At 35.2% G+C, this 72,089-nt stretch overlaps 1 protein-coding gene and 1 long non-coding RNA gene across 2 annotated transcripts; one reads left to right on the top strand and one right to left on the bottom strand.

Moving 5' to 3' along the window:
- Window positions 1-33,895: 33,895 nt before the first annotated feature.
- Mtpap (mitochondrial poly(A) polymerase) lies at window positions 33,896-62,041 on the bottom strand. Its single transcript, XM_046448374.2, has 9 exons — window positions 61,853-62,041; window positions 57,005-57,177; window positions 56,258-56,491; window positions 54,563-54,787; window positions 49,518-49,729; window positions 45,736-45,962; window positions 36,290-36,382; window positions 36,062-36,135; window positions 33,896-34,611 (listed from the first exon to the last, which is right to left on the bottom strand). Exons 1-9 carry the CDS (start codon window positions 62,007-62,009, stop codon window positions 34,249-34,251), a joined length of 1,758 nt encoding a protein of 585 aa, XP_046304330.1. The 5' UTR covers window positions 62,010-62,041; the 3' UTR covers window positions 33,896-34,248.
- A 5-nt stretch (window positions 62,042-62,046) lies between these two features.
- LOC131424314 (uncharacterized) lies at window positions 62,047-66,550 on the top strand. The gene is made up of 2 exons (XR_009227093.1): window positions 62,047-62,231; window positions 65,605-66,550. It is a non-coding gene; the product is annotated as an uncharacterized LOC131424314 (long non-coding RNA).
- The last annotated feature ends 5,539 nt before the right edge of the window (window positions 66,551-72,089 follow it).

The raw sequence follows: 72,089 nt of genomic DNA, 5'->3' as shown, positions 1-72,089 counted from the left end.
TTTGGCCTGTGTTCCACATTTAATTAATTTTTAAAAATTTTATGCATTTATCTGCTTAATTTATTATTTAGCTATTTCATTTTTATTTAATTTTGAAAGCATCTAGGTTATCCTTAGAATACCTACCCTTGTCTAAATGAAATCAACTTAAGCTCTGAGTGGAGGATTGTTTAACAGGTAGGATATTTTTCTTCTCCAAGTCATTAAAGGTTTACACAAAGTTGTAGGAAGTATGGGCTTCAAGTTTTTAAAAACTTCACATTCCCACCCCCCCACACACACAGACATTAGCCAGAGCCAATGCTCCACCCTCTTTGCCTCCTTCATGTAAAGGAGTAGTAAATGAGGCTTAAGAAGGTGTTGGAAAGATTTAGAGCATTGTGTCCCATGTGCAGCTCCCAATAAACATTTGTTTCACAAAATTTACGTGTGTTCTGCTGTGTCACATGGAATTTCAGAGTTGTGCCCGAAACTTTTTTTTTTTTTTTTTTTTAGTATTCCAGAGAAAGCAAAAGAGACGGTGAGCTAGTCTTCAAATGGCTGGATTGGATGGACTGGGAAACTGAGCCACGAGCTGCCCTAGACAGGCCTCTCTGCCCCCTCAGATCACCAGCTGACTTCTGGGCACTAGGGAGGGGGTTTTGATTTTTCGGTCCAGCTCAATTCCAACTGCAGAACATCCTGGGGGATGTCAGGCCATTCCTACCCTGACCCCTCTCCAGCTCAGGAAGTTGTCTTGGCATGGATTTCAATGGGGAAAATGCTCCAAACTTTTCCAGTGAAAACCGCAGAGCCTAATTTTTAGGCAGTGTCGCTCTCTGTAAAGAGACTCAAAGAAAAGACTGGATGAGTGGTTAGTTCTGGGTTGGAGATTATGGGCGATCATTATTTATTTATTTATTTATTGAATGTGTTTTTCATTTTCAAAAATTTCTACAAGGGGAGGCTATAAAGAAAAGTATAAATAGAAATGGCTCTTCCTAAAGACGCGAAGGAAACTGACTTCTCAGAGAGTCAGGAGCTTCTTGTGGCCCATTCCTATAAGGAAGGTTTTCCAGAACCTTTCAGAAGCAGTACAGCTGCATTTGACTAGAACTGTTTATGCTCTGAACCCCTCTCCTCCCAGAGTGATAATCCACTTCATAATGGAGCTGTACAGAAAGGAACCACTACCTTGACATTCCAGATACATATAGTTCATAAGCTATAGTGTGATGACGACCTTGTCCTAAACTCTCACATTAGGAAATGGACAAGCAGCTGGCGCTGGGAAGGAAAAGGACCCACTGAGCTCCCCCTGCAGGTCTCTGATAGCATTAACTGAACTTTCCTTTCTTTTGATTCTAATTAGTTATGCATGCCAAGACACAAGTCAACAAAGTTGCTGTTATTTAAATAAAATGAAAAGTGATGAGCACCCCACCCCCAATCTTTCTGTTGCATGTTCTATGGTAATACGTTGACATGCAGTATTTTGAATAAGTATGTAAAAAAGAAACAGTCTAGTAATTTCCATTTCTTACAAATATTTAGCAGGGTAGGTAAGCAAAATATTATTACCAATTAAAAAAATAAAGATCCAGGGTAAAATCCACAATTTCCAGATCCTATGGAAAAAGGCCTCCTTCATGTTCTGAGGTTGCTCTCAAGAGATAACAGAGGTCACAAAAGCACAGGGAATCAGAATCTGTTTCCCTCTTGAACCTATATTCTGTACTCTTCTCCTCATGAATAAATGAGATGGGGTTAGAACCTGTCTTGAGGTTTCTTAAGCACTAACTGAAAAGAAGAAACATGTGATAGAAACCATAGGTATTTGTTACCAAAATTCATCTTCAGGTAGATGGCTTCTACCCACAAGTTGGGTAGCAGTTAAAAATCAGAAGATTTGGGGTCAAATTCCTTCTTTACCATTTATCCATGATGAGATTTAGGGTAAGTCACCTCTCTTAGCATCAGTCTTCTCATTTATAAAAACGGAAATACTAAAAAGAGTTGAATCAGACAGAATGGGAGAAAGACACCATTTTCATAGCAGTAAGAAAAAAGATGCTGGATGTGGTGACACACACCTGTAATTCCAGTGACACAGAAATATTGCAAGTCAGAGGCCAATCTGTCTCAAAAAAAAAAAAGAAGCAAATTTGGGATATAACTTAGTAATAAAGCACCCTTGAGTTCAATTCCCAGTACAAAAATAAATAAATAAATGACAGAGATAAACCATAAGAAATGAAATGGGTATGCTTAATATGAAGAAAACTTTAAGAACAGTATCAAAAGAGACAAAAGAAAATGTAAACTAATTGAAGATATCTGAATTCTGAGATAGGTAGACATAATATCATATAGATATTAACTCTTCTTAAATTAGCCTATTACTTTAATACAATTCCAATGAAAATACCAGCCAGAACTTATTGGACATTGGCAAAGTGATTCTAAAATTAATATTAAAAAATAAACCAAAATAACTAGTGAGGTCCTGAAAATAAGAGTAATGAGAGGAAAATAGGCCCTTTTAGATAATAAAATATACTATAATGCTATAAGTTAAATGGAGTGTTGACACATGATTATAGAAATCAATAGAGGAAAACAAAACATCAGAAATAGTCCCCAATGGCCAGGCATTGTGGTACACATCTCTAATCCCACTGACTTGGGAGGCTGAGGCAGGAGGATCACAAGTTGGAGGCCAGCCGCAGCAAATTAGCAAGGCCCTCAGCAACTTAGTGAGACCTTAGCTGGAAATATAGCTCAGTGGTAAAGCACCCCTTGGTTTTATCCCCAATTAAAAAAAAAAGAAAGAAAAAAAGAAGAAAGAAATAGTCTCCAATGCAAATTAAAATCTACTACACACAAGTGGTAAAAGTTAAAATTCATAAGGGAAAGATGGAGTATTTAATAAACAGTGTTGGGACAAGCAGAAAAATACACCAGATAGTATTTTACATTGTATACTATGATAAATTCCAGATACACCAAAGTCTAAAACAAGCAATAAAATCACAAAGTATTAGATGATACAATGAGATAATTTAAAAATAATCCTGGTGAGGAAGGCTTTATTAATTCTGAACAGAAAAGCGATATGTTTTACCATGTAAAAATCAAAAATTTGATGTCAAAAGACATATGGTGAGCAAGGGAGCACTTCCTCATTGTGTTAAGCAGGTTTCCGTTACTGTAACAAAATACCGGGATAATCAACTGATTTTTGGCTTTCAGCTTCTGAAGTTTCAGCCATGGTCTCTTGGCTTTTGAAACTGAGGTGAAGCAGTGCATCATGGTGGGAAGCAAGAGGTGGAAAAACCTACTCATTTTATGATGATTGGGAAGCAAAGAAAACAGAAGAGATTAGGATCCCGATATCTTCTTCCAGGGCACATCACAATGACCCAACTTCCTACCACCAGACACTATCTCTTGAAGGTTCCACCACCTACCCAATAGTGCCATTGTCTGAGGACCAAGCTTTCAGCACATGGGCCTGTTGTCAAGAAGCTAACCCCCCCTGATCCATTAAGAATTCTTATAAGTAAATACAAAATAGAAGTTTTTATAAAGGATACGAAGAATTCACTGAATAGGAAATTGAAATGAGTCTAAAACTTTAAAAGACACTCGACCTCATTCAAAAAGTAAATGCAAAGTGAAGCTGTGACACCATTTTTCACCTGTATTAGCAAAAAAAAAAAAAAAAAGAAAAATGACGCCCTCTGGTGAGCATGTGAAGTAACGGTCACTCAGGGTCATGAGGGCAGTTTGGAAGAGCACTTCAAGTTGCAAATGTGCAATGTTTGGACTTACGGAGTATTCCTAGTATTCTAGGAATTTATCAACAGATACGTCAATGCAGAAGACAAGTGACAGCAGTACAAGGACATTATTTGCAGCATTATCTGTAATTGCAAAAGATTGTAAAATACTAACAATGGGAGACTGCCTAAATAAATAATTTATCTATCTGATGGGAATTTTTACAGCTCTAAAACACAGAGGAAAGAGTTCATATCTAATGCGGGATAATTACCAGGATAATGTCCACTGGAGGGGACCCACAGAAAAGTGGAAAAGGAAATCATGCACAAATGTTTTGCCCAAGCATAAAAGATGCGTGGAAAGGTAAACAAGAACGGTATGTAATTGGGGGCTGGTGGCAGGGAGACCTGGGTGGCATGACATGGGGTAAGAGGAAGACCTTTCATTGTGTTTCGATGTTATTAGCCTTTTCATTTTATTAGCCAATTTGGGTAATTCCTGAACCATTTACTAGCCAGTTTGGGTAATTCCTGAACCATGAACCATTTAGTGCCTCAAAAGAATTTAATTTTATTAAAAGGGGTTTGTTTATAGGCAAGTTGATTCAGGAGAGGGGTCAAAGGTGACGATCTACTTAAAGTACGTATTGCACACACCGGGAGGTAGTCAACAGAGGGTCATTATGCCATGAGGATACAGTGCCTTTGGAATGAGGACCCCCTGTCTTGTCACAGTAGCAGACCTCAATGCCACTGGTCCACTCCCCCCAAGAGGACACTCAGTGAGGACTCTCATTGGCCTTCCCTCTTCTGCTTCTTCTCACACCCCCAGCCCCAGTACTGGGGATTGAACCCTGGGCCTTGTTTACTAGGCAAGCATTCAACCACCTCTACCTCCGATCTACATCCCCAGCCCTTTTTATTTTAATTTGAGACAGAGTTTCACTCCACGGGCCCAGACTAATCTCTCATTTGTAATCATCCTACCTCAGCTTCCCTCCTGTAATGGAAACAAGCACGCACCACTATGTCCAGCTCCCCTATCTTTTTGTTTAGCCCTAAATTAGATACAACTTAGGCTCAGACTCTACCTCCTAGCTACAATTTTATTAAAAAGACAAAACTTTGAAAACCTAAAGAAGTTTGTGCCAAAAAGTTGAACCTTTGAGAGACGTCTCTTTCCTTCCTCCCCTCCTCCCGTCCTCCCTCTCTTTCTCCTTTTACATACTAGAGATCTCAGGATCAAACTCAGGGACTCTCTACCTCTGAACTACTCCCCAGTCCTTTCAATTTTATTTTTGAGTCAAGGTCTTCCCAAGGCTGGCCTTGAACTTGTAATCCTCTTGCCTCAGCCTCCCAATTATAGTCCTGTGCTACTGCTTCCGGTTAAGAGGCTTTTTTTTCAAGTCTTGGGAAATTAAAAAACAAACAAAAAAATGATTCTCTTGGGCTGGGGCTGTAGCTCAGTGGTAAAGCACTTGCCTAGCATGTATGAGGCACTGGGTTCAATCCTCAGTACCACATAAAAAAAATAAAATAAAAGGCATGCTGGCCATCTACAATTATAAATTTTTTTCTAAAATTGGTTCTCTCCTACTCTGAGAGACACTAGAGAATATGCAAACAGTATTTGTGCTGTGCGTGCATGGATTTGAACATAAGGTAAATGAGGGCAGTACCAAAGGTCTAGATGTGGCATCTAAGCCTCAAATCACTAGAGAAAATACCAAAACTGGCTAATAAGCAAGTGAGCTGTACCTTATTCAAGGTTCTGCAGATGGGCCCCAGTTTGTGAACTATGTATTATTGACCCATACTAAGACAAGTAGAGAAACTCAAAATGAGAGCATAAAATACTACGTGTATTGGATTGGATGTTAAAAAATTAAGCTTGTATTTTTGCATTTCATTTTTTTTCCAGTGATTCTTTCTTTACTTTACAAAAGTATCAGTCCAAAACAGAATGGAAATTTAAAAACAAAGAAAAACACAATTCTTCACCAGAGATAGTTTGAGATGCCTGGTTCTGATCTGTATTTCCCTCTATGTAGAAATACAATGATGTCCCACTAGACCAGTATGTATCTACTAACCATGAGGTCATTGAATACTACATTGCCATGTGAGGTAAGGGTAAAATACATGTCAGATTCCAAGGACTTAGTATTAAAAAATGTAGAATGTCTCGATTTTTATAAGATATTAAAAGAATGTTTTTGATATATTGAGTTAAATAAAATATATTATCAAATTTCAGTTTTACAAGATAAAACTATTTCTGAAGATGAACAGCGTTGACTGTTGCTCTTTATAAATGCATTTAATGCCACTAAATCTACTTATAAATGTTCAAGATAAATGGTTGAGCAAAATTTTATGTTATAGGGTAGGCATGGTGGCATATGGCTGTAATCCCAAAGGCTTGGGAAGCTGAGGCAGAAGGATCACAAGTTCAAAGACAGCCTCAGCAATTTAGCGAAGTTCTAAGCAACTTATCAAGACCCTGTCTCAAAATAAAATATAAAAAGGTTTGGGAATATGGCTCAGTGGTTGAGTGCCCCTGGGTTCCATCCCTGGAGCCTATATGTATATATAATAGATATCTTACCACCATAAAAGTTAGTTAAGATTAAGGTGTGTAGGTGTTTCTTTTTACTTTTTAATGTCACTCCTAGAAAATTTAAGTGGGGTGTGAGACTTGTTTGTGGCTCACATCATACTTCTGTCAGATAGTGCTCAGGGTCGCTCCAGACTTTCTCCTCCTGCCACCTTTGATCCAATTTTGTGGTGTCTAGTCTCACCACTACCCACTAGCTCAACATCCCCTGTTCAACAAAACTTCCATGAAGGGTGAGCAGGCTCCCAACATGTACCTCCCCCTTTAGCTGAGTTCCTATGGTGTTTGATGCAAACCTTCATTGATATGTGTGTGTGCAATACTTCACAAATTAATAAGTACACTCCTCGGGGGTATGATCATTACTACTTCATCCCCACCACTTAGCATTGCACACAGGAGCTCAGCTGAGCCTTGTCTCAGGTGTTCATTCAATACAGTTGAGTAACAGATTGAGAAAGTAATCTTAGCTCCAGATGCCTCCCCCAAAAGCTCCTTGGTCCTCTTCACACTGGACTTGGAGCTTTGAGAGTCGAGTGCTAAATCTAGTTGTTAGGCAAGAAAGATGGATTTGAATATCTGCATGTTGATGTCACTATTTAACAGATAACATAAAAATTATCATTCATTCAACAAATATTTAGAGTACTATTTTAGGCACTGGGAAAAGAGCGTAATGAAGTCAGCTCAAGTGTTTAAGGCGCTCCATTCTGTGGGAAAGTGGGGTGGCACATAATAAAATCAAATGATCAAATGAAGAAAGAAATTCAGAATTCAGTCATGTACAGAGAAAGAAAACAAAGTGGTGTGGTAAAATGAGAACACTGAGAGGCTGCCTTCGAGTCAGTGGTCAGGGAGGTCCTCTGAGGAGGTGACATTGAAACGGAAATGCTGACAAGGAGGAGGCAGCTCTGCAGAAATGGAGATGGATATTTTAGGCAGAGGGAACAGCAAGTGCAAGCTTCATAAAGCAGAGAGTTTGGTAAGCTTGAGATAAGGAAAATGGCAGCATTAAGTTCAAAGAGGAATAGATGCGGAATTTCTCTCTCTAGGAATATAGTAAACTTAGAGACTGAAGGTCCCTCCCAAATGAAACAACAAAAATTTAAATGGGTTGAGTTAGAGAAAATAATCCTATGTGAAGTTAGCCAATCCCCCAAAAAACCAAAAGCCCAATGTTTTCTCTGATATAAGGAAACTGACTCATCATAGTGAGATAGGGAGGGGGATCATGGGAGGAACAGAGGAACTCTAGATAGGGCAGAGGGGTGGGAGGGGAAGGGAGGGGGCAGGTGGTGAAATGTGATGGTCATCATTATCCAAAGTACAGGCACCAAGATACGAATTGGTGTGACTATACTATGTATACAACCAGAGATATGAAAAATTGTGCTCTATATATGTAATAAGAATTGTAATGCATTCTGCTGTTATATATAAATATAAATAAATAAATAAATACATAATGATACTGCCCAAAATTTAAAAAAAAATAAGAATTCTTTGATGAATTGCTGAACTGGCATGAATGAAGGCAATCATCAGAAAAATATATATAGCAAAATAGGCTTTTATCTTATAGGTTCATGCTGAGTCTCAGACTTTAATTTGTGCCTTAGTGAAGAAATGGGAGGTATGTTGATGAATTTTATGTGTCAACTTGACTGAGCCACATTGTTTAGACACTATTCTGGATGTTTCTGTGAAGATGTTTTTGGGTGAGATTTACATTAAGATCAGTGGACTTGTAGTAAAGCAGATTGCCTTCCATAATGTGGGTGGGTCTCAAACAATCAGTTGAAGACCTGAATACAACAAAAGGATGACCTCCACCTGCCCCCCCAAACAAGAAGGAATTCCCCAGCAGATTGCCTTAGGACTCAAACTGCAATTCTTTTCAGGGTCTCCAGCCTACCAACCTCCCCCATTAGATTTTGCATTCACCAAGCCTCTACAATTATGTGAGCCAGTTCCTTAAATAAATCTCTTTGCACACACACATACTGTTCTACCCTGTTGTTCTGTTTCTCTGGAGAACCCTAATACAGAAAATAAAGCCTAAATGAGGAATCTAGTAGGAGAGCTATTATATAAACTTTGAGATCCTCTGGAGATATCACCTCAATATGTGAATAGCCATAAAGGGTAGCAGCTTTGACACCAGGCGGTTGGAAGTGTTGTTAGTGGAAAACAAAATAATCTGGGAATTTGTAAGCATAAGCCACTTTCTATGTGAGTTTACACTCCAAATTCATATCATAAGGATAATCAAAGAAAAAAAAACCCAGCAAGGGTAGACTTTTTGAATGAAATAAATTTTTGATAATTTTAAATAGAGTAAAATTCATTTTTGAAGATAGTTCTGTGTTAAGAAACAGAGTGATTTATCTGCTACTATGATCATAATAACACAAAAAGTTGGCAACCCCTAACCTGTTCATCATTTCTACAGTTTTAATTTTTGCAGAATATCTTACAAATAATAATAATATGTAACATTTTTGGTCTGGTTGCTTTCACTGAGAAAAAGGTATCTGCAATTCATACATGTTCTTGTACGTACAACAGCTCATGCCTTTGTATTACTAAATGGTATCCTGACCTATGAAAGTGCCAGTTTGTAACTATAACGTTTTCCTGAGCTGCATCAAATGACTTGATGAGCCAGTTCCATGCATTTGTTACATCTGCAGTGTTTTTCACTGGTAGTCTTTCTGCTTGATTCTTTTTTATCGTATCTATCTCTCTATTGAAATTCTCCATGTGATCTTGTATATTGCTCATCTCTTCCTCAGAGTCTGTAATATATTAATCATGGTGATTTCAAATTTCCTGTCTGACAGTTTCAACATCTGTGTCATATCTGAATATGGCCTACTGATTGCTTTGCTTATTAGCAGTATGTTTTTTTTTCACATGCTGTGCAATATTTTCTTGTTTTAGTCAGTGGTGAGTGAAGGCAAGTTATTTTTATTCCTGTAAATGGACATGTGTTTCCTCCCACAGTCCTTCAGTCTGGGCTTTGAGTCAACATCATCAGGTGACAAGCTGGGCTGAAGGTCTACAGTGCCCCATGGCCCTCAAAATCTGCTACCAATCCCTTGTGTTTAGGACGAGGCTTGCTTTCTGGAGGATTTTTCTCAACGTCTGCTCCTTCTTCAACTTTAGAGCATTCTGCTTCACCTCAGAGAAGGTCTTTTGCCTCACCCTCCTTCAACTTCCCCAGCCATCTGTCACTGTTACTTATTGACACTTTTTAGCCTTGTGGCATTCCTAGGTATGTATGCAAAAAAAACTGAAAGTAGGGACCCAGTTTTTTTTACATCGATGTTCATAACAACATATTCAACCAGGCACAGTGGTGCATCCTGTAATCCCAGTGACTTGGGAGTCTAGGGCAGGAGGATCACAAGATCAAAGCCAGCCCTCCGCAACTTAGCAAGACCCTGTCTCAAAATTAAAAAATAAAAAGAGCTGGGGATGTGGTTCAGTGGTTAAGCCATTCCCGATTCAATTCCCAGTACTAAAAAAAGCAACATATTCATAGTGTCCAAAAGTTGGAAACAACCCAAGTACCCATGAACACATGAATGAGTAGATCAAATGTATTATATACATAAAACAGTATTACTCGGTCTTTAAGAGGAAATTTCAATGTTTGCTGCAAATGAACCTTGAAAATATTGTGCTAAGTGACATAAGATAAACACAAAAAGCTAAATGTTGTATGATTGAACCCATATGAGATACCTAGAACAGAAAAATTCACAGAGACAGAAGCAGAACAGAGGTGACCAAGGACTGGTTAAAATTAATAATTGACATTACCAAGAAGGGTTGACAAGGATGTGGGACAACAAAAATCCTCATATGTCCCTTCCAGGCTGCTGATATTATTTCATTGGTTTTTCTACTTTATACCAGTTCCACATTGTTTCAAATACTGTAGTTTTATAGTGAGTTTAAAAATAAACTAGTATTGTTCTAGTATTCAGGATCCCTTGAGATTCCATACGGATTTTTTTTAAAAGTCTACTTCTGGAAAAAAAAAGTGATTTGGATTTTGGCAGGGGTTATGTTGACTCTGTAGGTCACTTAATATTGACATTTTAACAAAATTAAGTCTTTCAATCCACAAACAGCATTTTTCCGTTTACTTCTGTCTTAAATTTCTTTCAGCGGTGTTTTATAATTTTCAGTGTATAAGTCTTTCACCTCCTTGGATAGGTCTATTCCTAAGTATTTTATTATTTTTGGTGCTACTATAAATTGAATTGTTTTCTTAATTTCCTTTTCAGATTATTGGTTGTTTAGAAATGCAATAGACTGTTATGACCTCTAACTGTAATTTCCTGGCTTCTCCTGTATGTCTCTGCCTCTGGAATCGTGCACCTAACCAAACTGGGCACTCTCAATTATTAAAAAATATCTTCTCAAATTTGGACAGCTCATCAAGATTCTACTTTTTTAGGGGTTGGGGTAGTAGAGTGCTTGCCTAGCACATGTGGACATTGAGTTCGGGCTCAATCCTCAGTACCACATAAAAATAAATAAAAGCATTGTGTCCATCTACAACTAAGAAAATTTTTTTAAAATTCTACTTTTTAAACTAGTTTCTTCTCAGAGTTTAAACTTAATTACATTGAATAGGGCTTTTATGGTAGTGTTTTATGGAAGTGTTAAAGAATATGTCCTTGCCTTGTTCCATACTTGGGAGCAAACATTCAAGATTTCTCCACTAAGTTCGATGTTAGTTTTAGGTTTATCACAGGCAACATTTACAAGTTCTCTCTATTCAGAGTTTGCTGAATTTCCATAATGTATAGGTGGTTGGATTTTTTTTTTCACATCATTTTTCTGTAATCTACCATCATGATCATATACATTTTTCTTCCTTCATTCTGATTTTAAAATGTAAAACTCACCTTGTATTTCTGGTATAAATGCTACTTGGCCATGATGTATTATCTTTAAATTTTTACTAAACTCAATTTGCCAATATTCATTTAGGCTTTTATGTGGAAACGTTTTATGCATGATAGTGACTTAAATTACATTGACCAGAAGAACTTGGGCCAAACCTGATTGTAAGGGAGGCAAGAAATATAAACAAACAGCTATTTATGACAGAAATTAAGAGAGATGGAGGACAGAAATGAGACTATTCATTAAAAATCTAATCAATCTTATGGAGGGTGTCAAGGAAGCAATATTTAGCAAGAAATGGCTAAGATTTCCTTGAGTTGATTAGAAAATTCAAGAAGCATAATGTATTCCCAGAAGGGAAAAGAATCCATCCATCAGTTTGTTATAATGAAACTCCAAAAACATCTAAAAGAAAAGCAGATTCCTCCCCGAAATAATCAACAATATGACGAACACCAAATTTTTCAGTAGCAACACTAGACACCATGAAATGGTCCAAGGGAAGATAGATGCACTTTGAGTATTCAAATGCTGACCGAATTCTATAGCTCTGCAATGCAGAACACAGAAAATAACAACATTTCTGAAATGTTAGCAGGAATATAAGCAAGTGAACTAGTAAACATGTGTGTAAATATGAAATCATTATATAAAGCACGGTTTTAATTTGTAGAATTAAACAAGAATCAGAACTAAAATACTGGGTAACAAGGATACATGAGTGGAAGGAGAATAAACAAAGTTAAGCCATTTTGTGTGGTCTGGAGAGTTTAGACTTTGGTGAGTTAAGTATGTGTGGTAAAACTGCAAGTGCAACCACTAAAAGAGTGGAAATCACATATAAATGCAGTGTGGATAAAAACAAATTAAATTTAAAAGTGAAAAGCAAATACTCAATTTAAAAAGGAAAAACAGCAGAGCAGAATGAAAACAAAAACAAGATGAAAGAAACAAGTTCAATTATATCAACAATCCTAGGAAATGTCTATGATCCAAACTCAGGGGATTACAGAGGTAAAATTGTGAAAATGTGACATGTGTACTGGTGACAAACTTAAAACACTGGGGCCCAGGAACATTGAAAATGAAAGAATAGAGAATGATGTACCAGGAAAATACCACTCTAAAGAAACCTGAGGTTGCTATAGCAACAACAGGAAAATATACTAGAGCGGGAAGCAATATTACATATAAAAGGAAGTCACTACCTAAGGATAAATCTTGTGTAATTATGAAGTTGAAGCCAACTAAAAAATAGCACCAAAATATGTAAACAAATATTACTAAACTCTTAGAAATGTACTGACAGATCTACCATTCAGCATACCTTTTCGTGATAAATTCAGGTGGGTTAAATTTGGTGTTCTTGTCTCTGGCAAGATCAGTTAAGAAAAAGTGAGAAGATACAAATAATTAACATTGGAAATGATCCAGGGCATTTAACAATCTAGGTAGGTTAGAAACTATAAAGATCATAAAAAATATTATGAAAACTTTATGTCAAAATTTGAAAATATATAAAATAGAAAAATGTGGCTAGAAAAATATGATTTCTTGAAACAGAATCAAGAAGAATTAAAATCTAGATGGTTTTTCTATGATTTAAAAAATTGAACGAACAGCTTAAAATTTTTTAAAGAAAGAAAATACCAGTCTCATTTGAGTTCTAGCAAATTCTTAAGGAATGTATTACTTCAATCTTTATTTGGGGGGTAGGTCCAAGTCATAGAATATGTTCTTGACATTTTAATCAAAAAGAGATTTAATATTTTAATATGTAATATTCCATTACATAGAAGGGCTAGAGAATAGAAGTTGAGGGCAGGGCTGGTACTGAGTTTTGGGGTTCAAGTTTACACCATTCACCTTAGCTGTCATCTGGGAATCAAAAAGCTGCTGATATTGTCATTACCACAAACACAAATGCCTGACCTCAGGGAGGTGGAGACCAAGCATGGGGGTCTATGCAAATATCCTTATCTGCTGGAGCAGGCTCCTGGTAGCCACCACCTTACACAGACAGCTGCAAGAGAGTTTGGTGGATGTTGTCTGGGGATTTTGAACCTCTTCAAATAGATGTTCTAGAAAAATGGAAATTGATAAAAACTAGTCTCAGAATTTTGTAGTTATTTTTAGAAATTTTGATAACAAAATCTAACAAACATAGTAAGAAAAAAATTACTGAATATCATTGCAAAAATCCTAAACATAACAAAGACCAATATCATACAGGTTGAATATCCCATTTCCAAAATGCTTGGGAAAAGAAGGGTTTCAGATTTGGGAGGTTTATTTTATTTTAGTTTAGGTTATTTCAGTTTAGTTTGAAATATTTGTATAGACTTTATTATATGAGTATCCCAAATCCAAAAATCTGAAATTTTTAATGTTCCAAACTATGAAACTTCTTGACCATCAGATGGTTCTCAAAAAGTTTTGGATTTCATATTTCAGATTTTGGATTATAAATGTTGAATTTGTATTAAGGAAAAAAAAAAGATAAACTATATCCAAGTTTGGTATAATCCCAGGAACATATGATGTGTTTTACACTTAAAACTTCATAAAATCATTTATTTGATAGGTTCAAAATGATCCACAATAAAATTACTCAACAAAATAGGAATGGAAGGAAACTTTCTTAAACTGAAAAAGGTCATTCACAGACGCACAGACAGCCTTTGTAATCTCAAATTTTGTAATCTCAAAGCAAATGAGATCACAAACAAGACCAGGATGTCCTCCACCACCACGTCTCTTCAATGGGACACTGAAGGACGTTGCCAGGGCCAGCAAGAGCAGAAATAGAAATCAGAAGTAGGAACAATGGCTGGGGAAAAACAAAACTACTCATGCTTTGCAGATGATCTGATTCCTTAAATAGAAAAGCCAAGTGAATCTACAGGTAAAACAGGAGAATTTAACAAGGTCACTGAATACAAAATTCATGTGTTAAAGTTAGGATCATTTGGAAATGTAATTTCATATAAAACGACTTTATAAGAGTGATAAAAAAAATGTAACATACCTAGACTAAAATCTTACAAAAACTCTGAGTTGAGGAAATTATTTTTATTAAAAGGTTAAAGGAAACTGAAGTAGGTAATATACTATTCTTAGATAGAAAGACTCGGTGTTAGATTTTCCGCAATTTATATAGAGAGTCAATGTAATTCTGATAGAAATGTGAAAAGTGTTTTTTATGGGACTTGACATACTGATCCTTAAAATTACATGGAAGACAAAAGGGCCCAAAATAGTCTTGAAGAAGAAATATATATTTTTATCTGACTTCTAAGCAAACTAAAAAATAGCAACAAAATATGTAAACAAATATTACTAAACTCTTAGATTGTTCTGACAAATCTACCATCATAGTGATTCAGCATACCTTTTAGTGATAAGTTCAGGTGGGTTAAAAATAACTAGGAAACAATACTTGGACTAGTGCCTCCTTCCATTTCCCTTAGGCCCGCCCCCATTTGGACAAGCAGATGAGAAAACCTGCCTCCCTTTTTAATGCTAGTTTGAGATTCAAATCATGTAAACCACTGTCCTTTCCTTGCCTCCTGTGTTAGCCAGCTTTTCATCACTATGACAAACTACTTGAGATAATCAGCTTATAAGGAGGAAATGTTTATTTTGGCTCATTGCTTCAGAGGTTTCAGTCCATGGTCACTTGGCCTTTGGGTCTGTGGGCACACAGTTCATGGTAGAGGAAGCCTCACCTCATGGCAGCCAGGAAGAGTGAAGAAGAAGAGGAGAAGCTGGGGTTCTAATATCTCCTTCCAGATCGTGCCCCCATGACCTCACTTCCTCCCAGTAGGCCCCATCTCCTAAAGGTTCCGCTACCTCCCAATGGTGACACAGGCTAGGAACCAAGACAGTAAAACATGGGCCTTTAGGGGATACTGAGGATCCCAGCTACAGCACAACCCTGGCACCACCTCCTAACCACAATAAACCCCCAGGCCAGTGTCCTTACCTTGCTCCTTCAAAACACTTCAGATCCGTGTTCAGGCCTTTGCCCTGAACCAAAGGCCTCATTTATGTAAATAACAGACTTTTTAGGCCATCTTCGTTTGTGTGTGACACCATTAGTCTGAATCTCTGAACCAGACTTTGGAGGGGTGGCCCATCAGCTTCTTTGCGTGACAATAACAATGACCTTCCTGACTGTATAGAAAGTAGAACGAATGAGGAGTCTCTGAATTATTGTATTGCATGACAACCAAGGCTCCTGGAGTTGTGACATGGTGGCTCCGGGTAAGATGGGCAGCTGGGGACTAGTTAGAACTTTGTAAGGCAAGTTGAGGAGTCTGGATTTCATTCTCAGAGTAATGGGGAGTTTTAATCGGGGAATAAACATGACCGATTTTAGCTTTAAAAAGATCAATCTGTTATGGACTACACTATGGGTCCCCTTCCCTAATTCTAGTGAGAGACCTCACCAGAAACCCAGTCCTGGTGTTTCAGAATCCAGCCTTGAAGCCACGCCTGATGGTGCATGCCGATAATCCCAGCAGCTCAGGAGGCTGAGGCAGGAGTATCACAAGTTCAAAGCCTCAGAAATTTAGTGAGACCCTAAACAACTTAGCAAGACCCTGTCTCAACATAAAAATTATAAAAATAGAAAAAGGGGGGCTGGGGATGTGGCTCAGGGGTTAAGTGTTCCTGGGTTCAATCCACGAAACAAACAAAAAAAAATCAAGAACCCAGCCTTAGTATGGGACCAAGAACTGCGAGAAATACATTTTTCTAGTTTAAGCCCAGTCTTGGTATTCAGTTATGGCAGTGAGGGTAGACTAACTCTAACTAGTGTGTATAAATGAAAGGGGGAATCCACATCGACGTGAGGAGAGCTGGATGGAGATGATGCCTTGAGCTGGGACAGCAGTGGTGGAGATGGTAAGTACATAGGTCTGGAGTGGTGCTGGAGAGTGGCTCACAGGACGTGCTGATGGATTGGAGCTGGACAGTGAGGAAATCAAGGAATCAAATTCAGGATTTATATCTAGGTTAAAAAACTTGACATTTTATGGTTTGGACTTCAAGAGAAACTCTTAGCTACAAAATAATAATAAACTGGAAGATGAATCAGAAGGCATTTTCAGACAAAAAGAATCGTGAGATTGTGCAGGTCCTAACTGTTATGTTATATATATATATTTTCCCCCAGTGCTGAGGATGGAACCTGGGCCCTTGCGCATGCTAGCCAAGTACTCTACCACTGAGCTACATCCCCAGCCCCTGTAGTGCGTTTTTACAATATAACAAGACCCTACAAATCCCAGAGTGAATTAAATCCACAGCACACAAGACACATAGGCCAATTCCCCAAATAAGGCTTCAGAGGTGTTTCCTCTACACAGTGACCAATGACCCATTCTCAGAGTAGAGAAGGAATGTGCACGATGACATGGGCCTGTATTGTTCTTAAATCTTTTGGATACATATGAGAAAAATTATCATTTTAATGACCTTTAGAAATCTCCGTGAAGCCACTATTTTAGTGCCGAATCACAGCCCTAATTTTGCCTTTACATCTAAGGGAACACCAGCCTCTATAAGACCAAGATTTCTACCTGTAGCAGTAGCACAGCCTGCTTCAGCAGCAGGACACAGAAATCATTGTTTGTTTTTTTTAACAGAATTTTTCTTACCAAATGCTGCTTTTGTTTTGGTCATATTGAATAGATTTTGTAACATAGATGCCATTCAACCAGCCCTCCAGATGCCTTCTTAGCTGACTAGCCTTCTCTGCCCAGAAAGTGAGTATTGTTCTTTTAAGTTTAATCCTTTGCCTCCTGAGGAATAAAGTGGACACAGAAGAGACTGGGAGATTCTCTTACATGACCAAACTGCCGTCTTCTTGGTTCGCATCTCTTGATTTGGCTCTATGTTCACTCGCTAATCTGTTCACCATTCTAAAACCACCCAATCAAAATTAGGACATTAACTTCAATTATTTGACAGACATTATAATTCTTTCTATTGACCAATAAGACATTATAATTCTGACCTACTTATTGATCAATATCCAGTTGGACTATCTGCTTTTAAGATGAGCTGTCAAAAGCACAAAATAGCAGAGGTTTGCTGTATCAATATACTATGTTGTAATTCTTATTAGCCAATATTACTATTAAGTTCACTTCTAAACTTTTCCTAAGAACAATCATGCAAATTGTTTTTTTTTTTTGAGAGAGAGAGAGAGAGAGAGAGAGAGAGAGAGAGAATCTTTTTTTTTTTTTTTTGTAGATGGTCACAACAACACAATGCCTTTATTTTTTTTATGTAGTGCTGAGAATCGAACCCGGGTCCCGCCTGTGCTAAGTGAGCGCTCTACTGCTGAGCCACAATCCCAGTCTGCAAATTGTTTTTTAATAACAATTATAAACTCCTTATAGATTAATATTTATGCCAAAAAATATGACTTATAATGAGTGGTTTATTAAAAAGTATTATGGCTTATCAATGCATTTCAGGACCAAGTCATATTACTTTATAATGTCTGAAGGTTTTGTTTTTCTAGTGATACATCTACAGTCATTCATCCTTACTGTGCTCCCTACTAGCAAAATTAAAGCAGCATCCACCAAGGATTGTGAGTTCTTTTTTTCACATCAGTGTTATTAGGCCATCAGATTTCTACTTTTCTGTCATTTAAGACCTCTTCTCATTTAAATGAGTGGGGTTGGGAATGTATTTGATGAGTGGCCCTGGATTCAAGCCCCAGCACTGAAAAAAATAAATGAATAAATAAATGGAATGTTTTAAAGCCTTTTCAGAGAAAGAGAGCAAAGACAAAGACAAGCAAAATTATTTTTCATTAAACATAAAAAAAATAAATGTCCAAATTTAGGAGTTTCCTGCTATTTACAATTATGTTTTAGACTAAAAATTTTATGTTGCAAAGGAAAATCTAAAACTATACTTCTGGACATTCTATTTTCAGATTCGTAGTTAGAATGCCTTCTAAATTTTCACTCAATGTCACTGTTACCACTGTAATTCATTAAGTCCACAGTGGCCTAGTGAACACAATGATTTTTTCTTGAAACATGAAAAACAATTTACTAGTAATGAGCAATTATTAACACACTCAAAATTAATTTTTCCCTCTTTAGGGGGAAAAGAGACAAAATATGATTATTCATTAAGATCAGCCTAAAGCTATTTTATTTTAGAGTGTGCTAAAAAGGGCTAGAATGCCTTTTTTTTTCAATTAATATCTTTATCGTCATTAAAATCATCTTTACAAAGTCAAAGAAATGCCTTTTTTTCTTGGATAGTTATAAGGTTACCAATATTTGTTTTACAAAGTAACTGATGAAAAGCAGGGTTTATTAATAAAATCTGAACCTTAGTATGTTGAAAAATTATGACCCCAAACCCAAACAGGGCATCGACAAAATCCCTAGAGTTAACCTCAAACATAATGGTGAAAGGATGAATTCTTTCTCACTAAGTTAAAGACCAAGATAATGTTGTCCACGTTCGGTGATTCTATTCTACACTGTACTGGAAGTTTTTGCCAGGATAATAAATCAAAAAAGAAATCAAAGTATCTGGATTAAAAGCAAAAAACAAAAACAACCCCACTGTGTTTATAGATGACATGCAGAAATTCCAATGGAATCCACAAAAATGACTAATATATAAAAATATAGTTTCTATACATCATAACCATTCAGAAATTGAAATTTTAAAAAGTACCACTCAAAAAAAAAATCTTAAAAAATACTAAGGGATAAATGTGATAAAATTGTGTAAGGCTTCTTCCTGAAAGGTATAAAATCATGCTGAGAGATAATCTGTTTACTACCAAATCACAATTGCAGTAGGAAAAAACACTATTATTAGATGAAAAATGAAAATTCCTCTAGTGCATCCTACAGTAATGTGTGGGGAATATAAAAAATATAATTTAAAAGTAAAAAAACACAAAACCTAAACAAATAGAGTGATAAACTATGTTCATAAATCAGAAAACTCAATAAGATCTTATTTATAGAGTCAATGAAATTGCAAAGAAACTCCCACCAAACTTGTTTCTTTCTTTCTTTCTTTGGTGAAAATTGGCTTGGTTATTCTAAAATTCAATACAAGGATCTAGAACTTATTTTCTTTCTTTTCTTTTCTCTTCTCTTCTCTTCTCTTCTCTTCTCTTCTCTCTCTCTCTCTCTCTCTCTCTCTCTCTCTCTTTCTTTTTCTTTCTTTGAAAAAACCTGGAAGATGAACAATATCTGATTTAAAAATTTATCATAAATTTAATTAAATAATATTGGTGAAAGAATAGACATGTACCTTAATAGAAAAGAATGGAGAGTCCAAAAAAAGATCCAAACATACATGGACAAGTGATTTTCATATTGTGGTAAAATTCAAATAACATAATATTCCACCATATTAATCATTTGTCAAATGCAGAATTTTGTGGCAATTCATATGTTCCTAATGTTGTGACCATCACTACTAACTAGTTCCAATGCTTTGTCACTCCAAAAGGAATCTCATAAAATTAAGCAGTCACATTCCATCCCCCTCTCCGCCATGCTCCTGAAAACCTCTCATCTGCTTTGCTTTGCCTATTCTGGATAATCGTATCAATGGGACCACATGATGTGTGGCCATTTGTAGCTGGTTCCTTGGATTTTACATAATGCTTTCCAGGCTTATCCATCTTGTAGAATGTATCAATACTTCATTCCTTTTTACTGCTGAATAATATTCCATTGTATTGACATTCCATGTTTTGTTTCTACATTGATTAGTCCACTCTTTGGCTACTGGGTGGAATAGCACTGTTATGAATGTTTAGGCACAAGTATTTGTTTAATCAAACAAATCTATTTTCAATTTTGGGGGATTTATACCTGGGAGAGGAACTCCTGGACAATATGGTAATTCTGCTTGATGTTTAAGGAACCAAACTGTTCCTATTTTGCACCATTTTGCCCAAAATTACTTGTCCAAGAGAAAAGGAAGTGTATGTTCATAAAAAGACTTGTACATGAATGTACATGGCAGCTTTATTTAAATAATAGCCCAAAATTGGAAAAAAACTCTAATGCTTCAGAAAACAGAATATTATTTAGGAATTAAAAGGATTGGGGCTGAGGTTGTGGCTCAGTGGTAGAGCGCTTGCCTAGCATGTGTGAGGTACTGGGTTGGATCCTGAGCACCACATATAAACAAATAAATGAATAAATAAAGATCCATCAATAATAATAAACATTTTTAAAAAAGGATTGAACAATCAGTACATGTAAAAATATGGATTAATCTAAAATAATTATGCAGATTAATAAAAGATTTAGATTCTATCTTCTCACATTTTTTAGAATATGTAAATGTCTATAATTAAGAAAGCAGGTACGTGGTTGGCTAGGGAATGGAAGAGAGGTGGGGAGGAGGACCAGGAAGGAAGAATTACAAATATGTAACATGAAGCTCTTGGAGGTAATAATTACACTATTTGTAGCTGGGTATGGTGGCATTCGCCTGTAATCCCATGGCTCGGGAGGCTGAGGCAGGAGGATCAAAAATTCGAAGCCAGTCTCAGCAACTTAGTGAGCCCTTGAGCAACTCATTAAGACCCTGTCTCTAAATAAAATATAAAAAAGGGCTGGGGATGTGGCTAAGTGGTTAAGCACACTGGGTTCAATAATGGTTTTTATTTTGGTGAAGGGTATAAAGTTTAAAAATAAATTGTAGCTAGGTATGGTGGTGCATGCCTATAATCCCAGTTACTTGGGAGGCTGAGGCAGGAGGATTCAAAGTTTGAGGCCAGCCTAAGTATTTTAGCGAGATCCTATCTCAAAAATAAAATAAAGGGTTGGGACTATAGCTCAGTGGCAAAGCACTTGCCTAGCATGTGTGAGGCACTGGGTTCAATCCTCAGCACCACATACAAATAGAGACATTCTGTCCACTTACAACTACAAGAAAAAATTTAAAACTAAATAAGTAAATAAAAATAAAATAAAAGACAGCTGGGCATGTAGCTTAGTGGTAGAATGCTTGCCCAGTATGTGCAAGGCCCTAAATTCAATCCCCAGTGCCAAAATAAACAAACTTGATTTCGGCAAAGTGAAACACTTTAGATATGTTTTCAAAATACTAATATACTTTAATTTAAAAGGTTAACTTCATCTTGAGCAGTTGTTGTTAGAGGAGTTCCAAGAATCATGCTTCAGGCATATTTTGAGATCTTCCCCTACCCATCATTATGGTATGCTCTTCCAATTTTCTCCAATATTTTAGTCTCCACATCCACCCCTTTGGCCTCTGAATCCCATCTTCCTCTTTCTGGATTTGTTCCTCCATTTGGGTAGAAGACACCCTCAGTGGCATGCTAGGGTACTTCTGTAAAAGTATTTATTGTGCCAGGCACAGAATTCCAGGTTGGCACCGTTTCCATCAGTACTTTGAAGGCACTGACCATTATCTTGCTTTGCAAAAGATCAATCCTACTCCTTTTCTCAACAGTATTCTTTCTTTCATTGGCATCGGTTTCTGTTTCCCCTGCCTCTGGAGGCCTATGGGATCGTCTAATAGCTCCCATTTAAAGTTCATGGCAATGTGCACTAGTGCATCTGTTTTTACCCATCACGCTGGTTACTTGGTGAATACTGTCAACCTGGTGGCTCATATCCTTCCATTCTGGCAATTTGTTGTTGATGATGATGGGGTTTATTGTTCAGATTTTGGACCCCTTGCTTAGCTCCTTTTTCTTACCTCCTTTTTTCCTTTATTATCTTTTGATATATATATATATATATATTTTTTTTAAATTTATTAATATCCTTTTTTATTATGTGGTGCTGAGAATCGAACCCAGTGCCTCACGCATGCTAGGCAAGCACGCTACCACTTGAGCCACATCCCCAGCCCCAATCTTTTGATCTTTCTGCTAAGTTTCCTTAACTTTATCCATCAATGCTTATGTTGTTTTAAAATTTTATTATATTTCAATTTTCAAGAATTATTGTCTTTTTCCAAGGGTTTGCAGATGCATACCTTCACTTGCTCAACAAGTACGTTAGAAGTTTTTATCCTTGAGATGCTCTTTCTCCTTCTAGTTTCTGTCCTACCAATCACTTTGTTTTTGTTTCTTCCATGTAAGAAGTTCCTATCAGAAATCTAATGCATTTTTTCCTGTTGCCTCATCAATTCCAATCAACATTGTGACTTAAAATACACAAATTTGTTATTTTGCAGTTAGAGAGGTCAGATGTCTTCTAGCAGGGTGTTGGCAGGGCTACATTACTTGTGCAGGCTCTACAGAATGTTTCTCAGTCTTTTCAAGCCTCAAGGGGCCATCTGCACTTCTTGCCTCATACTACCTTCCTCCATCTTCAAAGTCAGCAATGTAGCATCTTCAAACAGTATCTATCTCCCCTTATCACATTTTTCCCCCGTAGCTCTGACTTGCCAGACTTTATAAGGACACCTGTGTTACATCAAATCTATCCAATAATCCATCTCAAGGCCTTACCTTAATCACAACTGCAGTGTCCTCCAGCCACATAAAGTAAGGTATCTAGTGTCTTGGCATTAGAATCTAGGTAGAGTTGGAGACAATCTATCATACCTAGTGACCCTGGGTTGTCCACTTATGTTCCAAGTACCTGAACCTCATCCTCTTATTTCCAGTCCCAACACATTTATATTGTAAAATGAATTAAAAAATGGTTTGAGTTTTCAAAAGGAAAAGTTTTCCCATGTGTTTCATTTTCTATTACTGTACAACAGATGACCACAAATTTAGGAGTCTCGGCCAAGGCACATTTATTTTCTCTCAGTTTCTGTAGCTCAGGAGTCAGAGAATGATTTACCTGGTCCTCTGCTCTGGAAGATTAAAATTAAGGTGTTGGCCTGGGTGTGACCTCACCTGAAGCTCACGGTCCTTTTAAAAGCTCTATATGTATTATCTCAGTCTTCCCCCAATCCCTCTTTTTTTTCTCATTAAAATTTGTTTTTAATAGGTCTCAAAATTCTGCAACACATTTTGGGCCAAGTGTTTCCAGTAAAAAGTGCTTATTATAAAAATAACTTAGAATGACCACATACACACACAAAAACAAATGTTCACAAGATACTCTTCTTTCCTCCGGAAAATTTTATAAAGTATGATCATTAACAAACTTGAGTGGTCAATTGAGACACATATTTCAAGACCATTCTAACACTGATTAAGACCAGGCGGCAAGTACTATGAATGATTTTCATTTATCCTCCTAGCTTTCTGGACAGATTTGGGGACCTTGTCAAGACTGGCAACCTTTTTGTCCATTGCTTTGATGACCTCTACAGCAGCTGTCTTATATCAAGGAACAACAAAATGACCAGAGAAGGATAGTCAGAGAAAAGCTCAGCACCCATGGACTTGCTAGAAACCATGTCAATGATGGTAGCATTACCAGGTTTTAAGAATTTGGGACCATCTTGGGCCTTCCTATAGAACAACAATCTATCATCTCTTTAATTTCAGAAAACTCACAGGCAATGTGAGCATCTAACGTAGGTGCAGGGCCAGCACTGACTTGGTTCACTTTGGCCAGATGCTAGCCATTGCTGAGTCATTTTCTCCTGTCACCAACCACATCTGCCATGATGAATATCTTTGAAAGACACTTTTTTTCAAATTTTTATTTGACATTATACATACATGAAGTATAACTTCCCATTCTTATGTCCGATACATTCTACTGTCTGAAAGACACATTCTTTACAATGAAACCCATGTTCCCTAAGAAAAGCTTAGGTCAAAGCTTCATGATTCATTTCAATAGACTTCAGTTCGTTCACTTGTAATGTGAACTGGGGCAAGGTTTGAAAACCCCAGCCTGCAGGATAGATAGTACCAATACCCTCGGTTTCACAGGCATCCTGGAGGGGCAGATAGAAAGGCTTGTCAGTTGAATGAGCTGGTGGGAGGATGCAATCCAGAGCATTGTGTTCCACTGGCACTGCCATCTTCATAGGTGACTTTCTGTTCCTTGAGTCCAGGCATGTCAACACTTGGCTCCAGTATGTTGTTACCATTTTCACTAGAAGTTGACGTAAATGCTACAATAATAGAAGTACTTATAGCCCATTTTTCTCAGTGTAGGTAATGACATCTTTAACAATTTCTTCATTTCTCTTCTGGCTAAATGGAATGCATTTTGTTAAACATCAAAAATTGTTTCAACAGGCACAATGGCACACACTTATAATCTCAGTGGCTCTGGAGGCTGAGGCAGGAGGACCCTGAGTTCAAAGCCGGCCTCAGCAACTTAGTGAGGTCCCCCAAAACCTAGCAAGACCCTGCCCTCCCCCCAAAAAGAAAAAGGCTGGGGATGTGGCTCGGTCGTTAAGCCCCCCGGTTTCAATCCCTGGTCAAAAAAAAAAAAATTGTTTCACAAACTGATAAAAGCCAGAAGGGCACATGCACAATCCAAATTACCACTCTTGTGCTTTGAGCTCATTTTTGTGTAAGAGTTAAACACAAGTACTGTTAATACTCTGATAATTATCTGATAACCAAGATGGCTACTAAGTGACTAAGAGCAAGTAGCATAATGTTTGGATTCACTGGAAAAAGGGATGATCCAAGTCCTGACAGGACAAAGTGGAACAGCATGAGATTTCATCAAGGCACTCAGAACACACAAAGTAAAACTTATGAATTATCTCTGGAATTTCCCACAATACTTTTGCATCATAGTTGACTTTGGGTAAATGAAACCTCTGAGCCAGACTACAGATAACTACTTGCAGGGACTACTGTTTGCATGTCTCCAATTTCCACAGGCAGATCTCAATGGTGATATTAGGCTCAGTCAGCTTTCAGTTTGTCCTTGACTCAGGCATACTTGAAGTAGCCCTTGCCCATCTTAGTAGCCAGTTTCTCGACTTTTTTTTTTTTAATTTCTTTTGTTGATCCCACCACATCTGCATATCAGATGGCTAGTAGCAGTGGACTTGACTGAGTCTACATATCTAATGAGGACAATATTTGAGCCTTTGCTTTTCCCTTTTTGACTTTAACAGTAGTTTTCATGATACCAGCTGCGCTAATCAGCTTTTCATCACCGTTGACAAAACACCTGAGAAAAAACAACTACAGAGAAAAGATTTTTGGCTCACAATTACAGAGGTTTCAGTTCATGGTGAGAGAGAATATCACGGCAAAAGGGCATAGAGAGAAAAGTTGCTCACCTCATGACTGCCAGGAAACAGAGAATGAGCAAGGAATGGGCCTGGGACAAGATATACCCTTCCAAAAAATGCCTCCAGAGACCTACTTCCTTCAACTAGGCCCCAGCCTTAGGATTTCCACTACTTCCAAATGCCATTGGTATGAATCCGTCAATAGATTATCCCATTGATGAAGTGAGAGCCTTCATGATCCATTCACTTCTCCAAATCCCCACCTCTGAATATTGTTGCACAGGGGACCAAACCTTCAAAACATGAGCATTTGGGAAACATTACAGATCCAAACCATATTCTGAGAGCAACCTTGTTGTGAGTAAAATTGTGTTTCCTTTTGGCAGAGATTGGTATTTCTGACTTATGGTTGGCTGTTGCCAGGAACTTCTAGGGGCTAGCCATGAGGCCCTTTTACGGCATGGAGCTTACTTCCTCAAAGCCAGAATGACTCTCGACATGGAGCTTACTTCCTCAAAGACAGAATGACTCTATTTCTCCAGACCACTTGAATCATAAATCACAGAGATAATTATAGCATCACCTTTGCCACTTAATGCAACCAAATCATGGAGTGAGAATTCATATACAGAGGTTGTAATCACATGCAAAAGGAAATGATTACATAGAATATATATTCAGGTTGTCGGGAATCCAAAAGGCCACCACAGAAGTCTGCCTGTAACATTATGCATTAATTCAAAACTTTTAGAATGGAAGCCGACCTCTTAAATTTTTCTTGACACCATTTTCTCAATACCATTAAAATCATGAGCTAAGAATGTGAAAGGGTAAGGGAAAAGAAAGCAGTGTTTATTGATTACTAAATGTGTGCCAGCATTGTGGTCGGTCTTTTACGATTCATTCCACATCAGAGGAAAGTACATTTGAACCAAGGAGGTACTATGTTACCAAATCAAGCATTCTTAAGTACTTATAAGTGCAGATTAGAAAATTAGATAGTGATGACAATGACCATTAAGTTGAGAGGTTAAAATTAATATTTCAAAAGTTCCCTAAAATGTGATTGAATATGTTTCTGATGGTCTTAAAAAATAAATACTCTACATTTCCCAGTGTAATTTGAACTTTTTTTCTTTTTAAAGCAAAACAGATTTTAGTTGAAGAGAATTTAAAACAGACTGTAGCTTATGTAACTAAATTTAATGCCCTAAAATATTTCCTCCTAACTCATGCTCCACATATTTTATTAATCTATGAATAAAACTTATTCCGGGATGGTACTGCACATATTTAATCATAGTCAAATCATTCTTCATCTAGAAGATCAAATACGGCTAATATTGCTTAGAAAATTGGAACTATAAAAGCTTTAAAATTAAGAAAAATTTCAACCACATTTAGATTCAAACAAAACTCTCATTCTAAAGCATCAAGAAGTCTAAAGCACTGTCTTTGTTCAGAACAATCAAGATAAAACATCAAATAATTCCAGTCTTACATGATTTTATTAAATAGTTCAGTACTTGAAGTCCGGCAATATACTAATGCTAGAATACATACAGAAACTATGAATACAAGTTGAAAACTAACTTTGAAGTTAAAGAATGATATTCTGTTAATTTGTCCCCTAACGTAGGCTAATAGCATAGCTGAAAAACTACAAATGTCAAATAATCATACATTATTTAAAACAAAACAAAAAACCAAAACTAACCCAGCTGGACATGGGAGGCTGAAGTAGGATTGCAAATTCAAAGCCAGACTGGGCAACTTAATAAGATCTTGTATCAAAATAAAAATTTTAAAGGGCTGGGGATGAAGATAGGTGGCAGAGTACCTTTGGGTTCAATGCTCAGCACAAAAAACCAAAAGAACCCAACTATAATAAACAAACACCTAAATAATTTCATCTATGTAAAAAATACACTAGAATTTTGTTGATGAATAAGACATCCTAATAAAAACATACACTTAAAGCCCCAAAGATATTTTCTAAATTCTTACAAATCATTACATTTTCAGGAAGCATTTTAGAGTAAAATGCTTCATTCTTGTTCTCAACCCAGATAAATACTTTGGAAAGCTGGAAGAAAATTTGTATTTCCCATTTTGTTTGAGGTGTCTCAATATGCTTGGGAAAAGATATTTTCCCCTTTCTTATTTAGGCATTTATATACATATTCACACATGGTATAAATTTAAGCTTTGAATTGGCATGCACAAAATCACAGACCAGAAATAAAAAGCCGGCAATTTCTGATTTCTGAAGCAGAGCATGGAACAACATTTGCAGTACCCTACTTTCCTTAGTGGTAAACTAGGCATTCATTCTAGCCAGATGTTTGTACTGTTATCCAAAGCCCAACTGAATAAGGCACTGGCAAGTAAGACATCATTGAGAAGTTCCTTTCAAGGATGCAAACTAAATGAGAAGTATACATTTTTGTATGATTTAAACAAAGTTTACAGGAATCAGAAGGTGGAAACAAAAAGAATTCAATGGTTTCTAGTAACAGCAGACTAGATAATTAATACATATTGACTCACTGCAAAAACTAGAAAAACTGGGCAAAACAACAAAAATAGCTGCCTGAATGCATCAGGATGCTGAAGAAGCAGTAAAAAAATCTACAGGATTGAGAAGTAAATGCATACAGGTAAGCCTAGCCTTTGGGCTGTTTTTCTCCCAGGGACATCTGCTGATGAGGTAGTTCACAGCAGAGCAGAGGCTGCAAAGGACTCTTTGAGACAGCAGACAAAAATGAGTTTGGGCCCAAGACAGAGCTCCTGTGAATGCTCCAGGCTTAGGAAGGAGATCTTCCCTACTACAATGCAAAACTCTGGGAATTAAGATGGGCTAGAATCTGGAAATGAATCTATCTCAAGCCCTTTAAGAAACAGTGACACAGGATCATAAAAACCCCTACCTATCTTCTAGAAGCAAAAATAAACATGAAGATGACATCATCCTTCTTCAAAGTAATTCCTACTATTTTCCAGATACTGTCAACACACAAAATAATCACCAGCACCATCACCAGGTATACTAAGTGAGAATCATTATCATGAAAATAGGCAGACTCACAGGGGAACCAGATAATTGAGTTATGACATACAAACTTTTAAGTTTGTATAATAAAAGGACATCAAACTTTTGACTAAAATTTTTGACAGAAAACTGGAATTTTTGGGAAAAGTACCAAATGGGAAGTCTAGAACTGGGGGAGGGGGGGGATACTCAAATTGAAAATTCAATAAATCGATTTAAAGAATTAAACACAGCAGGAGAAGGGGCACATGCCTGTAATCCCAGTGACTCAGAAGGCTGAGACAGGAAGATCACCAAGTTCAAGGCAAGCCTCAGCAACTTTTCAAGGGTGAAAGCAACTCAGTGAAACCCTGTTTCAAATAAAAAATAAAAAGGGCTGGGGATGTGGCTCAGTGGCAAAGAGCCTCTGGGCTTAATCCCCAGCACCAAAATAAATAAATAAACACAGATGAAGAAAATTTTGGAAAACTATAATGTAAGTCAGATGTAAATTAACAGAAACTTTGGACTGTGCAGAGGGGAGTGAGGGGAAGAGTGGGGCTGTGCGGATGGGAAGGATGTAAGAATGAGATAGACATTATTACCTTACACACATGTATGATCATACTACCGGTGTGACTCTGCTCCACGTACAGAGAAATGAAAAGTTGTGCTCCATTTGCGTACAATATGTCAAAATGCATACTATTGTCATGTAGAACTAATTAGAACAAATTTAAAAATTAAAATTAAAATAACAGAATTAAGACAGAAAAAAGGATAGAAAATATAGGAAAACATGTCAGAGACAAAGGGAATTAAACAAAAGGTTCCAACTTACATAGCTAGAATCTTAATGGAATAAAGGTGAATGAAGGCAAACCTGTACTTGAAAATTAATGAATTTTCTAAAACCAGTTACAAGTATTTTAAATCATTAAGTAATGATGAACATTTTCACACATGATTATGTGCTGACACAATTAAAATCCATGTTGTAGGAAAATCCATAAGACAGACAATCAAGGTCCATAATCCTGCAAGACATAAAAGAGGTGAAGCACTAATGGAGAGCATCAGGGATTAAGAAACCAATTAATGTTACTCTGTTACTCTATGTGGACTGTAATTGGATCCTGATTCAAAGAAATCCACTTGAGGAGAAAACAACAACTGTGATAGCCATTAAACAGGTGGGCTCCTGAACAGTAACTGGGTATAATTAACTAAAGGGTTACTGTTTGTTTGTTTGATTTAGGTATGACAATGATTTGGGGATTATGTTAGAACTAACATTGTTTTAGAGATTTGATGTAGAGGAAATGGTAAAGTAAGTGGAATTTGCTTAAGATAATACAAAAGTGGTAATAATGGGATTATAAATTAAACAGAACTCAACATGAGTTAACTATCAAATAGGTAATGTATTTATGCAAGTTCATTACACTCTTCTGTATACTTTTGCCCATGTTCAACATTCTTCATAATAAGTTTTATAAAATTATTAGTAAGCCTGCTTTCCTCACAAAACATCAGCCATCTTCAAATCCAACTTTTAAGGTCAGTTTCTAAGATAGTACAGAACTAGCATATCATTACATGACCTTTCAATCCACTCTTCAAGGCCTGGTTTAATAAACTTATCAAACATTAATTAAAACCACAGTCATTAAACTGAATTACCCTAAGCCAAACACCAATAATTTTATATAATAGGAAAAACTTCAGAAATGTAGTAAGGCTATTATAACAAGTTGAACTTGATGAAGAATTTTGGAGTCAGGAAACATAATGCAGATTTAATTTATCATAATTTGTTTCATTTTATTCTATGGCACCCATTATAGTAAATTTTCAATAGTGCAACTTCAAAATAAACCAGACAAAAATATTGTGGAATTTCATTTTTCATTAACTTAGACCTGACCAATTCCGGATTAGGTGCAGGTTGACTATCCCTTGAGTTTCTCAGATTCTGGAATATAAGCATTCCAAATCAAAACTCCAAAATCTGAAATGCTCCAAAGTCAAAAACTTCATGAATACTATACCATGACGCTCAACCTGTATTTTACCATGCCACATATTTACAACAGTACATTATTCACAGCATCAAGTTGTGCCTGAAACTCTCTTTAAAACAGATCTCAGCACTGCATTTTGAAAGTTTAGAAATTTGCTTATGGGTAGTGGTGATAGGGGAAGTTTAAATGCATTAACCTATAAGTAAACAGAAAAAGTAAACAATGCCTTTAACGTAGCTTTGACCACTCTGAGTATTGAAAGGTGGGTGAATACACAAAGATAACATAAAACATAAGCAATCACATTTAAGTATGAAATATATTTTTAAAAACAATCTGTGATTTTATACATCTTGTATCATAGATACTACAGATTAAAGATTCTATCTACAACAGACACTTTCTGGGAGTTGCTCCATGGGAATTCCAAAGGAACGTGGTAATGTTTATATTCTTTGAAATCTGTATCTACAAATAATTGAATTCAGCATGGAAACCAAAATAAGCCTTTCAAGTACTTAAAATAAATTTTCCAACATCATACCAAGGTGAAAAGTGATTTCTAGTCATGTTTTCATTCCTTTCCAAGTATATACTGTAAAGAAGTTCTCATTAACAAGCTTTACATATAAAATCATATGTAAGTCATGACCTGATATTTCCTGTTGATAGCTTTAAACTACTCAAGCTTTACTCTCTTACTAAACACTAAGAAGACGCTTCTGAGGTAAGTAAGGCAGTCAGCTTGGAATCTCTGTGGAAAACTGATGGTCAAATTCTATGTAACTTAATAATGGAACCTATGGTATTTAACTTTGCTTAAAAAAAAAAAAAAAAAAAAAAACACCCCATGATCTAGAACTACTTGGCTCTAACAAATCAAAAAACATTGCTTCAACTTTTATTATTCCCCTGCACAAAATCTGTCAATGATTTACCACTGAAAATACATTCAACCCCCTTAACTTGCAATTGGCAGTCTTTCTAGAACTTATTCAACCTTAATTCTTGTATCATGGTAAAAACCACACGCCAGGCATTCTGGTCCTCCAGGTCTCCAAACAAGCTTCTCTCCTTCTGATTTCTATTTATACTGTTCCCTTATCCCAGAATGATAATCCCTGCCTCTCTTTCCATGGACCCATTATTCCTGATCATCCGTGCCAGAAATAGTTTCTTCCTTTCAATAGCACTTGGAACGATCTACTCCTGTAATGTTTACTGAAGAGACTTAACTAAGACCCCATAGCTACTCACCAACTGAATATCAAACTCCATAAAGGGGAGAGTTGTTATATGGACAAGCTGCATCTGCCTGGATGTTCTTTCTGCAGGCTTTGCCACCAAGCATCACTGAGTTTGTTTATTTACGTATGGCAAATGTAGTTTTCCACAACATGGCACCAGCAGGCTGTAAAGGGGTTGAATATGGCTATACTTTTAAGGCCAAGGAAATTCTATAAATGTGAAATAAACGATATATTTCAGCTTTCACCTGACTATGGTGTAAAGCAAATGAAAGAAGATATAAGTAGTAAATGACAGCAGGGACAAAGTCTTATTTGAACTGTCCTTGTTTTCCCTTCCATTTTCTGATCACTGGAGGCTTGTGAATGAGATAAAATACACGTTGTTTTCTTAGAACACTTAAGCTAATTCTCATTTCCTAGAATGTCTCTGCCCAATTCTTTAATTTCCTAAATATAGGTAACAATATCAGGAATTATACTAGTGGGCTATAATACCTGGATTGATATACAGCTAAAATAAATTTGATTTAGGTAATTGCATATTAAAACTACTTTCACATACTGAAAATAAAATTCATTATAGGTGAAAGCTATTGAATCAAAGCCTAGTAATACTAGGAAAAAAAAAACTTGAGAAAAAATTTTAATTTTAATTAAATAACAGCAATGGCAAAAATAACTTCTACTTTATTCCTATGATGTAATAAAAATTATGTTTTAAAACTTGGGGATATAATACACTGAAGTTATGAGAAAACATATTTGTCTGTAGTCCATATTTTATGAAACAGAATTCAAAACTGTACATTTAAAAAATCTTTAAAGACTAAAATTCATCACATAATTAAACGTATTCTGAAAAGTAAAATAGATCCACACTATCAAGTCTGTCCTGTAAATTACAAAAAGAAAGCTAATATACACATATTTTGTGTGCTTAAATAACCAATTTAGACTTAACAGCAAACTACAAAAATGACAGATAAAGTATCTGTGAATAGAAAAAATTTTTTAAAAAGCCAGAGACCCTTAAATAGTTGCTTTTGAATTTTTTAAATCAGTATTGATTTCCAGCCCAACAGAGTAAACTTATTAAAAAACAATTTAAAACCTGGCTTTTAGTTTAGACTCTGCCTGCATTAAGAACACTGATTACTTGTTTAGTTTCAGATGTGAAATCCAACAGCACAGCCTCATGGACAGAGAACTTACTTGCTTCATAACAATTCTATTACTGAGTTTCTTATACCAAGCAGAATACATTATAATTTTTGAATTAAAAATTTCAATGCAAAACCTTTGAAAACCCCACCCAACAAGCTCTAAACATGATTTTTTAAGTAGCGAGAAAAATAATTACACACCCAAACACTTGACAAGAGTGACTAGATAAAAAATATTCAATAGGTAACATATACTGTGTTTCAGGTTCTTGATATAGCACATTCCTATGTTATCTTACTTAAAAATTCAGCAACAATCTAGTTAAGTGGGTACTATCATCATTCCCATCTTATAGATGAAACAACCAGGGCCCAAGAAGACTCAGTAATTTGCCATGAGCCAGTATGGCTCAAGTCTGTTTTTAAACACTACACTACTTGTTTCTTCAACTGAATGTTACTCTACATTGAATGTAATAAAAATTACATGTATTTCCTATAAGGAGAAGAAAGTTCTAAATAACAGAAGTGAAGGGCTATTGGGAATACCATATCACATTTTAGTAGAAACAGAATTTTATTTTTTAAAACAGAAAAACTAAATACTATTTAAAATATCATAATATTTTTATATATTTGATTTGGAACACCTTGAATGTAATGACCACAGTATATGGGTTGGGTTCATGTTTAAAAAACATAAATATTGGGCTGGGGATGTGGCTTAAGCGGTAGCGCGCTCACCTGACATGCGTGTGGCCCGGGTTCGATCCTCAGCACCACATACAAACAAAGATGTTGTGTCCGCCAAAAACTAAAAAATAAATATTAAAAAATTCTCTCTCTCTTTTAAAAAAAAAACATAAATATTCTTGGATATCAGTATCAACTTTTAATTTATATGTGAATAAGAGTACTTTGTTGCTTGAAATATAAAAAATACATATTAAAGAGCACTCCCAAATTCTGAAGCTTTATTGTATTCATTGCCATACATATATAACTAGAAGTCCTTTTAAAGGGTTAGATTCTAAAACTCATCTTTACTATTCAATTTGTATAGTTTATTTAGTCAAGTACATTCCAACCTTCTTTTGTCCATTCCTTGTAGTTGACGTTGTAATAAAATGCCACCTTAGTATCAGCTTGGTCAGGCAGAAAACATCCCACAAAGTTAAGGGGGCAAGTGATAAAGGCTGTGCAAAGGAATGACAAAAGATGAGATCTGTCAACTGTCACATCTGTTCTTCTCAGTAGTCCACAGGCCATTTTGTATGGTAAAATCAGTTCTTAAAGCAAAGCAGCAGCCATTACGTGTGAGTACTAATTGTTCTTTTCCCACTGGCGGTTGTGGCGTTTTCTGTACTGTTACTTTTTATGGAGTCTAACAAGCTTCTAATTCTTTCACTCGCAGGCCTTTTGTTTTTCTTCTTGGCAAGGGACTTACTATTTGTGACGGATGACAGCAGTAGGGCTGCCAGCCCCCAGGGCTGGTTACTTGATGGAGAAGGTCGATCTTTATCTTCCTCTTGTAAAATCCAGGCACTTTCTCTGGCCAAATCTACAAATTTCTGTAGCTGACTTTGACTTACATTTTTGCTAATGTTGAGAGAAGTTTCAAAAGGGTTCTGAATGTGCAGAGGAGAAGAATCGGGTTTATTTTGTTCCCTTCCCTATAGATTACGATACAGGAGAAAAACACATATAAGTATATGAAGGGTTTTAATGACAAAAACACATAAAATATTACTTCACAGGGTAAAAAATAAATCCTTCCCTAAGAGAGTTAGGTAGGTATACATGTGATATGAATGTCAATGTGTACACTTCTGTTGTCTTTCCCATTTTAGTTTTATGAGTATCTTTAGAGAAAAATAATTAGGTTCATGATCTATGGATGATGATGTCACTGCTCTAATGTCAGGTAACTGCACTAGTTTAAAAATAGAAATATATTTAAAATAATGTAACTCTTTATCTGAAATAACATGAAAGGAAGAGAAATGATAGAAAATAAGATGAAGATACATGTATCTTGGTAAAAATCTATTTCAGTGGCCACAGAAAAATACAAAATTAGAATCTTCAAATGTAGAAATTAGTTTTCCAAGTATGAAATGAAAAAGAAAGAGAGGAACAAAGGATTATTCGTTCTATTACATTCGTAAACATCCAATAGTAAGGTTCTTGCACTTAAGACCTTACCTCAGAAAAATATAAACCATGAATCACATAAACAGTAGTGATCCTATCTATTTTTTCCTCCTTCAAATGATACCACAGATATTACATAAATATTAAAAAACCAAAGATTTGGATTCTCCAGACTTGGCAGCACCTATCTATTCCCTAACTTCTCTCATACCGCTGCTCAGTGGGTGTCATGCCTGCCTGCCATCTCTGAACCTCAAATACAAAAAAAGAAAAAGAACCCATATGTTTGGTGACCTTTTGCTTCTAGATCACATTCCAGAGCTTTCAGTGTCCCTTCCCGTTCTCCTCCCCACACTTTTACTTTAACAAAGTCTCCCAACAGGAGAGTGAAAAAAATGACAAAAAAGAATATGTATGTTTTTGCTTTATGAAGCCAGATCTAAACAGAATAAGCCCAGAGCTTTCACAAGCATTCCCTAATTGTAAACATATTTTGCCTAGGCTTCTGCTGCGATTTTCTTTCTTAGAATAAAGTCTATCATTAGAAGAACCACGATCATAAATTCATATACTCTAAATAAATTAATTCCTAAGGGCTCAAATCAAAACTTGGGACTTCATATTAAATTTGCTGCATGGAAACCCAAATCTAGTTTAACTGTATGTAAAATTACCTTTTCCAGAAAACTTTTCAGAATATAATTCCACATTTTAAAGAATATAATGATGTCAGAGGTGCCACAGCACTGTGATGGAGGCAGATGTTGAAAGAGTTGCCTTTTGCTCTTCCAATTAACTAGATGAATAAGCTTAGGCAACTTAGACAACTCCTACGGACATCAATCTCCTTACTACTATTACTTTAACATTATAATGAAACATTTGTTAGAATACTCTGAAAACTAAATTTAAAATATCACTACAGCAGAACACCAGATAACTTATAATCAAATATACTAAAACATTTACCTGTCGAATATTTATGGAATTCTTATTGAAAGCGAAATTTCCAAAATATTCAAAAAATTCCTTCAGTAGTAATTCTGCAAGAAAATAAAGTAATAAAAATAAGAAAGTTGAACCCCAAAAGAAATAAAGTTGAACCCAAAAAGAAATAAAGTAATAAAAATAAGAAAGTTGAACCCAAAAAGAAATAAAAATAAGAAAGTTGAACCCAAAAAGAAATAAAGCACTTACCTAATGTTTCTGTGTTTTCTGAAGGTTTAATTTTATTCAAGTCACGAATAAATGTACAGTTGTTGCCTTCTATTATACATTTATCTTCTGCATCTTAAATAGAAATTAAAATATTTCATATTATACTTCAAAGATATTTCCTACCTCAGAAAATAACTGATTAAAAAATCAAAGTTTTATATATATGTGTGTGTGTGTGTGTGTGTACGTCCTATTATTAGAGTTATATATGTTTATAGTTAATAAAGTTTAAAACTTGATTTAAAAAGATTTGAGACTATACTACAGTAAAATTAACATTACATTTTTTTCTTTTCTTTTTTTTGAGGGGAGTGGGACTGGGGATTGAATCCATAGGTGTTTTACCACTAAGCTACATCCCCAGCCCTTTTAACTTATTAATTTTAAGACATGATCTAAGTTGCTTAGTATCTTGCTAACTTGCTGAGGCTGGCCTCAAATTTGCAATCCTCCTGCTTCAGCCTCCCAAGATGCTGAGATTATAGGATTATATGCATGCACCACTTTGCCCAGGCAGTACTTCAGAGTGGCTAAAATTCAGTTAATCCAGTAAAACAAATTCAATGACATACTAATTTTAGGCATTCAACTATTCTACTAGTATTATCTAGAGGTAATCATTTCCTAATTATGATATATAGCCATGATGAAATCCCTTATACACTCTAATCCACCTTCCACTCTATAACATATAAAAAAGAGCAGTTTTTAGAGCAAGCTCACATTATTCAAAAGTCTAATCAATGGCTACCTCCTATCTCAACACATTTCATAATTCTAAGGTATTGCTCCTCCATTCTTTCAGTTTCATCCTCCATTGGAGCTTCTCTGTGTTCACCCCTAACCTGGGACTAAAGAGCCACTCTACTGTTCATTACTGTCCCTCTTCCTTCCCTGTCTAGCCCACAACAAAGGTGTGCACAGCACATAACAGGCACATAATAATCTGAATGATTACTGATATTTGATTTTGAATGCCTATATTTATACCAAAAAGAAATTAGAAAGACAAACAAGATTCCTTCAAACTTCTGTCTCCTCTTTTTTTGTGGTTTTTTTTTTTTTTTTTTGTCAATTTCTGTTACTGATGACTTCTCAAGCTTTATTCTAGACTCATACTAATTTTAATAGTGAATCTTACATATTCTTCTACTTTTAGGAGACCTGGGTACATGTTTAATTATTTCAAGTGAGCTACAAATTGTATTTTTTGTAACACAGCACCACTGACATATATTGATAATCTTTCAGCAGGTGCTTCTCTTTTTAGGACTATTTCTCCCATTGAAGCTTTACTAACATTCCAGAAATGTACAACCATTAAAAACTAAGACGATAGAGTGTTGCTTGTCACTGAAAGGATTTCAACAGATAATACTGAAATTTGAAGAAAAAAATTATTCTCCGATTCAAGATAAGGCCATCTTTATTTCTTCAAAACCTCTAAGGCACTCAAATCTAACAAGCAGCTTTGTTGAGTGCTTCACCTTATTTTTTTTTTTAATTTTTATTTTTTTTTTACTGTAACTAACACCCAAACAACACATGTAAGTCCAATCCAACAGCCATTAGCTTCCTACAGCTGTTAAAATTTCAGTTCTTCATCCACATTAACCATCTTTCCAATGCCTAACAGGTCTAGGTGGCTAGGGGCAAAACTATCATACAGCACAGATACAGAACATTTCCACCACCATAGAAGGTTCTGTTGGAAAATGAAATTAGACCTTCTCTCACCCTGCATAAATCTCAACACAAAGTGGATCAAGGACCAAGGCATTAGAAGAGACCCAGTGCCTACTAGAAAAAAAAGTAGGCCCAAATTTCCATCATGTTGGTTTAGGAACCAAATTCTTCAACAAGACTCCTAACAGTACAAGAAGTCAAATCAAGAAGCAATAAATGGGATGGTATCAAACCAAAAAACTTCTTCACAGCAAAAGAACCATGAGAAGAGAGCCTACAGAATGGGAGAAAATCTTTGCAACCTGCACCTCAGATAGACCATTTAATCTCCAGGATATATGAAGAACTCAAAAAACTTAACACCAAAAAAAAACACAAACAAACAAAACAAAAAAAAAAACCCCAAATAACCCAATTAATAAACAGGCTAAGGAACTCAACAGACACTTCACAGAAGAAGAAATATGAGTGGTCAACAAATATGTAAAAAAATGTTCAACATTACTAGCAATTAGAGCAATGTCAATTTAAACTACACTGAGATTCCATCTCACTCCAGTCAGAACAGCAATTACCAAGAATACAAGTAACAATAAATGATGGCAAGGATGGGGGGAAAAGATACATTCATACATTGCTGGGGGAACTGCAAAGTGGGGTAGTCACTCTGGAAAGCAGCATGGAGACTCAGAAAAACTTGGAATGGAACCACCATTTGACCCATCTATCCCACTCCTCGGCATACACCCAAAGGACTTAAAGTCAACACACCACGGTGACCAATGTTCACAGCAGCTCAATTCACAATTCTAAGCTCTGGATTCAACCTAGATGCCCTTTAATAGATGAATGGATAAAGAAATTGTGGTATATATACACAATGGAATAGTAATATTACTCAGCCATAAAGAATGAAATTTTGGCATTTGCCAGTAAATGGATGAAAAGTGGAGACTATCATGCTAAGTGAAATAAACCAATCCCAAAAAAACCAAAGGCTGAATATTCTCTCTGATATGCTGATGCTGACTCACAATTCTCAGGGGGAAGGAGGAGTAGAGGTTCAGTGGATTGGGATAGGGGACAGGGGGGAATGGAGAAAGTGAGGGGGATTGGAAATGGGAAAGACAGTAGAGTGAATCGGCCATAACTTTCCTATGTTCATGTGTGAATACACAACCAGTGTAACTCCACATCATGTACAACTATAAATACATTCTACTGACATGTATAACTAAAAAGAAGAAGTTTTTTAAAAGATATTAAGTTCTGTTGGATAGTAATGCCTTAGAAACTCCATTCTTGCTCTATTCAAAGATGACATCCCATTACTGTTTAATCCTGTGCCACTGATTTTCTTCTTAAAAATATTGTTTGAAACAATGTCAAATACTCCTAAGTAAATACGAACACTCAGTGGTGAGAAAAATAAACATAGACACAACTTATTTAACGCAGAACTATGACACCTCCCATTACATGAACTTAAAAACCATAAGAAAAGTGAAATATATGTACTTATTAAATCCCTTGATTTCTTTGGAAATCTCTAGCTTTTCATGGATTCATACAGTAATCACTTTTTCAGCACAATACATACTAAAAATAAGTCACTGAGTAATATTCTCAGAGTCACATATAGATTGATAAACTTAGCCACATTTTTCAGGAAGCCACATGATACTACAATAATTCATAATTTGTTGCAGAGATCACTACTGGCAATAACTGATATTAATAGATTACTAAGGGTTACAGTAAATATATTTATGGGCTGTATAACCTTTTATGTTCATTTGTCTGGTCAAAGGAGCAAGAAGCAACATTGTGTCAGATACTTTTTTTTTTTTCCTGGTTCTAATAAGTTATACATGACAGTAGAAAGCTCAATTCATTGTACACAAATGGAGCAAAAGTTTTTTACTTCTCTCCTTGTGCATGAAGTAGAGTCACACATTCATGCAATCATACATGTAACCTGGGATAATGATGTCCGTCTCATTCCACCATCTTTCCTACCGCTTTGCTCCCCACCCCGCCCCCGCCCCCTTTCCCCCATCCAAAGTTCCTCCACTCATCTCATGCCCCACTTCCCGTATGGATTAGCATCCGCTTATCAGAGAAAACATTTGGCCCTGGTTTTTTTTTTCTTTTTGTTGTTGAGATTGTCTTATTTTGCTTGGCATGATATTCTCCAACTCCATCCATTTACCTACAAATGCCATAATTTTCTCTTTTAATGTTGAGTAATATTCCTTTGTGTATATACACCACATTTTCTTTATCCATTCATTTATTGAAGGGCATCTAGGTTGCTTCCAGAGTTTAGCAATTGCGAATTGTGCTGCTATAAACAATGAAGCAGCTGCATCACTGTAGAATGCTGTTTTTAAGTCTTTAGGCTGTAGATTGAGGAGTGGGATAGCTGGATCAAATGGTGGTTCCATTCCAAGTTTTCCAAGGACTCTCCATACTGCTTTCCAGAGTGGTTGCACCATGCTGCAGTCCCACCAGCAATGTATGAGTGTGCCTTTCCCCCCACATCTTTGTCAACACTTATTGTTGCTTGTATTCTTTATAGCTGCCATTCTGACTGGTGTGAGACGAAATCTTAAGAGTAGTTTTGATTTGCATTTCTCTAATTAGTAGAGATGTTGAACATTTTTTCATATATTTGATGATCTACTGTTTATCTTCTGAGACTTGGCTGTTCAGCTCCTTAGCCCATTTATTGATTGGGTTGTTTTTTTTGGTGTGAAGTTTTTTGAGTTCTTTATATCCTACAGATTAGTGCTCTATCTGATGTGTGTGTGCACAAGCACTTCTAATAAATAAGTAGAGGTTGATGAGAACATGAATAAAGGATATAGTAGACATCAAGTTCATATAAAGGCTTAACACCTCTTATTAAAAAAAAAGCCCGTATCATGTTCTGTTTTATAATGAAAATTTACTGTAACTAGAATAGCTAAAAATTATATAAAGAGCTATATTCAAGTTCTATTATAATTACTAATAAGTCTAAACCTTCCAGGGTGCCATGAGTCAGCAATCATTAAATGAGAGAGGCCAACATGTGGTTCTGCCCTATTTATTAACAATGCTAACTGTGGAGGACAGAAGCTTAGGCTTAGCAGACATCTAAGGAAAGACTCCAATGTGAGGCTACACAAAATAAAGTGGAAAAACTATTTTTTAAAAAGAGTCTAGACAAAGACCACAACATGAATAGATCATATGATACTTCTGAACATTTCTGAGAAAAGACAGACAATTGGTAACAAGTCTAAGATTGAGTTAATGTTAATATGTAGCAAATCAGGAAAACAAAAATAAGAAAACCATTAGCTCCAAACAATATAAAAAGTTGGGCAGGAAAATTTATTTTACTTTATACCATGATTAGATATGAATAGCATTTATATACTCATAATAATGTAATATAATAAGTAAATAGCAAAATTTTGCTATTTGAGGGATAGAAAGGATATGTACACAGTGGGGGTTACAGGAGCAAAAGAGTTAATTCTTCCTCTTCCATAAAGGGAAGTCTTGGGTATCTAAATCTAAAAAAAAAAGGAAAGTAATCCAAGCATTTGATTTAGAAATAAGAAGTTTAATGTCTGAAATAAATTAGTTAAAAGAATTAAAAGTAGTTAGCCACCCATGGAGCAAGATAAAAGAAGTAGAAAGAAAAGGTTCAGAAGGTAAGTTACTGTTACGAAATTTGTAAAATTAGTTTACTCTTTAACTATGTGTCTGTAACTTCAACAAAAAAAATGAAACATTTTTAAAATGTTATTTTCATTATTAGATTGTTAACCCTAGTAAGAGTGAAGTCAATACCAGTGTGCATATATTTGAGTATTATACACACACACACAAAAAGAACTCATTACCAGAATATATGAAGAGTTCCCACAAATGAATATTACAAATATCCCAAAACAAGATGGGCAAAGGCTTACAGAAGCTTTTTATGAAGTACTCAAATGGCTAAAAAGAGACATGAGAAGATGCTCAACTTCATTAGTCAACAGAGAAAAGGAAATTAAAAGCACACCATGATGCCATTACACAAGCACTAAGAAAAGCCAACTTATATATAGTATCAGATGTCTGCAAAGACAAAGAAAAGCTAGAACTTATATGTAATATGCATGGGAGTTTATACTTTGGAATACTATTTGGTAATATCCACTAAAGCTGAATATACCCAAATTCTAAGATTCAGGAATTCTACTCTTAGTATATATACCTGACAGAAATGAATGCCCATGTTTACCAAAAGATATGTGCCAGAAAGTTCCTATCAATGGATACTTGTTATAGTTTCAAACTACAAATTACTCAGCTACCCACCAAAAATAGAATTAAAACATTTTTGGCACATCCATATAATGAAATACTATATACCAAGGAGAACTAATAGTTCACAAATACACTAAAAATATGTATGCATCTCCCAAAACTAATGTTAAGCAGGACAAAGACACAAAAAGAACACATCCCGTATGATGCTATCTATAAACAGTTAAAAATCTGTGCTGTTAGGAAGGGTGGGGTGGAGTAGGGCCTCAAAGGAAGCATAGCTGGAATTTCTAGAGCATTTTATCTAATCTGGTGGTGGTTACTGATATGTTCCGTTTGTGAAAATTAGTATGTATACATGCACTTCAACATGTATTTATATTTCAGTTTAAAAAGTGTAAGTTCTGAAAAGTGTGTGGGTTTTAATCCTAGCTCTATTAATTACCCTCTAGTTATGTGACCTTAAGAAATTTAGAAAACTTCTCAGTCTTATTTTCCTCAGCTACAAAATGAAAATAGTAATACTGTCTCATAAGTTTGCTGGGAGGACAGAACAAAATGCTGAATACAATTTTTTAGCCAAATGCCTGGCATAAAGCTAGCCTTCAAGAAATTGTTCCTGGGTCATAAATTAAAGCTCTCCTCTCTGCTGGGGTCTCTGCATCAATACTGATAATAACACTGCCCAGTCATTTCTTCCCCAACTTCTTAATTCATCACTGAGGACCCAGACTAACAAAACTCTTACCAACCAATGTTTATAAGAGGAAAACATTAGATATAAGCACTAAGCACAGAAATAAATTTAATAAAGGTAGCAAAGCCAAAAAAGATGGAGGATAAAAGAAAATAAGACACATGGAGGAAAGTAGTAGGAAACACAAAGAAACAGAAAAACTCAAGAGTAACTATAATATAAAGGTTCCCATTGTAGTCCACCTTGTTGAATACAAATATTAAAATGTTCATCCAATTAAGTTTGAAAGATATTTACTAAACTTGTACTATAGACTCAATTGTATGCCAAGGCAAACAAAGACAGTCTGCTGTAGTAAAAGCTTTACCCAGTTGAGTTGGGCAGATAAAAGAACAGCAACAATCTAACAGCTGTTCCCGTACAGGTGTGGAGCACTTAGAAGGCAACAGAAGAGCACACTACTTCTCGAAGGCAGGAAGGACAGCCAGGGAGGACCTAACAAACGAGATCTACACTGCACTGGGTTTGTCTGCTTTCTTCCATGGCTAATCTTGTGGAAGCTCTCCAGGTAAAACAGAAGGTAAGGAGGTGGCCATCACAGACAAAGGCAGACATATGAAAAAGCATGAAAGAACTGACATCAGCAAGTTTAGAGTGCTCACAGAAATCAATGTAAGAGATAAAAGAGAAGACCACAAAGGGCCTACATACAATGCTGAAAAGTTTGGGCTTTATGTTAACCTAAGTTCAGAACAGTGCTAGAAGTTCTGGAGGTGTTCCAAGGATTCATGCTGTCCTCTATTAATAAATAAAGACATTTTTTTTTCATTTTTTTTTAGTTACTTCTACAGATGGACACAATCCCTTTATTTATTTTTATGTGGTGCTGAGGATCGAACCCACTGCCTCACACATATGAGGCAAGTGCTCTACCACTGTGCTACAACCCCAGCCTCTCTTAAAACTTATTTTTCAATAGATTAAAATAAAAACAACATGTAATTTTAAATTTGTTCACAAATCATATTTTTTCCAAAATAATTATTGGAAATAATAAGATTTTAAGCTTAAAAAATTTTTTTAAAAAATGCTTTTTTAGTGTCGACAGACCTTTATTAATTTATTTTTACGTGGTTCTGAAAATTGAAACCCAGTACTTCACACATGCTAGGCAAGCGCTTGCTCTACCACAGAGCCATAAACACAGCCCTACTTTAAAAATGTTTTTGAGGGATTTCAAAAGACCTAACACTATCAGATAGGTCTTTTTGAAAAGTTACTTTGTTAGGTAAGAACAGATGGTAGGATGCAAACTACAGGGGAAAAGACTATAAGTCCTAAAAGGAGGGACAACAAGGAACTGACTCAGGTAGAGTAGGAAATATTTGTAATACTGGAAGAGAACAATTAGGATGCTCATAGTACTCGGCCCCTAACTTAAACCTGCCTCAGTTATTCCTCCTTTTTGTAACTTTTTCTCTGTTTTTGAACTCAAAAAATTTCATGATTTTTCCCCACAATGATTTATACTAAGCATCAGTGCACACACACAGCAGTAATAAAAGAAAGGTTACTTATAGGTTGCTTATTAGTAAGATTCTACCAGTACTTTGTTTGAGTATACCTTACCTTTTCAGTAGAACATCATCTACATTCCCACTGCTCCAAAAATAATACCTGACACCTAATGATCAACAAACACTAACTGAATAGATGATACCAAGGGATGAAATGAGCACAGGCATGGATGTTGCTCTTTATTTCAACTTCAAAAGTGACACACATGAGTATCATCCTACCCCTCTGAAAACTTCCTACTTTCCATTAACTTATCACAGCTTTCTTAAAAGCCCAATTTCAAACTATACTAACACTTACAAGTGTTCACAGGAAGGGATTACTTCTAATTTGGATAATATGGGAAGGCAGCACAGAATAAACTGTTTATTATGAGAGGAGACGTTCCAGGCAGAAAAACACCAAGATAAAATGTCATGAGACTAATCACAGCATCGGTTGGATTGTGGAAACACATGAAGACAAACAGTGGAAAAACGAGACTGGAAAACTGTATTGTAGCTAGATATCTAAAGGTTTTAAGTGCCACACTAAATAGTTTGAGATTCATTACAAAGAGAATAAAATCCCCTTTAATGTTACTGCAGACAGGGAAAATTCAAGGATGAACTTAAAATAATTATCTGGCAACAATATGTAGGATGGATAAAAGATAGAAGTGTGTGTATATATATATATATATATTTCCAATATATTAATCCCTTAATTATCTTCCTTTCAGAAATTAGAACTACAATATTTTACTATAATTCTGGAAAGAATTCATATTTAGAAAGCCACCTCTGAAACTGTGCTCCAATCAAAAGCTGTATTTGGGAAAAATTTTTTTTTTTTTTAACTCAGTCAACTAAGGGAGAGGCTCTGATTTGTCCCATGACTGTTGTAAACAACCTAGGCAGTTGACACAAATAAAACAGAACTCTCAAAATTTGGAAAAGCCCTGGCTCTGTAAATCAAATCTTCTCATGACCCCTGGTGGCCATTAAAAAGAATAAAAGAGCACTTAACCTTCAGATCCACAATTTAACTTTTGGATTTAAAGATAACTTTATACGACTAAAAATCAGATATTTAGGGCTTTAATAATGCATGGCAATTTAACTTCATTCATAATGTCAAAAGAGAAAATTCAGAAGACTGCTTGTAGTCTTACCTGCTAGGGTTTTTAGGGAATCTAGTGTTGGAAGTATAGGGGGTGATCTTTGCTGGAGAAAAAAGATGACCATCACTGTAAGAGAGAAATTTGTAATCCAAGCACCAGGAATACTAGTCGTTAAGGAATGTGCTCGAGCCCAACATCGCACACTGAACACCAAGGCTCTTACTCTTGAATCCAAGGCACCATAGATATAAAGGAGTTCAGAACTTTTCAAGGCAATCCTTCAAAAAAGAAAACAAAAAGAATTTTCAGCCCCCAAAGTTACTATCCAAGTTTCAAGTAAACATACAAATGTGAAATTATCTAAATACCTTACTACATCTGAATGTACCGAGAACACCATGATGAAATAATCAGAAGCATTAGGTATCAGCAACATAAAATTCAATGTAAATGGTCTAATATCAAATACACTTATTACCATTAAAACATCCTTTTAAAAACTGACAATCACAATGAAATTTTAAAGCTCAGATTTTTAATGTTTTTTTTACTTGTTCTTTTTAGATACACATGACAGTAGAATATACTGTGACATATTATACATATATGGAGTATAACTTCCCATTCTTGTGGTTGTACATGGTGTAGAGTTATCATGTATTCACATATGAACATAGGAAAGTTATATCCCATTCATTCCACTCTTTTTCCTATTCCTATCCCCACTCCGATCTCTTCATTGCCCTTTGTCTAATCCAATGAACTTCTATTCTCCCCAACCCCACCTCTTATTGTATGTTAGCATCTGCACATCAGAGCCTTTGGTTTTCTGGGACTGGCTTATCTCGCTTAGCATGACAGTCTCCAGTTCCATCCATCTAACAGCAAATACCCTAATTTCATTCTTCTTTATGGCTGAGTAATATTACTATTCCATTGTGTATATATACCACAATTTCTTTATCCATTCATCTATTAAAGGGCATCTAGGTTGATTCCATAGCTTAAAATTGTGAAGTGAGCTGCTGTGAACATTGATGTGGCCATATCACTGTAGTATGTTGACTTTAAATCCTTTGGGTACATGCCAGGAGTGGGATAGATGAGTCAAATGGTGGTTCCATTCCAAATTTTCGAGTCTCCTTACTGCTTTCCAGAGTGACTACACCACTTGCAGTTCCACCAGCAATGTATGAATGTATCTTTTCCCCCACATCCTTGCCAACATTTGTTACTTGTATTCTTGGAAATTGTTGTTCTGACTGAAGTGAGATGGAATCTCATTCAGTGTAGTTTTAATTTACATTGCTCTAATTGCTAGTGATATTGAACATTTTCTCACATATTTGTTGACCATTCATATTTCTTCTTCTGTGAAGTGTTTGTTGTTGAGTTCCTTAGCCTGTTTACTGATTGGGTTATTTGGGTTTTTCTTTTTTTGGAGAGGGGTGGTTATTTGGTTGTTTTTTTTTTTTTTTGGTGCTAAGTTTTTTGAGTTCTTCATATATCCTGGAGATTAATGGTCTACCTGAGGTGCAGGTTGCAAAGATTTTCTCCCATTCTGTAGGCTCTCTCTTCATGCTCTTGATTGTTTCCTTTGTTATGAAGAAGGTTTTTAATTTAATACCATCCCATTTATTGATTCTTGATTTTAGTTCTTACGGTTCAGGAGTCTTGTTGAAGAATTCAATTCCTAAGACAATATGATGGAAACTGGGCCTATTTCTTTCTGGTAGGCACAGGGTCTCTGTCTAATGCCTAGGTCCTTGATCTCCTTTGAGTTGAGTTTTGGGCAGGGTGAGAGATTGGGATTTAATTTCATTCTGCTACATATGGATTTCCAGTTTTCCCAGTAACATTTGTTGACTAAGCTATCTTTTTCTCCAATGTATGTTTATGGTGCCTTTATGTTATGAAATAACTGTATTTATGTGAATTTGTTCATGTGTCTTCTACTCAAAAACTCAGAATTTTAAAATCAAAGTTCCTAAACATTATTTAAATAACTTTATAACCATCAATAAAGACACAGACACATCACACCTAGTTCATTCAGTCCTTCGGCAGAAGAATTAGCCCATACACAGAGAAAAACATTCTGTAAGTATTTAATCTTAAAATTCTTATAATTTCTAAAACAGCCCAAATAAATTCCAATATTTATAAAAATCAAACCTCTCTGAAGGTAAAATGCCTATTAAGAAACCAAACTCAAGCTGGGCGTGATGGAACATGCCTATAATCCCAGTGACTCTGGAGGCTGAGGAAGGCAGATTGCAAGTTCAGGGCCAGCCTCAGAAACTTAGCAAGGCCCTAAGCAACTCAGTGAGACCCTGTCTCAAAAAATAAAAAGGGCTGGAGATGTGGCTCAGTGGTTAAGTGCTCTTGGGTTCAAACCCTTGTACCAAAAAAAAAAAAAAAAAAAAAAAAAAGAAAAAGAAAAAGGAACCAAACCCAAACCCTATTTTCAGTAAGTTTCCTAGTCAAAATTTTAAAATACAAATCTGAAGAATTATTAATCAGAAATATTTTGAGATTAAGTTCCTACTGATCAAAATGTATCTTGTAATTTCTCAAAGAACCTACAGAGGGCACAAAATCACTTAAGAGTATTGACTTAAACTGTCACTAAATTACCATTACAGCATTTACATCTGAATTTAAAATAGAAGAAATAGAAAATTAGAAATATATGGTGATTGTTTTCTATGTGTAAATACAGCTAAATTAAGCTGAAAAACAAATATCAATAGTGTAAAATATCTGGTATAAACAATGCAAGCAAATAAAACCATGAAGAAAGAATAAGACTAGTTCTTAAAAACCTACAACAAACTTACAAAAAGACATGTCATTTTACATACTATAAAGAAAATATATAAGACAAAAAAACAGACATTTAATTATTATATTAAAACTTGGCAAGAGCTGGATGCAGTGATGTATGCCTATAATTTCCACCAACTCACAAAGCTGAGGTAGGAAGATGACAAGTTAAGGTCAGCCTTAGCAATTTAGGAATTTCTCAAAATAAAACAGGACTGGGGATGTAGCTCAATGGTAAAGCAACCCTGGGTTCACTCTCGAATAGTGGGGGAAAAAAAGTGGCAAGAAACCAAAAGACTTTATTCTGTGGGCTACTTGAAAGAAATTCAGAAATACTTATAGTTAGCTTTTGTTAGTGAACACTTGAGTTTAAACTGCTCTAGACTGAATTTTCTGCTATTTTCAGTTATGATTATTCATGTAATAGATAGTATATTAAAATCAAACTCATCCAATGAGACTAATAGAGTTAAGAAATAAACTCCTGAATTGAGAAGTTTTTCCTATTTCCAACTTAGAAAAAGTAATCATTATATAAAAAATTGTCATTCCCATCTCACTTTTTTTTAAAAGAAAACATCCTGCAGAAGTCTTAAGCTATACAGAACTCTTTTTGACCCAATAGCATAAACCATATTTATTTAGTACACAAAACTGGAGGCAATTCAAAGGTCAAACTCAAGGTGCTACTTTATTTCTAAGTATACTTTTGAAGACTTATGCTATAAATAGGTACATTTTACAACATCAGTTAGAACAAAGAAATATAGATCTTCTCCTATGATGATAGGTAAGCTGACATTTTAATGCAATACTTTGTTCAGGAACGCCAAATAATCAAAAGATATAACACAAAAGATTTCCTACTTTTCAATCTCTTTGAATTTTTAAAAAATTAGTATTGAAGTATGTCCTAATGAATCCAAAGCCATTGTTCCTGTATATGAAAAAACTGAACTAATAACTTACAAAGTTCATATTTAAGATGATAACTTAAGAGATCATACCTATTGTTAGTAGTCAAATCACACTGAAATCCAGAGGCCTGGTGGGAGAATCTCACAAGCGGACACCGAGCATTTAATATTTTTTGTACACCCACACAACTGGGGCCAAAGTGGTCAAGGCATTCTCCTATCACAGAAAGGATCTTCTGAGTTGCAATTCTTTCTGAAGGAACATTTTTCACTTGAAATTCCACCAAAAAATTTCCTATGTTCTAAATAAGAAAAAAAAAAATCTGTAAATAAGGGGTTTTTGTAAGAAGGAATTTATTTGTAAACTTTTCTTGTAGAAGGTTGCCCTAAATTATATCTGGCAAAAAGGAAACAAATCTACAAAATAAAAGTCTTCATTCAATCACTGCCAAAAGCTGGCTTAAAATATCCTTAGTTGCCTTTTGTTTCTCCAGAATATAAAATACTTGAAAAATCAATGGCTTTTTCTAATTAACTTCTAAAGCAATACTATACATACAACTACTTATTCTATAAATTCAGTGAACATATATTTGCCCTCTCCCAGTTAGCCATTACATTTTAATAGCTAAAATGATAAGCCTACAAGAGTAAAAGAGTATAAAAGAAACTAATATACATAGACTCAATTATGTATAGGAATTTTTGATGTTGAATAAAATGAACTATATATAGTAGAGAAAAATCCCTCTTCTACAGATGACTCCAGAAGACATTTTAAAAAATAGACTACATCCTTAGTCTTAAAACCAAATTGAATTCAACATGGATCAAAAACTAAAATGTAAAGGTGCACCAGTAAAGTAGCAGAAGATATGAAATATTACAACAGCAAAGGATTCTCTAAGTATGATACTAAATTCCAAATTATACAAAAGAAGTAATACGATTACATAAAAAACTGATAACATTAAAGTAAAGCATACATTCAATACTAGATAAAATACAAAACAAAGCAGTAATACACGTCACACAAAGCAGGTTAACAGTGGCATTGTAGATGTTGTAATTCATGAAGAGTTCATACAAATGGAGGAGGGGAAGATGCCATTGTTAATGGGCAAAAAAAGATAAGCAATGAAATTTTTCATTTAACAATCTGTCAAAAGCTGACTTCCAGCACTGGTAGGTATAGGTAAATGAATATAATATTGGTGGCAGTGTAAACTCAGACATACTTTTTATAGAAATTGTCAGTATCTATTGAAATGCTGAATGTATATAGGAAATTATTTTAAATAAACAGTTTCATAAATGAGTCAATTCACAAAGATGTCCATTCTCTAAAGCATTGTTCATGTGGTAAATTCTTTTGGTAACTCTAACTACCTTAATAAGCTTCCCCTCTTCTAGAACACACTCCCCTAAAGGGATTACGTCCGCAACAACGTTTATCACGGAAATCTACCCAATTCTTCTCAGCTGAGTAGACAAATCATGGAGAGCTAATCTATCTAAGCACTTTAGGAGCATACCATGCATTCACCCAGAGATCTATACTAGAAATTAAAACTAAGACTGAGAGATAACCATGTAGTTGAAATATGTAACTCTGAAGCTTTGGGGCACATATTCTATACCACAAGCATGAAAAAGTAAAGAAAATCAACAGAAGTGAGAGGGTAGAGTGAAGGGGGTTAAAGAAAGAGATAAATGAAGCAAATATATGAAGAGAAACAGATACTTCATGGGTTCTTTTTAGTTTATACTTCCTTATTCCATAATGTTCCTAAGACTCATCCACGCTATTCACTCTGGGTTTTAGTTAAACTAGCTTGAGCTTCTTTCTGTTGTGTACAACCAAGGAACATTAACTAAAATAACTGGCAATAAAGGTTAGAAGATAAGATAGCACCCTAATTGTCTAACAGAGGACTGGTTAAGTTAATTAAGATACAATCATTTAAAAGAATACTATGCAGTCACTGACATGGATGAAGTAGTAGACTGAATTTCAAGACACTATTAACAGGAAAAAAATCAAGTTACAATCTATAGATTAAATCATACTCTACAAATTGTAAGAGTTAGTATTGTTTTTTAAAAAAGCACTTATATATACAAAAGAAAAAAATCCTGTAATAAAACACATTTTACATATTCACAGTAGTTATTCCTGGAGATGACTAGATCAGCAGAGATAGTCACAGTGTATGTTTTTGTTATCTACTACTCTATAATCAGAAAAAATAGATTAAATAAACATACAAATATTACATGTAGACAAACAACACCTATAAACATGTTATATTCCTCTATTAAGTTTTGCCCTCTAGACAGATTCCTATTTACTAGAATGCTTTTTTTTTTTTGATAGGTTCATTTTTTATTTATTTTTTTTTAATTTTTTATTGTTGGTTGTTCAAAACATTACATAGTTCTTGATATATCATATTTCACAATTTGATTCAAGTGGGTTATGAGCTCCCATTTTTACCCCATATACAGATTGCAGAATCACATCAGTTACACATCCATTGATTTACATATTGCCATACTAGTGTCTGTTGTATTCTGCTGCCTTTCCTATCCTCTACTATCCCCCCTCCCCTCCCCTCCCCTCCCCTCCCCTCCCCTCCCCTCTTCTCTCTCTGCTCCCTCTACTGACATTCGTTTGTCCCCCTTATAGAATGCTTTTTTATTAAAGGGAATAAAAACACATTTTCCTTAAAAAACATTAAAGTTTCAAAACTCTGGCTTAATCATTTTGGTTTAACATCTTTAATATTTTTCCCTAGTCCACTCTATTTTAAAATACAAACACATACAAATTTAAATAAAAAATAGGACAAACAAAAACAACCAGCAAATTAAGCATGGGGTGCCTTTACAGGAAAACAAAGAAAGAGAAACATTTTCCGTGAATATTAAACAGGACCAAAAGAAAAAACCCAATCTGGGTCAAATCATCTCAGGATGGTAAAAGAATATTAATTGGAAGTGGACTATCATACTTGATGATAGGAGTAATGTAGGCCTCAAAAGCTCAAGCATAGGAAGGGTTAGACTTACTCCCAAGAAAAGTGATAATTAGATTTTTACAAAATTAATACTATAAATGAAAGAATAAAATCTTTGAGGTAACAGAAGCGAAAATACTACTACAAAAACCAGATTTGAGTAACGGAAATACAGACAGAAAATTGGAGAATTATGAACTTAATTATGAATTATGCCTAGAAGTGACAGATGAAGCCTTTGCTAACATTTTTTTTGGCCAAAGCAAAACACAGGAATGTGATATCTTACCACATTGACTGTTAACCTCTTGCTGTCACTTTGGTTAACAGTCAATGTGGTTAAGTCACTGAGATTTGGGGGTTATTTATTACTAAAGCATAAATCAGCCTGATCTGACAGACATAAAAAACAAGAGAACAAGAACCACATGGGGTAATTAAATAAATTGACGGTGCACAGAAATAAAACAATGCAATTGTAGAAGATTTAGATGATGAAAAAAAAAAAAACAAACTATAAAGAGCAAAAGTAGAATACTCTTAAAAACTATTCTTCAATTCCACTTTTTACTTATTTGAGAGAGAAAAATTCTTTAGAAACAGTTAACTCGCATGGATGGTGGAAGGAGACCCTCATCATTATACAAAACACATGTAATGAAGATGTGAGAAAAAAAAAAAAGGGAGAGAGAATAGCGTTACCTTAGATTAGGTAGAGAGAAGTGATGGGAGGGGAGAGGAGAGGATGGGGAGATAGGAAGGATAGTAGAATGAAACAGACATTATTATTACTGTGTGTATATATGTGACTGCATGACCAATATGAATCTGCAACCTGTACACTCAGAAAAATGAGAAATTATATTCCATCTGATTCAAATGTATGATATGTCAAGGTCATTGTACTGTCATGTGTAACTAATTAAAACAAATAAAAAAATGCAAAAAAAAAAAGGAACAGTTAACTCAACAGACAATTCCTACTAATATTTGCTATTCCTCTAACACTACCTAAATGCAGATAATCTAATAAAGAGGCACATTGCACATACCACTCATCTATACAACAGAAAATAGGACTCAGCCATTAATTTTTACTTCTATTACATAAATCCTTTAGGAGCCAGAGACCTACTAGAAAAAGCAAGGCTGAAGGTAAAATGAAAGCCAGATTTTAGCTTAGGATTTTTATGCTAAAATGATTGTTAAATGACACATTTCACATGTACGCATCTCTCATGCATTGAGATAATGGATAAATCTAAAATCTACTTAGTAAATAACCTTCATTTATTTATCAGCAAATAATCAGTTTGGTAACTGTTGCACATAGGGTAGCATACACAGTGCTGTAGACATACCAAAAAGTCTAACACACTCTACCTGACTCCTCGCAATTTAAGCAGAAGAATAAAACAAGTACACAAGGAGTTAAACAACAAAGTGGAGTGCCAAAAAAGATAACAAAGTAACAGGAAGCAACAGAAGAGTTCACTAATGTACAAAATAAGGCTTTAAGAACTGGATGAATTTAAGAGTCATTAATTTCTACACTATATTTCATTGCTAATGTTTCCATAGCAAAGCTATTATGATCTTTAATTAGCATATATCTTAAAAAACTCTTAAGCACATATTTTCAAAAAATCTTAAGTATCCTACTATTTATAAGAAGCACCCCAAACTTAACAATAAAGGCTGAAACTAAAGAACAAAGCCTTTGAATAAAATAAAAATCAAAACAAGAAAAACTTAGCCAAAAAGGAGATTTAGAAATATTTCAATAGGAAGATCACAGATAAAAACATTAGTTAAGATGCATACAATGTAACATAAGCAACCTTACCTAAAGGAAAAACCTATGCACCATTGAAAAGAATGCTTTTTTTAAAAAAAACAAATTATGCATACAGTAGTGACAATAAGTGATTCCCTATATAAAATGAATACAAAGACTTTACAATTCCTAAGAATCAATAGCAAATAAATCACATTCTTTAATCACAATGTTACTGTTTAAAAATAAAGTTAAAATTTTATTAAGTCCAAAGATTTCACTTTTCTAATTTCCTAACTTTAAATGATTATAGTAATGAAAAACAAAAATACAATTACCTTATGAGTGCTGAGTTTTCCAATTTCATCTAAATCCAAAAACATGTCTAAATCACATCCCAATTTCCCAAAAGTGTTCACTGAAGAGCCAAATGGTCTAACTGCACAGTCTGGAAAATATGCAGCTGCTATGTCCTCAATAAGAGAACAGGTGAGGTACCGGAGCCTGGTGTTTTCCTCTGTTAGCTGGAATTCCTTCAGGAGAGTGTTTAACTGATCATCTATCTAGCTGGCCAAAACAAAACCCACAAAATATAGAAAATGTACAGGTCATATAAATAATTGTCATTTTACTTCTAAAGACGGCTTTAGAGACGTACCTTAAAAATACACTTTTTTTCTTTCAGTCTTAAAAGTAGGTTTTTTTAAAAAAACAATTTTTTAAAAAAGCACTGAAAACACTAGCAAAATAAAAGCTGACTAAAATTAAAACTACTTTTTGCAAGAAATGAGTAGAAAGCTGTTTTAGGAAAACAAAAAGTAAGCAAAGTGCTCCAGAGGAGGTCAAAACAATCACAAAACTAGGAAACCAATGTTAAAGAGCAAGAAACATCAGAAGCAACCAACAACTCAAGTCATAAAAACCCAAGGCTTACATATCTATAATCAACCTGTACATTCACCAGAAGATTGGTGTTAAAATAATCAAACTTTGAAATTGTATGCTACGTTTTAGTATTTAAAGTAAAAAAGAAAAAAAAATCATAACTTCAAATTCCCTTACTTAAAAACAATATTTGAAAATAAGTGAACTAAACATTCAACTCAAAAAAAGTGAAAATAAATGTATATATTAGAAGTACAGAATTCAAAAGTTACAAAATCAAACCAAAAAATGGCAATATTTTAATAAAACCATGAATTGATTCTTTCTAAGGGCTACAAAACTAGCTAAACGTTCAAGAGTCTAGAAAAATCAAGATAAAACAATATTAGGACAAAGAAAAGAGACAAAACTAGAAATAAGCACTTTAAAAATTTACATAATACCAAGTACAATTTACATTCATTATTAAAACTACTTTTTGCAAGCCCCATGTTGTTTAGTTTTACAAACACAGAGGACAAAGACAAGAACTACGATAGTCAAGAAATAAATATTAATCATCCACTGGCCACAACGTTCATTATGTTGAAAACAGAAAGAAAATTTGAATCATCCAAAAAGGCCCAAAATTTTGGAAGACTGATTACCTCTGAGGAGTACAAGAGGGCATGGGGTGTGGAATGGAGGATTACTTTCACTCTTTACTTAACATATTCTGTAGTATGAATTTTTTATATAATCCAATTTACTAACAGTAAAGCTGTAAAAAATTGGCAAAAAAATAATACTAACGCATTTTTAAAAAATATACTTTAAGTTTAGGTTTATTCTGTGAAAAAGACATAAGGAGAAAAATTGTATGATCTCAAGATCATATACCAATTATCAAGACAAATAATCTGAAGTGTGAAAAACCTGACATTTACTTGATGTGTTCAGCCTTGATGAAATTCCTAGAAAGCTAGAAATGGAAGAAAACTCTTCTTCATGTTGTGCATATGCATCCATCCCACCATCCATCTCCACAACCCTTTCCATCTTGTAAAACTAAAGCTCTATACCCATTAAACAATACTACAGTGTGCATATTTTGTAAGAATTTCTATAATAATGTCATAAATATTTTTAAAGTATACCTATAAACTTACACTTTCTGCATAACAAAGTAATTCAAAAAGCTTCTTGCTTGAAGGAGGCAACTGATTACTTGACTGTATACATGGCCGTTCAGAAGTCTGGTTTGATGGATTCTTTAGCTTTAAATTGAAGAAACGTGACCTGAATGGAATTGCAGCCTCTGTGACCATGCTTGGAGTATGAGTTCCATTCTGCAGTGAACGTATACTTTCCTTTTGGCAAAATTCTACAACAGCGTAGAGACCCTATACCAAAAATACAAAAAAGGAGAAAAACAAAACACACTTCAGAATGAAATGTTTAATATAGTATCATCAAAATAATTATCATAATGCTATAAAAACTACTTTTTAAAAATCTACAAATGATATGATTCTAACATGAGCATTTGTTTTGGTCATTATAAATAGATTAAGAAAACAAAGATTTCAGTTAAGAGAAACTTTAAAGAATGCTGAAATTGAAAATTAAAAGGTAAAACAAAGATTCCCTCCTATTGCACTTTATCTAGCATATTAGATTATCAAAAGTATTCAAATAAGCGGATCATTCAAATGTTATTTATAATTCTAAAATACTGCTGTTATGAATTTTTATTCTCATGTCAAAAGAAAAACCTAATTAAAAAATTTAGATGAGGCAAGATGTAGGACATAAAAAGAAAATCTAACTTTACCATATTACAAAAAGTCAACAAGAAAAAACATCTACCTTTCAAAAGCATGAACATTAAATTAGATTGTTTTTCAAATACGTACAAAGCTCTCATAGAAGAAATGATTATTAATAGGTCCATGTTGGGATAAATACTTGAGAAACTTTTTTTCACTGATTTTATTTGGGCAATGAATTAAAACAGTTCGCTGTGCCTGTTCTCGTCTTTCTTTTTGCACTTCAGTGAATCTCTTTTTGGGACTTCTGTCTTCAGAGCCTATGAATGAAACAAAAACATTTCCATGACATACATATATACTTACATGTAAAATTTATAACATACTTTGAAAGACTAGGCATAGAACCATGATATGACCCAGCTATACCACTCCTCAGTATTTATCCTGAAGAATTAAAGTCATCTTAATACAATGATAGGTGCATTCCCACAAGAAATTATCATAAGCCTAATGTATTGAGACAATGAGTTTATAAGTTCAATACAGTGAATTAAGTTTTTAAGGATTTTTTCTTTGTCAAGGGTCTTGATCAGTCTCTAACAATTAAGTTATTATCTATCATATGACCTATATTATAGAGAAATTAAAGAATTTAAAACCTAGTTGCTACCCACGAAGAGCTCATAATAATTTCACTAAGGATTTGGGGCATTTTCTCTCCCCACCCCCCATTTAAGTACCTTTCTACAGACAAGGAGTTTTACAAACAGAGGATGAAGACAAGAACTGTGATAGTCAAGAAATAAATATTAATCATCTACTGGCCACAAAAGGAAGATCAACAAATGAACTACATATATAAAGAAAAAAGAAATCACTCAAGTTCTAAGAAAACATTAAAGCCAAACACTAATTTTCTTTTTTAACAACTCATTTTGCCTCCAAGATATTTAATTTCCAGTTAAGTAGCTTAAAATGCTTCTTTTAGCTACATGGAAATCAGGAGTTTTTAGCCTCATTTTCTTTCAAACAGCCACAAAACTGATGGATCAAGGAAATATTCCACCTACACTATCACTGAATTTCAGCAACTCCAAGACATCTTCATGGACAAGACAGATAAATATGGGTTATTGACAGTAGAAGCTGGCTGAATCGTGAAGTATTAGCTAAAGGGCAAATCTCTAATGGCAAATCAGAAAATTCTTGTCCCTGACCTGCTCACCATTTTTAACATGCTATCAAACCAAAGTGTTTGATATTCGTAGTGTACTAGATGCTGAAAATACATCCTTTTGAATATAAGCCTTTCTCTCCATTCCCAGTATCAATTCTTTAATGCTAAACTCTTATTTCAGTCCTGTACTGTCACAATAGCTTGACTCCGAATTTGTTCTCAGTCATTCCAGCTTTGTCTTTCTCAAGTGATTCTCCATGCTGCTGCCAACATAATCTTTATAAAATTGTTTTTTAAAAAGCCTTAATTCTGGGCTGGGGTTATGGCTCAGCGTTAGAGCACTTGTCGAGCACGTGTGAGGCACTGGTTTCAATCCTCAGCATGGCATTTAATAAATGAATAAAATAAAGGTCCATCAACATCTAAAAATATATTTTTATAAAAGCCTTGATTCTTTAATTTGCCTGTTTAAAATCCTTAAACAGTTTCTTCATTACCTTTAAGATCAAGTCCAAATTCCACAGCACAGTTATAAAGTTCCTCACACTTTGTCCCATCTTCCCTCTTCAATGTCAGTTTCTACTATTCTTCCCTTTGCACTTTTCATACACAGCAGTGTAAACACATGATACTGTCACATACTATGGACTCTCTTTTGTCTTCTCCCTCTATTGAAATGCCCATCTTCTCATTTTATATCTGGTAAATTCCCATTCATCCTCCAAATTTTGCTCAGGTCTGTAAAGATTTCTGACTATCCATGGTAGAATCTCTTACATCTCTGTATTACCTTACCTCAGCTTCTATGAAGGAATGTAATTGTAGCGTTGTTTATTACTACAATTTAAATATATATTTAACACTAGAGGTCTCAGCAGTTAAATAAATAAACATTTATTTAACAATACAGAAGAACATCTTTTTCCATGTTTAGGACACAGACATCTCTATTCTTGTTTAATCTGATTTCAGTCTACTGATTGTCCTCCTTCCTACCAGTCCCTGCTGATTGTCCTCCTTCCTACCGGTCCCTATTTCCTTCTCTTCTTATGCTACAAGCTCTGCTTAGTCCATCTTGATACTTTTTCAGTTGTAATTACCACTTGTATACATTCTTGCCTCTGATTTCACTGAGTCTACACAGATGCTCATCTGCTTACTATAAAAGTAAAGTCAAATAGTACAAAAGTTTATAATGTAAAAGTATAAATGCTCCTCAGAACCTCTTACCCTAATGATAACTAACCAGACATTTTCAAAGCATATTAAAACAAAATAAAGACACTATATAAATTAACTAGCAGTAGTTCTTTAAGACATTTAATCCAAGGGATAATAGCATTCCTTTGCTATTTTCTGGTCAGGACACAGATGGGAAATATATTCCATTCTAAATATAATGGATATGAATATTAATAAGCCAGGGAGCACTCAGAAAGAAGTAGCAGAAAGACTAGAAACTATAATAGAGAATTACTATACATAAAGGGACAATTTATAGCCTGGGAAAGAAGAAAAAAACAAACACACACACACACACACACACAAAAAAAAAAAAAAAAAAAAAAAAAACCAAAACATTATAATGAGAACCTAAAAGCTAAACGTTGCCTTCAAATACACTATGACATCTTCTCTTTGAGCAGCACTTGACAGTTTTCCAGTCAGTCACATATATGTTCTCTTCTGAAACTCCTAAGAACCTTTAGATAGGCACAGCAGGTATCATTACAGATTTAACAACAAAAAAGTTTCATAAAAACAAACATCTAATATACTGCACAGCCTCCTATAGAATTTAGCTGTTGTTTGGCTGCTTGGTATGCATCCCCACCTGTTCTGATATCAGCACACCCCTGTTTAAAACACACACACACACACACACACACTGTGTAGTTGTAGAAGTGTCAATACAATTATCCTACCCATCACACTTACTCCCACCCCATGAGCCAGGCCAAGATTACCAGACAATTTTTGGAAACTTCCTTTTGGTCCAAAGGGTGGGCAAATCATCAATGGAAAGCTCTTTCATGGAATTTGTCAAATTCAGGTAAAAGTTTACTCTTTCTTTTGGAAAAGCTGCAAGCATGTGAACAGAGTTGCCCATTATCATCCCCACCATAAAAACCTCATGTAGAAGAATCTGAAATTACAAGGCCACCAAATAATACCTGATGAGCCTCACACGGACTACTACATTAATCAAACAGACCTTAAAGCAATAAAAACGTGTTTCTGGAGCTGGATTACCTGGGTTGGTATATCTTCTCTATTCTACTTAACCCATTAAGTCCCAAGCTTTCAATTCTGTGAATGTCAATGAAGTTGACACAGGTGCATTAAAATAGGCTGGAAATCATAATCTACAGCTTAGGCATCCCTTACATATAAACATATACATGTATACATATATGCATTTCAAACACATTCACCTATTTTTCAAAATAATAGAACTCTAAAAAGTACAACCTTTATTTCAAAAGCTACCATGGTGGTATATTTGCTCTCAATTTAAAGTTTTACAGGTGTCCCACATCTAGGAACATGGGAATTAATGAGTTAATTTGAGTTAAGTTTTGCCACCTGCATTCAAAAGAGTCCTGAATAACACTCTTATTCTCTTGCCACTAAGTGAAGAGGAAAGCCCTGAAATCAAAAGTGGGTTTTACTTTAATCTGTGCCATATGTAAATGGGGAAGGACTGAATAAGCCAGCTGAACTAGTCTGTCTTCTCAACTATAAAATGTAGTAAATAATAATTCCTTTCATACCTAGTCCACAGGTATGGAAGATCTCAAAGAGCACATGAAAATACTTTCAAACTTAAAGCACTATACAAATATTAAATTACAGTAGCATTTTTGGCAAAATCCTTACTCAAATTTGCAGGACTAATGAAAAATTTTCTATGGAACAGCTTCTACTAAATAGAATCCAATCAATATTTCAATGAGATGTAATGAGTATTTGCACTCTGTCATGAGTCTTAATGAAGACAATAACTTATAAAAGAACAATATTCTACTTGTTTAATATGCTTTTGAACTGCGGCTAGAAATAACTTCATCTCTTAAAACGTTAGCTCCAAGAAACGGTAAAAATAAATACTTCTTTGGCAACTTGACTCAAGATCTAAGTTGTATGTCATGCAAAAGCTATTTAGTTCTTTAAGCCTCTTCCTATTATCTGTAAAATGAAGACAAGCATATATCTGTAGCAAGATTGTTTTAAGAATTATAAATAGCATACACAAGCTCTTGGGCCACAAGAGGGGTTGAGTAAGAATGGGCTTTTCAATACACAAAGAAGTATATACAAATTTAGAACACTCGTGCCACCCACAACAGTGAATGAAAATGTGTTACAAAACAGAGTTTGCTCAAAACAGCCCAAAACTAAACAGCCGAAAATTTTATCAGTAGAGCCCTATTTCTGGGAGCCAGAAGTCCTGGTAATTCACTAGGCTTCACTACATTCGGCCTTCGGCAACATCTTAGGGATTTTGATTGACAGGAGGCATATTATTATGGGCTGGCTAACTGTAGTCCTGCTGAGCTTCACTGAGGCTTAGGCAATCTCATTACTGTACACAGGAGCGGACCCTCAAAACGGCACACAAGCAACTTCAGCAAAGGAGGCGGCCTTAGGTCTCCCTCGTGAAATGAAAGGCGGGCGGGACACAGCCTTAGCTGTGCCAAAGGATCCACGGCCATTTCCACACGCCAACGGGTTCTCCGCGATGCCCAGTCTCTTCCCTTTCTTGGCTCGCGGTGGGACGGAGGTATGGCGAACCGACGACCCAGAGCCATTACCTGTCGCCGCGCTCCCAGAGGGCTGCTCTTCTCTCCTGAAGTCTGCGGCTACAGTTCCTGGACAACTGAGAGGCCTAAAAACAGGACGCTGGAATCGAGCGTTTCTTTGGGCATACAGGGACAGGCAGGTCAAGCGCCCCACGCCGCGAACCGCCATAGTTAAAGGAGCGGAAGGGCCAAGCTCAAAGGTCAATGGTTTCTTTTTTTTTTTTGCGCATGCGTTCTGAGACAAAAACAACGGGAAGCCTCAAGGGCCAAACTAGAAGGAAAACGTTGGCTTATAAAACAAGAAACTGAAGCCAGAAAATCGCCTGAAGTTTCGAGCACATTTATGTTATCCAAATTTAAGTGTTTGTATGTCTCACTGTATTCTTGTGAGGTAAGTAGTATTATTTCCACTTTAAAAAGTGTAACTTAATTTTTACAGCTCATTCTCATTTTACAGAAAAGGAAAATTAATGAGATTCAGAAGTCAGACCAAGGTCCTATTCCCAATATTATTGTTTTGTCTCCTACAAAAGATGAGTTTTGTTTATTTTCAAAAGCGTTACAATTCTTATCGGTTTGTATGTGACTATAAAATGATTTATGACTGGCTCCGTTTTGAGTTCATTCTTTGTTCCCCTTCCCCTGAATAATTTCTCCTTTTGTTTCTAAGTGCAAATTTCTAATTGGACTACATTTCTTTACCACCCCCTCTCATAAAAGAGGAAAGTTTCAAAAAGCTAATTCCTATACACGCCACGAGTGGGGAGAAAAGCAGACAAGACTGAAAATTTCAAAATGAACACGGCACCTAATTTCTAAGATGTCTTTTTTTTTTTAATTATTATTAGTTGTTCAAAACATTACAAAGCTCTTGACATATCGTGTCTTGAACGCAGTGTAGTTAAAACTCCTCCTAAGAAAGAACTTCAGAGACTTTGATCCCTGTCATTTGTAATGATGGAGTAATGGGAGGTAAGGTATTTGTGCAATGATTTCAATAATAACTTAGGGTATAGTAAATGGCACAACATTTTTTTAACTAGACACTTTTCTTATACATGTTGTCTCTCTTAATCTTTATAACAATGATGTGAGACAGAAAACATTATTATCTCCATTTATTTACAGGGAAACTAGGCGTAAGAAAGTTAAGTGATACTCATAAAGTTACCTAGCTAGTCAGGAGCAGATATTGGAGTTAAAACACAGGTGGATAGTGTTTATTTTTTCCTTTTTTTAATAACAGCTTTATTGATATTTAATTTGTATATTAAGATGTACCGCCTTGTGGGTTTTTTTAGTATTATACCCGATGACTTTTTTACTGTATTCACAGTTTTACAATAATCACTAATCATTGTTAGAACATTTTCATTACCTCAAAAAGAAGTTTCCTGTAGCTGTCACCTCAGTCACCCCATTCCTCACAACCCTAAGCACCTACTTATATATTGTCTTTCTCGATGGAATTGCCTGTTTTGGATGTGACATGTAAATGCAATATGAGATTTTTGAGACTAATTTCTTTCACTTAGAATGATGTTGTCAAGGTTCATCCATGTTGTAACATCTATCAGCTCTGCACTTCATTCCTTTCTTTGGCCAAATAATATTTCATAGTATTAATATGCCATGTATTGTTATTGATTCACCACGTAATGAATATTGGGGTTGTTTCCACCTTTTGGTTACTATAAATAATGCAGTCATGAACAATTTTTTTTGTGTGTGAATGTACATTTTCACTTTTCTTGGGTATATACCTAAGAGTAGAGGGCTGGACCAAAGGGTAACAATGTTTAACTTTTTAAGGAAATCTCAGGCAAAATCCCAAATGGGCTATACCATTTTCATTCCTACCATCATGTTTGATGGCTCCAATTTCTGCACATCTTTGCCAATACTTATTTTCTGCTTTGTTTTTAATTTTAGCCATCCAAGTAAGTGAGAGTGTTGTATTATATTTTTTTATTTGCATTTCACTGTGAATGTTGAGCATTTTTAAAATTTAATCGTTGGACATTCGGGTTTCTCTTTTTCTTTTTTGAGAAAGGGCTATTCAGATCCTTTCCTCACTTTTTTTTGTTGTTATTGAGTTTAAAGGGTTCTGTATGTATTCTGAACACAGGTCTGAAAGCTTTAATTTCATTTTCTTGCCTAATTGCCCTGGCTAGAACCTCCAGTACAATGTTGAATAGAAGTAGAGAATGCACATCCTTGTATTGGTCTTGATCTTAGGGGGAAACTTTCAGTCTTTCACCATTAGGTATGATGTTAGCTGTGGATGTTTTGTAGATTCCCTTTACCAGGTTGAAGTTCACTTCTCTGTTTACTTAGAGTTTTTATCATGAAAGAGTCTTGGATTTTGTCATATTTCCCCCTCATCTATTGAAGTGGAATAATTGTTATGTGATTAAAAGAAAATCATCATACATACTGAAGTTCTTACCCCAGGAAATTTCATCTGGTGGCCTAGCATTGTGGGACTTTCCCTGATTGCTTTTGTGATGAGAGTCCATATTTTTATGGAATATAATCAAATGAGTTGTAGACTAGAATATTAAAATTTGGGTTCAAGTGTTGACTTGTTGATTTCCTGGAGACTGTTACAGCAATTATTTTACTTAGAACCATTTTCATTTCACATACCAGGAATCCAACTCAAATACATTTTCATTTCACCATACAAGGAATCCAACTCAAATTCATATGAATTTCAAAGGTATTTTCATGCTTTTTATTCATCATTTCTACCTTTCGGAGTTTACCTTATATACTTGCAAAAGTGATCATGTTATTTGTAGAAGGTTGTTCACTGCAGCATTATTCATAATAGCAGGAAAATGGAAACACATGATTGATTATGTAAACTAGGATAAAGACATAATATGGAACTCCCTGTCACTATTCCAAAGGTTTATGTACACATAGAAGATATCGCTGACATAGGAAGACTTTTTAATTTTTACCCCAAATAATTTTGAATTATATATTTTTATAATAAACAACATATACCAATATTAATTTTGTCATTAAAAACAAACATGCTGAAAATATATCTTAAGTGAAAAATGCTTTAAAAAATTTTAGATAATTAAAAATTCAAGAAGAATAATTGTATTTTATTTTTTAAAACTGTATTGTGGGGCCATGGGTATTTATTAGAATTATTCTGTCTGTACACATATTTATAAATATTGTTTTGTATATACTTCATTTAATAAAAAGTTATACTCATGATACCTGATTATTTTTATGTAATAATTACTCTTTTAAAAAGACTAGTGCAGGGCTGGGGTTGCGGCTCAGTAGGAGAGTGCTTGCCTCACACATTTGAGGCACTAGGTTTGATCCTCAGCACCACATAAAAATAAATTTAAAAAAATAAAGATATTGTGTCTATCTATAACTAAAAAAGAAAAAGACTAGTGCAAATAAATTTTTTTTCAGTGAGTTGGAGAACTGACTGAACTACGGTCAGTTCATTCAAGTTTTTCTCTATCAGAATCCATGTAGATTCTCTCAAACATGAGAAGAAAAAACTCTCAGTTTTTTACAGCCTAAATTTATTGGTGTACAAAGATAACTTGCTGATATGGATGGTATTGTGTCCCTCTCTAAAAAAAAGATATGTTGAACTCCTAACCCCCAGTACTCAGAATGTGACCTTCTTTTGGAAATTGGGTTATTGCAAATGTAATTAAGATGAGGTCCTAATGGAGTAGAGTGGGCCTCTAATCCCATGTAACTGCTGTCTTTGTCAGAATATGAACTTGTGAGGACAGGAACACACTGGGAGAACATCTCAGATGGCAAGCCAGAGAATGGAGTTATGCAGCTGCACAGGACTTCTGAGACAAGACTGCAAGTCTCCCCACCTATAAGATAATATATTTCTGTTATTTGAAAGCACCCAGTTTGTGGTACTCTGCCTAGGAAACTAAAACTTATAATTATTATAAATATTATCTTGACATCAAATCATAATTATCAGATTCAGTGTATTTCACACCACTAAGCCAACATACTTATCTTCTATTTAAAAGATTCTCTGAAATACAGCTGCATGAGTGGCAGCTCACTGTTTTGTATATATGTGTGTGCACGCACACACACATTGGAAATGAGAAGGTTACTGTCCACCCTGTCCCCAGTGGCTATAGCTGAGGAGGGAAATTAGAAGCTGAGGTACCTAGAGGGACTTTTAACTTATTGGCTTTTAAAAAATATTATTTTTTTATCATTAAAAAGAAAAAAGAGTTTGTCTATCCCTCTCATGCTCCCTTTCCCTATCCCACTCTGCATCAGATTCCTTATATCAAAGAAAACTTTCAGCATTTGGATTTCTGGGATTGGCTAACTTCACTTAGCATTATCTTCTCTAACTCTATAGACAAACTCTAGATAGGGCAGAGTTGTTGGAGGGGAAGGGAGGGGCATGGGGTTATAAATGATGTAGAATGTGATGATCATTATTATCCAAAGTACATGTATAAAGACACGAATTGGTGTGACTATACTTTGTGTACAAATAGAAATATGAAAAATTGTGCTCTATGTGTGTAATAAGAATTGTAATGCATTCTGCTGTCATATATAAATAAAGAAAAAAGAATAAAAAAGTGTTATTCTAGATTGGAAAGCCAGTAGAAAAGTAACAAATTCTTGGATTGTGCTCCTATTTCACTTAAAATATTCATTTTAAGGTAAGCTAGTCTATAGATAAATTGGGAACATGTGATTTAAGACTTGTGTGACCATATATTCAGGTCATGCCCATGTACTTACCAGTAGTACCCACTTTTACTCTCAAACGTGTTCTGGTTTGAATGATAAATTACATTGTTATCTAACTAATGGTCTTTAAGATCCTAGTTTTTGCTTGAGTCACTAAGGAGGATTTTCTTGTTGAAGGCCAACATCAACAAATAATGTATTTCTGGTCAGCCCGCAAAGGTTTCAAGGTAAATGTTACTAGTAGAATACAGCAAACCTATAATTTCTTGAAGTTTTGATAGACATGCGCTATGAAATTCTTTGAAATTGTGCTTTTTATCTTTAAAATCATGGAAGGGAAATGTACACAGCCTTTCTGTTCACACTAATGAGGAAAGCTCTCAAGCCCTTTTCACTGGCTTTTTAGACTAATCCTTGTAAAAAAAATTTACTTATATATTGAGTAAGTGGAAATATATGTTGACATTTATTTCATGTGTCCATTCACCACAAAAGCTGTTCTTCAGGGCTTAGCCCAGCTCCTTGCACAAGAGCAGCCCTTAAATATTAACTGAAGATCAGGCAGAAGCACCAAGGGATAGTGTAAAGGGCACTGTAAAGGATAGTGTAAAGGAATCAGGACACCTTGGTTGTAGTCCTGCCTCTACCAGAAACATAAGTGGCATCAGGGAAGGAATTCAACATCTTTTTTTTTTTTTTTTGTAGTTGTAGATAGACAGCATGCATGACTTTATTTTGTTGTTGTTGTTTATTTTTTTAATGTGGGGCTAGGGATTGAACCCAGTGCCTTCTGTGCGCTAGGCAAGTGCTCGGCCATGGAGCTACAGCCCCAGCCCCTCAACATCTTTCTTTTGTCCAGCAAGAAGGGGAACACAGGATCTTCTCTTTACTCACAACACAAGCACTTAGAATTCAATTAAGACATATTCTGTTAAAATTATGTGCCAGTAACTAGAAAGTTGTATGTATGCAGGTTACATAAAGCATAAATAATATTTATGCCCCACGGAGTCCATCCTCTGCCGAGAACTCACTAGCTGATAGGTAAGTGTGGTCTAGCTGTAAATGCTATGAAAAGAGAAGACATAGAAAGTATTTGTTCCAAGAGAGAGGTGGGGGGGGGGGTGAGTGAAGGACAGCAGTAGGAATGAGTCATTGACTTATAAGAGTAGGTAAATGTATACATCTATGTGTGTGTATATATACACATCAGTACTGTGAGCAGTTTGATTTTAGAGTTATGACTTATTCAATCCTGTTTGAACAGCATAGCAGCAGGTTTGCAACACTTTAAATATAGCCTAGCCAGGCATGGTGGCACATACCTGTAATCCCAGCAGCTGTGGAGGCTGAGGCAGGAGGACTGAGAGTTCAAAGACAGCCTCAGCAACTTAGAGAGGCCCTAAGCAATTCAGTGAGATCCTGTCTCTAAATAAAATGTAAAAAAGGGATGGGAATGTGGCTTAGTGGTTAAGTGCCCCTGAGTTCAATCCCTGGTATGTGTGTATGTGTGTGTGGGGGGGTATAACATATATGTATAGCCTAAAATATAAAGAACTTTTGCTGACAACATATGTTCATAAACTTGAAAACATGCTTGATTACTTATTGTCTTTCATTTTAACTTGGTTCAATAGTCATTTTCTTCCATTTAAACAGACTTTTTATTATAATAAAATTTAAAATTATTAAAGAATTCACTGACATTAGTTCTTCAAGAAATATGTTGATATTCTACCAATTTGGAATTTAATCTTGAAGAGAGATTAAAATTTGCCTTCCATTATTTTTGAAGCCAGGATATGCAAAGAAAATTCAAATGTGGTCTGTGTCCAAGTTTTTTTGAATTACTTAAAGAGGAAGACTTAAAAAATCTTCTTCAGACGCTTTGACAATAACTACAAATTATTTTTATATGCAAATTACAAATGCATATAGCCTTGGGTGCAGAAAGACATTTACAGTAATACATGCTGTAGATATATTTTCTTGATCTTGAAGCTGATTTTTAAAAAGAGATAAAACACAACCTAAAGGAATGGGGAGGTTCTTTATCTGAAACTATGTTCAAGATACATGGTTAAGAGTCCATGTAGTGGCACAAACCTGTAATCCCAGCAGCCTGGGAGGCTGAGCCAGGAAGATTCCAAGTTCCAAGCCAACCTTAGCAATTTAATGAGACCCTAACCAACTTAATGAGAACTTGTGTCAAAATAAAACATTTTTAAAAGGGGCTGGAGATGTATGTAGCTCAGTGGTTAAGTGCCATTGGGTTCAATCCCTGGTACAGAAAAAAAATGGTTGACTTTAAAAATACCTATTTCAAATTTATTATAATTCCAACTGACCATTCACACCATATTTTTGTGTTTTATGATCTTGCTTCCAATAATAATTTTCAACTGCTACTTAAAGCTCTATTTTTTTGTTTTAGATATTCTATTCAATACATCCCTAATCTGAAATTTGAAATACCCCCAAAACTGCAACATGATGCCAAAATGGAAAATTTCACACCTAACCTCATTTAGTAGGTCACAGCCAAAATGCAGCCATACTAAAAATATTTTATAAAATTACTTTAAGGCTATGTGCATATAAGGTGTGTATGAAACATGGATGAATTTTGTGTTTAGACTTGGGTTCCATTGGCAAGATATATCAGGATGTGTGTGTATGTACATATATTCCAAGTATGAAAAAAAAATCCAAAATTCAATGAAGTTATGGTTCTAAGAATTTCAGGTAAAGGATATGTGAAACCTCTTCTTTAAAAAGTAGAAGCTTATTTTATAATCATATTTTCTTGAGGGGCGCAGTTGCTCATGCCTGTAATACCAGTGGCTTGGGAGGCTGAGACAGGAGGATTGTGAGTTCAAAGACAGCTTCAGCAATTTAGCAAAGCCCTTAGTAACTCAGAGAGTCCCTGTCCCTAAATAAAACATTTTTTAAAAGTGGGGACTTGGTATATGATTTAGTGGTAAGTGCCCCAGGTTTCAATCCCTGATACAAAGAAAAAAAAAAGAAGTCGTATTTTATTTAATATTTGAGTAGATTGTAGAAACCATGGAATTGCCTAATGGATTGGTATGATGTTCTCTGAAATGAGATTTATTCAATATGTATATGCATCATCAGACAAGCCTCTTGCTTAATGTATTCAATTTTAGCATCACTATCTTGTACTTTGGAGCCTTTATTAAGCAAAATAACAATTACTTGAATGCAAGCACTAATAGACAGCTACTAAGTCACTAATGGGTGGGTGATATACACAGTGTGGATACATAGCTGGACAAAGGGCTAATTCACGTCCAGGGAAGATGGTGATGGAACCTTACAGGATGGCATGAGACTTCCTCATGCTATTCAAAACAGCACACAATTTAAAACTTATGAATTGTTTATTTTCCATTTAATGTTTTCAGATGGGAGTTGATCATGGGTAACTGAAACCATGCAGATGGGGCACAGCTACACACACACACACACACACACACACACACGATCCAAATGTGATGATCATCCTCTTTGATCTTTAAAGAAACCACTTAGAATCTCATATGCAAGTTGGCAGGATCATTTCTCTCTCCTGAGGTGAATCTGTATTAGATTACTCAAGATCCCTGGCACAACCTTCTACCATCCAAATGACCAAGAAAAAGAATTAATGAGTTGGGGGTTGGTGCTGTGACTGAGTGGTAGCGCACACATGTAGTGCCTGGCATATGTGAGGTGCTGGGTTTGATTCTCAGCATCGCATATACTTAAATAAATAAAGGTCTATCAATAACTAATTTTTTTTTAATTAATGAGTTGATCAATCTATTTCTAACAACTCGTGTCTATTTTGTGCTGCTGCAATTTCTCTTATGGCCACACAGAGTCACTGTTGACAACCGGTGGTTTTACACAATCCAATGAGTTCTCATCCAAAGCTGGGATGAAGAGATGCTGTGCACCCCTCTTGATGTCTCAATAAAACGAATTTACTATGTGGCCAATATTATGTTATATCCAATTACATCATCTTACTTAAACATCAAAAGATGCCTATGAATGTTATTATTATCATTCTCATTTTATGGATGCAAAAACTGAAAAGGGTTAAGTAAAATGGCCAAGGTCAGAGAAAGTGGTGTTTCTAACCCAGGTTTGACTGACTTCCTAATCACTATGATTCTGAGTCCATCCCATAAATATGTCCATGATTTTTGGATTTAGTAATTCCACTTCAAGAAATCTGTCCTAATTAGAGATCCATATAAAGCTGGACATACAAGGATATTCAATGCCATATATGATAGGAAAATGGGAACAATCTTCAGGCCCAACAAGGGGAGGATGAGTTAATTCACAACCTATACACAGGTGAGATTATAATAAAGTGATTAGTATTAGCTAGTCATGGTTCTGAGCATTTTTGTTTCTTGACTCAGTTAATCTCCACAAAACCCTAGGATACAGTGTCATCATATCTATCCTAGTTCTAAGACATCATTAAAAAAAAAAAAACTATTATTTATTTTCTGCATCCTTAAGAAAAATGCAGGGGCTGTGGTTGTAGCTCGGTGGTAAGAGCACTTGCCTAGTATATGTCAGGCACTGAGTTCGATCCCCAGCACTGGATAAAAACAAATAAAGGTATTGTGTCCATCACAAAAAAAAAAAAGGGCTGGGCACAGTGGCACATGCTTGTAATACCAGCAGCTCTGGAGGCTGAGACAGGAGGATGGTGGATTCAAAGCCAGCCTCAGCCTGTGGCTCAGTGGTTCAGTGTTGCTGAGTTCAATCCTCAGTAAATCCCTCCCCCACACACACAAAAAAGGAAAACTGCTGCAGCTGGGGCTGGGGATGTAGTTCCATGATAAGAGTATCTTCCTCACATATATGAGGCTGCAGTACCACCAAAAAAAGGAAGAAAAAAAGATGCTGTTAATTCAATTAAGGCACAGGGATTGTTTATTGTAAGTGGTGAGAAACATTCTGATTTTAAACATACTAAAATGTGAAATATGTTCATATTAGAATAGATATGATCATTTTATTATAAAATATTTTAAATTAGAATATGAAATAATTGTTATTATCATCCCTCATTTTATTAGCAAGACACTTGAGGAACAAAGAGATTAAATAACTTGTCCAAGGTCAGAAAGTCTGAAAGCAGAGAAAAAAAATAGTAACTAGTTGACTAAAATCCCCAATCTTTAAATAAAAGGTAACCCATAAACTTCCGAGATTTGGGGCAGGGCTCAAATTATGGGAAATATGTCTATTAGGACCAAAAGAAACTCTTCTGTCACAGCTCTGATCTAAAAAACAAAAAATGTGTTCATTGAAAAGGTTTTGTATCTTCGATATCCTATGGACATGCTTTGTGTTAACCAGGACCACTGGCAATTGCTGATGTTCAGAAAACATGAAGGTTCAACTAAATTTAAAACATGCACCACACCAGGGCTTGAGGCAAATGTTTTTTAAAATGTAGACATTGGCTTTTGGAATGTGA

The sequence above is a fragment of the Marmota monax genome, unplaced genomic scaffold (assembly GCF_021218885.2).
Source record: "Marmota monax isolate L192 unplaced genomic scaffold, Marmota_monax_Labrador192_F-V1.1 WCK01_AAM20220418_F8-fsc00066, whole genome shotgun sequence".
NCBI lineage: Eukaryota > Metazoa > Chordata > Mammalia > Rodentia > Sciuridae > Marmota > Marmota monax.
Note: the sequence above shows the minus strand (reverse complement) of the source record. Positions and strands in the feature narration are given on the sequence as shown.

Excerpts from the sequence above, each read along its gene's own strand:
- Mtpap (XM_046448374.2), bottom strand. The coding sequence starts at position 62,009 with ATGGCGGTTCGCGGCGTGGGGCGCTTGACCTGCCTGTCCCTGTATGCC. Across the intron at positions 45,963-49,517 it reads GATTTGACTACTAACAATAG|GATTGCCTTGAAAAGTTCTG; the intron begins GTATGATCTCTT and ends TCTTTTTTGAAG. Across the intron at positions 36,383-45,735 it reads TTCCCTAAAAACCCTAGCAG|ATGCAGAAGATAAATGTATA; the intron begins GTAAGACTACAA and ends TTTCTATTTAAG.